The 72,089-nt window shown below is 45.0% G+C and overlaps 4 protein-coding genes and 2 long non-coding RNA genes across 7 annotated transcripts; 2 read left to right on the plus strand and 4 right to left on the minus strand.

Annotated features, from left to right (window-relative positions):
* Window positions 1-42,653: 42,653 nt before the first annotated feature.
* On the minus strand, window positions 42,654-45,001 carry LOC123081615 (pentatricopeptide repeat-containing protein At2g41720-like). Its single transcript, XM_044504162.1, has 2 exons — window positions 44,667-45,001; window positions 42,654-43,926 (listed from the first exon to the last, which is right to left on the minus strand). The coding sequence occupies exons 1-2, from the start codon at window positions 44,904-44,906 to the stop codon at window positions 42,925-42,927; spliced, it is 1,242 nt and encodes a 413-aa protein (XP_044360097.1). The 5' UTR covers window positions 44,907-45,001; the 3' UTR covers window positions 42,654-42,924.
* Window positions 45,002-45,774: 773 nt separating this feature from the next.
* Window positions 45,775-46,106, minus strand: LOC123081614 (uncharacterized). The gene has a single exon (XM_044504161.1). The coding sequence runs from the start codon at window positions 46,095-46,097 to the stop codon at window positions 45,813-45,815; it is 285 nt and encodes a 94-aa protein (XP_044360096.1). The 5' UTR covers window positions 46,098-46,106; the 3' UTR covers window positions 45,775-45,812.
* A 199-nt stretch (window positions 46,107-46,305) lies between these two features.
* LOC123084867 (uncharacterized) lies at window positions 46,306-48,962 on the plus strand. 2 transcript variants are annotated; one of them, XR_006439438.1, is made up of 6 exons: window positions 46,306-46,624; window positions 46,722-46,867; window positions 47,137-47,339; window positions 47,899-48,041; window positions 48,346-48,581; window positions 48,870-48,962. It is a non-coding gene; the product is annotated as an uncharacterized lncRNA (long non-coding RNA). The 2 variants fall into 2 exon arrangements; XR_006439437.1 differs by having other exon boundaries at window positions 46,308-46,624; window positions 47,137-47,271.
* Window positions 48,963-49,098: 136 nt separating this feature from the next.
* On the plus strand, window positions 49,099-50,547 carry LOC123084868 (uncharacterized). The gene is made up of 3 exons (XR_006439439.1): window positions 49,099-49,185; window positions 49,603-49,793; window positions 50,383-50,547. It is a non-coding gene; the product is annotated as an uncharacterized lncRNA (long non-coding RNA).
* A 5,403-nt stretch (window positions 50,548-55,950) lies between these two features.
* Window positions 55,951-56,710, minus strand: LOC123084869 (histone H3.2). The gene has a single exon (XM_044506400.1). It carries the CDS (start codon window positions 56,555-56,557, stop codon window positions 56,147-56,149), a length of 411 nt encoding a protein of 136 aa, XP_044362335.1. The 5' UTR covers window positions 56,558-56,710; the 3' UTR covers window positions 55,951-56,146.
* A 2,482-nt stretch (window positions 56,711-59,192) lies between these two features.
* LOC123084870 (histone H2B.1-like) lies at window positions 59,193-59,930 on the minus strand. Its single transcript, XM_044506401.1, has one exon. The coding sequence runs from the start codon at window positions 59,840-59,842 to the stop codon at window positions 59,378-59,380; it is 465 nt and encodes a 154-aa protein (XP_044362336.1). The 5' UTR covers window positions 59,843-59,930; the 3' UTR covers window positions 59,193-59,377.
* Window positions 59,931-72,089: the final 12,159 nt, after the last annotated feature.

Genomic DNA, 72,089 nt, shown 5'->3' on the forward strand with positions numbered 1-72,089 from the left:
CAAACAGCCCTAGAGTTCATAGTAAAATAACACCTTAAGACACAAATCAACCAAAACCCTAATGTCACCTAGATACTCTAATGTCACCACAAGTATCCGCGGGTATGATTATACGATATGCATCACACAATCACAGATTCATTTGTTCAAACCAACACAAAGAACTTCAAAGAGTGCCCCAACGTTTCTACCGGAGAGCCAAGACGAAAATGTGTTCCAACCCCTATGCATAGATTCCCAAGGTCACGGAACCCGCAAGTTGATCACCAAAACATACATCAAGTGAATCAATAGAATACCCCATTGTCACCACGAGTATCCCATGCAAGACATACATCAAAGTGTTCTCAAATCCTTAAAGACTCAATCCGATAAGATAACGTCAAAGGGAAAAATCATATGATCCAACTATAATAGAAAAGCTCGCGATACATAAAGATCGTGCCAAATCAACAACACGAGAGAGAGAGAGAGAGAGAGATCAAACACATAGCTACTGGTAGATACCCTCAGCCCCGAGGATGAACTACTCCCTCCTCATCATGGAGAGTGTCGGGATGATGAAGATGGCCACCGGTGATGGATCCCACCTCCGGCAGGGTGCCGAAACAGGGTCCCGATTGGTTTTTTGTGGCTATAGAGGCTTCCGGCGGCAGAACTCCTGATCTAGGTTATTTTCTGGAGGTTTGGGGATATATAGGAGAGGTTGGTGTCGAGAACAAGTCAAGGGGCCCACGGGAAGTCCACGAAGCACAGGGGCACACCTTAGGGGGGTGGGCGCACCCTCCACCCTCATGGGGCCCACGGTCCTCCCCTCTAGTAACTCTTCATTCCAGCATTTTTTATATTTTCCAGAAAAAATCTTCATTGATTTTGAGCGCATTCCAAGAACTTTTATTTCTGCACAAAAACAACACCACGGTAGTTTTGCTGAAAACAGCGTCAATCCGGGTTAGTTCTAACCAAATCATACCAAAATCATGTAAAAATATTATAAACATGGCATGAATACGTCAAAAATTATAGATACGTTGGAGACGTATCAGCATCCCCAAGCTTAATTCCTGCTCGTCCTCGAGTAGGTAAATGATAAAAACAGAATTTTTGATGTGGAATGCTACCTGACATATTTATCAATGTATTCTTCTTTATTGTGGCAAGAATATTCAGATCCATAAGATTCAAAGCAAAAGTTTAATATTGACATAAAAATAGTAATACTTCAAGCATACTAACAAAGCAATCATGTCTTCTCAAAATAACATGGCCAAAGAAAGCTATCCCTACAAAATTATATAGTCTGGCTATGCTCTATCTTCATCACACAAAATATTTAAATCATGCACAACCCTGATGACAAGCCAAGAAATTGTTTCATACTTTTGATGTTCTCAAACTTTTTCAATCTTCACGCAATACATGAGCGTGAGTCATGGACATAGCACTATAGGTGGAATAGAATATGGTGGTTGCGGAGAAGACAAAAAGGAGGAAGATAGTCTCACATCAACTAGGCGTATCAACAGGCTATGGAGATGCCCATCAATAGATATCAACGTGAGTGAGTAGGGATTGCCATGCAACGGATGCACTAGAGCTATAAGTGTATGAAAGCTCAAAAAGAAACTAAGTGTGTGTGCATCCAACTTGCTTGCTCATGAAGACCTAGGGCATTTTGAGGAAGCCCATCATTGGAATACACAAGCCAAGTTCTTATAATGAAAATTCCCACTAGTAAATGAAAGTGACAACATAGGAGACTCTATCATGAAGATCATGGTGCTACTTTGAAGCACAGGTGTGGTAAAAGGATAGTAGCATTGCCCCTTCTCTCTTTTTCTCTCTTTTTTTTGGGGGAGGCTTCATTTGTTTGGGCCTCTTTTTTCAATTTTTTCCGGAGCCTCATCCGGAATTTTGTGGGGGGGGGGGCATAGTCTCCATCATCCTTTCCTCACTAGGACAATGCTCTAATAATGAACATCATCACACTTTTATTTACTTACAACTCGATACTTAGAACAAAATATGACTCTATATGAATGCCTCTGGCGGTGTACCGAGATGTGCAATGAATCAAGAGTGACGTGTATGTAAGAATTATGAATGGTGGCTTTGCCACAAATATGATGTCAACTACATGATCATGCAAAGCAATATGACAATGATGGAGTGTGTCATAATAAACGGAACGGTGAAAATTTGCATGGCAATATATCTCGAAATGGCTATGGAAATGCCATAATAGGTAGGTATTGTGGCTGTTTTGAGGAAGGTAATCGTGGGTGTATGGTACCGGCGAAAGTTGCGCGGCACAAGAGAGGCTAGCAATGGTGGAAGGGTGGGAGTGCGTATAATCCGTGGACTCAACATTAGTCATAAAGAAATCACATACTTATTGCAAAAATCTATTAGTTATCGAAATGAAGTACTACGCGCATGCTCCTATGGGGATAGATTGGTAGGAAAAGACCATCGCTCGTCCCAGACCGCCAGTCATAAGGAAGACAATCAATAAATAAATCATGCTCCAACTTCATCACATAACAGTTCACCATATGTGCATGCTATAGGAATCACAAACTTTAACACAAGCATCTCTCAAATTGACAACTACTCTACTAGCATGACTCTAATATCACCATCCTCATATCTCAAAACAATCATAAGGAATCAAACTTCTCATAGTATTCAATGCACTTTATATGAAAGTTTTTATTATATCCCTCTTGGATGCCCATCGTATTAGGACTAAATTTATAACCAAAGCAAATTACCATGATGTTTAAGACTCTCAAAATAATATAAGTGAAGCATGAGAGTTCATTTATTTCTTCAAAATAAAACTACCACTGTGCTCTAAAAAGATATAAGTGAAGCACTAGAGCAAATGACAAACTACTCCAAAAGATATAAGTGAAGATCAATGAGTAGTCAAATAATTATTTAGCTATGTGAGAACTCTCTCTCATTTAAGTATTTCAGATCTTAAGTACTTTATTCAAACAGCAATCAAAACAAAATAAAATGACATTGCAAGGATAGCACATATCATGTGAATAAGCAAAAACTTAGGCTCAACCAAAACTGACCGATAGTTGTTGAAGAAGAAAGGTGGGATGCCTACCGGGGCATCCCCAAGCTTAGATGCTTGAGACTTCTTGGAATATTCACTTGGGATGCGTTTGGCATCCCCAAGCTTGACTTTTGTGTTTCCTTAATTCCTTTCATATCGCGGTTTCCCTAAATCTTAAAAGCTTCATCCACACAAAACTCAACAAGAACTCGTGAGATAAGTTAGTATAAATCCATGCAAAACCTTATCATTCTCTACTGCAGAAAATCACTAAATTTATAATTTGACATTGCATACTAAACGTCTCTGCATATTTAACACTCCTATCATCAAATAGAATCACTAAACAAGCAAACATATGCAAACAATGCAGTCATAACAGCAATTTGTCTAAACAGGATAGTCTGTAAAGAATGCAAGAGGAATCATACTTCTTTAACTACAAAAATTATGAAAAATTACCACACTATAGATAAATTTTTTTACTCATTTTGTAAAAATTTCAAGATTTTATCATGTTCTGACTATTCACAAATATTCAAAACATAACAACAAACTTTCTGTTTTTAAACAACAACATATAGACTTGCAAAATAAGCATGGTAAAGGCTATACTTGACCTTTTTATTGAACTAAAAGATGCAAAACATTACTCTAAATAACAGAAAGAAAATCCTAATAAAATAAAATGACACTCCAAGCAAAACACATATCATGTGGTGAATAAAAATATAGCTGCAAGTAAAGTTACCGATGAACAAAGACAAAAGAGGGGATGCCATCCGGGGCATCCCCAAGCTTGGGCTCTTGGTTGTCCTTGAATATTACCTTGGGGTGCCTTGGGCATCCCTAAGATTAGTCTCTTTCCACTCCTTATTTCATAGTCCATCAAAACTTTACCCAAAACTTGAAAACTTCACAACACAAAACATAACAGAAAACTCGTAAGCTCCGTTAGTATAAGAAAATAAATCACCACTTTTGGTACTGTTAAGACAGGATTCATATTTTTTTTCTCACTTGATGCCTACTATACCCTATCATTTCTACAATTTATATTAATCAATATAAGCCACAGAAACTAGAAAACAAGCAAACTATGCATCGAAAACAGAATCTGTCAAAAACAGGACAGTCTGTAGTAATCTGTAACTCTCCAATACTTATGTAACTCCAAAAATTCTGAAAAATAGGAAAACCTAACCAATTTGTTAATTAATCTTATGAAAAAAGAATCAGTATTTTATCATGCTTCTGCTAAAAAATAGAATTGTTTTCCTGAGTGCAAAAGTTTCTGTTTTTCAGCAAGATCAAATCAACTATCATCATAGATCATCCCAAAGGTCTTACTTGGCACTTTATTGAAACAAAAGCTATAAAACATGATTACTAAAGTAGCCTAATCATGTGAACACACAAAAACAATAGGTATAAATATTGGGTTGTCTCCCTACAAGCGCTTTTCTTTAATGCCTTTATAGCTAGGCATGGTGATTTCAATGATGCTCATATAAAAGATAGGAATTGAAACATAATGAGAGCATCATGAAGCATATGACTAGCACATTTAAGCCTAAACCACTTTCTATGCATAGGGATTTTTTGAGCAATCAACTTATTGGAACAAGAATCAACTTGCATAGGAAGGTAAAGCAAGCAAAACTTCAAGATTTTCAACATGTAGAGAGGAAACTTGATATTATTGAGATACGTAGAAGCATATGTTCCTCTCTCATAATAATTTTCAGTAGCATCATGAATGAATTCAACAATATAACCATCACATAAAGCATTATTTTCATGGTGCACAAGCATAGAAATTTTATTACTCACCACATAAGCAAAATTCTTCTCATTCGGAATAGTGAGAGCAAATTCAACAAAATAACTATCATGGGATTGAAAATTGAAATCAAGATGACTAGTTTCATGGTTATCATTATTCTTTATAGCATACGTGTCATCACAATAATCATCATAGATAGGAGGCATTCTTTCATCATAGTAATTTTGCTCATCAAAACTTTGGGGACAAAAAGTATCATCTTCATCAAACATAGCATCCCCAAGCTTATGGCTTTGCATATCATTAGCATCATGCATATTCAAAGAATTCATACTAATAACATTGCAATAATGCTCATCATTCAAAGATTTAGTGCCGAACAGTTTAATGCATTCTTCTTCTAGCACTTTGGCACAATTATTGGAATCCTTATTCTCACGAAAGATATTAAAAAGATGAAGCATATGAGGCAACCTGAATTCCATTTTGTTAGTTTTCTTTTATAGGCTAAACTAGTGATAAAACAAGAAACTAAAAGATTCGATTGCAAGATCTAAAGATATACCTTAAAGCACTAACCTCCCCAGCAACGGCACCAGAAAAGAGCTTAGTTGATGGGGTGTTAGTGTTGCTTACCTAGCCTCCCCGGCAACGGCGCCAGAAAAGAGCTTGATGTCTACTACACAACCTTCTTCTTGTAGACGTTGTTGGGCCTCCAAGTGCAGAGGTTTGTAGGACACTAGCAAATTTCCCTCAAGTGGATGACCTAAGGTTTATCAATCTGTGGGAGGCGTAGGATGAAGATGGTCTCTCTCAAACAACCCTGCAACCAAATAACAAAGAGTCTCTTGTGTCCCCAACACACCCAATACAATGGTAAATTGTATAGGTGCACTACTTCGGCGAAGAGATGGTGATACAAGTGCAATATGGATGGTAGATATAGGTTTTTATAATTTGAAATTATAAAAACAGCAAGGTAACTAATGATAAAAGTGAGCACAAACGGTATTGCAATGCTTCGAAATAAGGCCTAGGGTTCATACTTTCACTAGTGAAAGTTCTCTCAACAAGGATAACATAATTAGATCATATAACTATCCCTCAACATGCAACAAAGAGTAACTCCAAATTCACTAATAGCGGAGAACAAACAAAGAGATTATTGTAGGGTACGAAACCACCTCAAAGTTATTCTTTCCGATCAATCCATTGGGATATTCCTATAAGTGTCACAAACGGCCCTAGAGTTCGTAGTAAAATAACACCTTAAGGCACAAATCAACCAAAACCCTAATGTCACCTAGATACTCCAATGTCACCACAAGTATCCGCGGGTATGATTATACGATATGCATCACACAATCTCAGATTCATCTATTCAAACCAACACAAAGAACTTCAAAGAGTGCCCCAAAGTTTCTACCGGAGAGTCAAGACGAAAACGTGTTCCAACCCCTATGCATAGATTCCCAAGGTCACGGAACCCGCAAGTTGATCACCAAAACATACATCAAGTGAATCAATAGAATACCCCATTGTCACCGCGAGTATCCCACGCAAGACATACATCAAGTGTTCTCAAATCCTTAAAGACTCAATCCGATAAGATAACTTCAAAGGGAGAACTCAATCCATTATAAGAGATGGAGGGCGAGAAACATCATATGATCCAACTATAATAGCAAAGCTCGTGATACATTAAGATCGTGCCAAATCAAGAACACGAGAGAGAGAGAGAGAGATCAAACACATAACTAATGGTAAATACCCTCAGCCCCGAGGGTGAACTACTCCCTCCTCGTCATGGAGAGCGTCGGGATGATGAAGATGGCCACCAGTGATGGATCCCCCCTCCGACAGGGTGCCCGAACAGGGTCCCGATTGGTTTTTGGTGGCTACAGAGGCTTGTGGTAGCGGAACTCCCGATCTAGGTTATTTTCTGGAGGTTTGGGGATTTATAGGAGAGGTTGGCTTCAAGAACAAGTCAGCGGGCCCCACGGGAAGTCCACGAGGCACAGGGGCGCGCCCTCCACCCTCGTGGGGCCCACGGGCCTCCGCTCCGGTAACTCTTCGTTCCAGTATTTTTTATATTTTTGCAGAAAAAATCTTCGTTGATTTTGAGCGCATTCCGAGAACTTTTATTTCTGCACAAAAACAACACCATGGTAGTTCTGCTGAAAACAGCGTCACTACGGGTTAGTTCTAACCAAATCATACCAAAATCATGTAAAAATATTATAAACATGGCATGAATACATCAAAAATTATAGATACGTTGGAGACGTATCATTGTTGCATCACAAGATCTACAGATTTGTCAGTCTTTCTTCGGCATGGCAGGTTCTTTCTCACAATGACATCAACGCGCTTCAGTGCTCTCCGGTGTTCGCTAGGCTTTCAGAATGCAATTTCCTAGATGTCAACTTTGAGATCAATGGCCACCAATACAACAAGAGATACTATCTAGCTAATGGTATCTATCCTCGGCGGTCTATGATTGTGAAGACAATCTCCGAGCCCTAAGGGGAGAAGAGGGCTAGGTTTCCAAAGAATAAGAGGGTGCTAGGAAGGACGTGGAGCGTGTTTTTGGTGTGCTCAAATCTAGATGGGCTATTATTCGACACCCTGCTAGAACATGGAGCACTCAGACTATGTGGGAGGTGATGACTGATTCCCATGCACAACATGATCGTAGATGACGAGCGTGATGAGAGACTCCAGGACCAAGGATGGGATTTTCAGGGTGAAAATGTTGAGCCTGAGACTGGAACGACAACATATGCACAGTTCATTCAATTTCATCAAGAAATGTGTAATTAGAAAACTCACATTCAACTTCAAAATAATTTGGTTGAGCATATGTAGACTCCATACGGAACCAATAGTTGTATGTACTCTTTTTCTTCCAATGTCTTTGGTACAATTTTAAATTCATTTGGTTGTAAACTATGTGATATTTCTTTATTAGTTGTATAAACTATGTCACTTTTATTTGTTTAATAATTTATAATGTTCCATTCACATGTTATATTTGGTCGTGGAAAATTTGACTAAAAACGGACGGGCGGACCAAATGGGTCGACCAATTGGGCGCACTGCCTAGAAATGCACAGACAAGGGGTGGATGCCACCCCTACTAGTGACCCAAGTGGACAAAAGGTGGACGAAATCCATGTCAATTTTAGTCCGCACGTTGAAGTTGGCCTAAAACTTTTTCTGCAGTTGTTGTAGAATTCAAGTGGGGAATGGGAAGAATGAAGGAAATATGCCCTAGAGGCAATAATAAAGTTGTTATTTATATTTCCTTATATCATGATAAATGTTTATTATTCATGCTAGAATTGTATTAACCGGAAACTTAGTACATGTGTGAATACATAGACAAACAGAGTGTCCCTAGTATGCCTCTACTAGACTAGTTCATTGATCAAAGATGGTTAAGTTTCCTAGCCATAGACATATGTTGTCATTTGATAAACGGGATCACATCAGTTAGCTTAGCACTATGATCGTTTAGTTTATTGTTATTGCTTTCTTCATGACTTATACATGTTCCTATGACTATGAGATTATGCAAATCCCTGATACTGGGGGAACACTTAGTGTGCTATCAAACATCATAACGCAACTGGGTGATTATAAAGATGCTCTACAGGTGTCTCCGATGGTGTTTGTTGAGTTGGCATAGATCGAGATTAGGATTTGTCACTCCGATTGTCGGAGAGGTATCTCTGGGCCCTGTCGGTAATGCACATCACTATAAGCCTTGCAAGCAATGTGACTAATGAGTTAGTTACAGGATGATGCATCACGGAACGGGTAAAGGGACTTGTCGGTAACGAGATTGAATTAGGTATGATGATACCGATGATCGAATCTCAGGCAAGTAACATACCTATGACAAAGGGAACAAACGTATGTTGTTATGCGGTTTGACCGATAAAGATCTTCGTAGAATATGTAGGAACCAATATGATCATCCATGTTCCGCTATTGGTTATTGACCAGATATGTGTCTCGGTCATGTCTACATAGTTCTCGAACCCGTAGGGCCCGCACGCTCAATGTTCGATGACGATATGTATTATGAGTTATGTGATTTGATGTACCGAAGGTTGTCCAAAGTCCCGGATGTGATCACGGACATGACGAGGAGTCTCGAAATGGTCGAGACATAAAGAATGATATATTGGACCATGTTATTCGGACACCAAAAGTGTTCTGGGTAGTATTGGATAAAACCGGAGTGTCGGAGGGTTACCGGAACCCCCCCCCCCCAGAAGTTAATGGGCCACCATGGGCCTTAGAGGAGAGAGGGTCGGCCACGAGGTGGCGCCCCCCACCCCCTGTCTGAATTGGAAAAGGGGTGGGGGCGGCGCCCCCCTCCTTCCTTCCCTCCTTGTTGGATTAGGAAAGGGGGGAACCTACTCCTAGTAGGAATAGGATTCCCCCCCCCCCTTGGGCGCGCCCCTTGAGGCCGGCCGCCCCCCTCCTCCCCTTCTTTATATACGGGGGAGGGGCCACCCCATAGACATGTTGGAAATATGCCCTAGAGGCAATAATAAATTGATTATTATTATATTTCCTTGTTCATGATAATCGTTTATTATCCATGCTATAATTGTATTGATAGGAAACTCAGATACATGTGTGGATACATAGACAACACCATGTCCCTAGTAAGCCTCTAGTTGACTAGCTCGTTGATCAATAGATGGTTACGGTTTCCTGACCATGGACATTGGATGTCATTGATAACGGGATCACATCATTAGGAGAATGATGTGATGGACAAGACCCAATCCTAAGCCTAGCACAAGATCATGTAGTTCGTATGCTAAAGCTTTTCTAATGTCAAGTATCATTTCCTTAGACCATGAGATTGTGCAACTCCCGGATACCGTAGGAGTGCTTTGGGTGTGCCAAACGTCACAACGTAACTGGGTGGCTATAAAGGTACACTACAGGTATCTCCGAAAGTGTCTGTTGGGTTGGCACGAATCGAGACTGGGATTTGTCACTCCGTGTAAACGGAGAGGTATCTCTGGGCCCACTCGGTAGGACATCATCATAATGTGCACAATGTGATCAAGGAGTTGATCACGGGATGATGTGTTACGGAACGAGTAAAGAGACTTGCCGGTAACGAGATTGAACAAGGTATCGGGATACCGACGATCGAATCTCGGGCAAGTATCGTACCGCTAGACAAAGGGAATTGTATACGGGATTGATTAAGTCCTTGACATCGTGGTTCATCCGATGAGATCATCGTGGAACATGTGGGAGCCAACATGGGTATCCAGATCCCGCTGTTGGTTATTGACCGGAGAGTCATCTCGGTCATGTCTGCATGTCTCCCGAACCCGTAGGGTCTACACACTTAAGGTTCGGTGACGCTAGGGTTATAGAGATATTAGTATGCGGTAACCCGAAAGTTGTTCGGAGTCCCGGATGAGATCCCGGACGTCACGAGGAGTTCCGGAATGGTCCGGAGGTAAAGAATTATATATAGGAAGTGCTATTTCGGCCATCGGGACAAGTTTCGGGGTCACCGGTATTGTACCGGGACCACCGGAAGGGTCCCGGGGGTCCACCGGGTGGGGCACCTGCCCCGGGGGCCACATGGGCTGTAGGGGGTGCGCCTTGGCCTACATGTGCCAAGGGCACCAGCCCCTAGAGGCCCATGCGCCAAAGGGACAAGAGGAGGGGAGAGTCCTAAAGGGGGAAGGCACCTCCGAGGTGCCTTGGGGAGGATGGACTCCTCCCCCCCTTGGCCGCACCCTTCCTTGGAGGAAGGGGCAAGGCTGCGCCCTCCCCCTCTCCCTTGGCCCTATATATAGTGGGGGGAAGGGAGGGTAACCATACTAAGCCCTGGCGCCTCCCTCACCCTCCCATGACACATCTCCCTCCTCCCGCAGCGCTTGGCGAAGCCCTGTTGGAATCCCGCTACTTCCACCACCACGCCGTCGTGCTGCTGGATCTCCATCAACCTCTCCTTCCCCCTTGCTGGATCAAGAAGGAGGAGACGTCGCTGCTCCGTACGTGTGTTGAACGCGGAGGTGCCGTCCGTTCGGCGCTAGGATCATCGGTGATTTGGATCACGACGAGTACGACTCCATCAACCCCGTTCTCTTGAACGCTTCCGCGCGCGATCTACAAGGGTATGTAGATCCACTCCTCCCTCGTTGCTAGATGACTCCATAGATAGATCTTGGTGACACGTAGGAAAATTTTGAATTTATGCTACGTTCCCCAACAGTGGCATCATGAGCTAGGTCTATGCGTAGTTTCTATGCACGAGTAGAACACAAAGTAGTTGTGGGCGTTGATTTTGTTCAATATGCTTACCGTTACTAGTCCAATCTTGATTCGGTGGCATTGTGGGATGAAGCGGCCCGGACCGACCTTACACGTACTCTTACGTGAGACTGGTTCCACCGACTGACATGCACTAGTTGCATAAGGTGGCTAGCGGGTGTCTGTCTCTCCCACTTTAGTCGGATCGGATTCGATGAAAAGGGTCCTTATGAAGGGTAAATAGCAATTGGCATATCACGTTGTGGTTTTTGCGTAGGTAAGAAACGTTCTTGCTAGAAACCCATAGCAGCCACGTAAAACATGCAAACAACAATTAGAGGACGTCTAACTTGTTTTTGTAGGGTATGCTATGTGATGTGATATGGCCAAAAGGATGTGATGAATGATATATGTGATGTATGAGATTGATCATGTTCTTGTAATAGGAATCACGACTTGCATGTCGATGAGTATGACAACCGGCAGGAGCCATAGGAGTTGTCTTAATTTATTCATGACCTGCGTGTCAACATAAATGTCATGTAATTACTTTACTTTATTGCTAACCGTTAGCCATAGTAGTAGAAGTAATAGTTGGCGAGACAACTTCATGAAGATAGGATGATGGAGATCATGATGATGGAGATCATGGTGTCATGCCGGTGACGATGATGATCATGGAGCCCCGAAGATGGAGATCAAAAGGAGCAATATGATATTGGCCATATCATGTCACTATTTGATTGCATGTGATGTTTATCATGTTTTTGCATCTTGTTTACTTAGAACGACGGTAGTAAATAAGATGATCCCTCACTAAAATTTCAAGAAGGTGTTCCCCCTAACTGTGCACCGTTGCGAAGTTCGTCGTTTCGAAGCACCATGTGATGATCGGGTGTGATAGATTCTTACGTTCACATACAACGGGTGTAAGACAGATTTACACACGTGAAACACTTAGGTTGACTTGACGAGCCTAGCATGTGTACAGACATGGCCTCGGAACACAAGAGACCGAAAGGTCGAGCATGAGTCGTATGGTAGATACGATCAACATGAAGATGTTCACTGATGTTGACTAGTTCGTCTCACGTGATGATCGAACACGGCCTAGTTGACTCGGATCATGTAATCACTTAGATGACTAGAGGGATGTCTATCTGAGTGGGAGTTCATAAGATGAACTTAATTATCCTGAACGTAGTCAAAAGATCTTCGCAAATTATGTCGTAGCTCGCGCTTCAGTTCTACTATTTAGATATGTTCCTAGAGAAAATTTAGTTGAAAGTTGATAGTAGTAATTATGCGAACTAGGTCCGTAAACTGAGGTTTGTCCTCATTGCTTCATAGAAGGCTTATGTCCTTAATGCACCACTCAGTGTGCTGAACCTCGAACATCGTCTGTGGATGTTGCGAACATCTAACATACACATTTTGATAACTACGTGATAGTTCAGTTAAACGGCTTAGAGTTGAGGCACCGAAGACGTTTTGAAACGTCGCTAAACATATGAGATGTTTCGAGGGCTGAAATTGGGATTTTAGGCTCGTGCCCACGTCAAGAGGTATAAGACCTCCGACGATTTTTTTAGCCTGCAAACTAAGGGAGAAAAGCTCAATTGTTGAGCTTGTGCTCAGATTGTCTGAGTACAACAATCATTTGAATCAAGTGGGAGTTGATCTTCCAAATGAGATAGTGATGTTTCTCCGAAGTCATTACCACCAAGCTGCTAGAGCTTCGTGATGAACTATAATATATCAGAGACATATATGATGATCCTTGAGATATTCGCGATGTTTGACACCACAAAAGTAGAAATCAAGAAGGAGCATCAATTGTTGATGGTTGGTGAAACCACTAGTTTCAAGAAGGGCAAGGGCAAGAAGGGATACTTCATGAAACGGCAATTCAGCTGCTGCTCTAGTGAAGAAACCCAAGGTTGAACCCAAACCCGAGACTAAGTGCTTCTGTAATAAAGGGAACAGCCACTGGAGCAGAATTACCCTAGATACTTGGTAGATGAGAAGGCTGGCAAGGTCGATAGAAGTATATTGGATATACATTGTGTTAATGTGTACTTTACTAGTACTCCTAGTAGCACCAGGGTATTAGATACCGGTTCGGTTGCTAAGTGTTAGTAACTCGAAATAAAAGCTACGGAATAAACGGAGACTAGCTAAAGGTGAGCTGACGATATGTGTTGGAAGTGTTTCCAATGTTGATATGATCAAGCATCGCACGCTCCCTCTACCATCGAGATTGGTGTTTGCGTTGAGCATACACATGATTGGATTATGTCTATCGCAATACGGTTATTCATTTAAGGAGAATAACGGTTACTCTGTTTATTTGAATAATACCTTCAATGGTATTGCACCTAAAATGAATGGTTCATTGAATCTCGATCATAGTGATACACATGTTCATGCCAAAAGATATAAGATAGTAATGATAGTACCACCTACTTGTGGCACTGCCACTTAAGTCATATCGGTATAAAACGCATGAAGAGGCTCCATGTTGATGGATCTTTGGACTCACTCATTTTTGAAAGGTTTGAGACATGCGGACCATGTCTATTGATGTATATGCATGAAGAAACTCCATGCAATGGACCGTTTGGACTCACTTGATTTTGAATCACTTGAGACATGCAAATCATACCACATGGGCAAGATGACTGAAAGCCTCGTTTTCAGTAAAATGGAACTAGAAGCACTTGTTGGAAGTAATACATTTTGATGTGTGCAGTCCAATGAGTGCTGAGGCGTGTAGTGGATATCGTTATGTTCTTACTTCACAGATGATTTGAGTAGATGTTGAGTATATTTACTTGATGAATCACGAGTCTGAATTATTGAAAGGTTCAAGTAATTTCAGGGTGAAGTTGAAAGATCGTCGTGACAAGAGGATAAAATATCTATGATATGATCATAGAGATGAATATCTGAATTACGAGTTTGGCACAGAATTAAGACATTGTGGAAATTGTTTCACAACTAATACAGCCTGGAACACCATAGTGTGATGGTGTGTCCGAACATCATAACTGCACCCTATTGGATATGATGCATACCATGATGTCTCTTATCGAATTACCACGATAGTTTATGGGTTAGGCATTAGAGACAACCACATTCACTTTAAATAGGGCACCACGTAATTCCGATGAGATGACACCGTATGAACTATGGTTTAGAGAAACCTAAGCTGTCATTTCTTAAAAGTTTGGGGCTGCGACGCTTATGTGAAAAAGTTTCAGGCTGATAAGCTCGAACCCAAAGCGGATAAATGCATCTTCATAGGACACCCAAAACAGTTGGGTATACCTCCTGTCTCAGATTCGAAAGCAATAAGGGATTGTTTCTAGAATCGGGTCCTTTCTCGAGGAAAAGTTTCTCTCGAAAGAATTGAGTGGGAGGATGGTGGAGACTTGATGAGGTTATTAAACCGTCTCTTCAACTAGTGTGTGGCAGGGCACAGGAAGTTGTTCCTGTGGCACCTACACCAATTGAAGTGGAAGCTTATGATAGTGATCATGAAACTTCGGATCAAGTCACTACCAAACCTCGTGGGATGACAAGGATGCGTACTACTTCAGAGTGGTACGTAATCCTGTCTTGGAAGTCATGTTGCTAGACAACAATGAACCTACGAGCCATGGAGAAGCGATGGTGGGCCCGGATTCCGATAAATGGCTCGAGGCCATAAAATCCGAGAGAGGATCCATGTATGAAAACAAAGTGTAGACTTTGGCGGAACAGCTCGATGGTCGTGAGACTGTTGAGTACAGATGGATTTAAAAGGAATACGGACAATGATGGTAAATGTCACCATTAAGAAAGCTCGACTTGTCGTTAAGAAGTTTCCCGACAAGTTCAAGGAGTTGACTACGGTGAGACTTTCTCACTCGTAGCGATGCTAAGAGTCTGTTGGAATTATATTAGCGATTACTGCGTTATTTATGAAATCTTGCAGATAGGATGTCAAAACATTGTTTCCTCGACGATTTTCTTGAGGAAAGGTTGTATGTGATACAACCGGAAGGTTTTGTCAATCCTGAAAGATGCTAATAAGTATGCAAAGCTCCAGCTATCCTTCTGAGGACTGGAGTAAGCATCTCGGAGTTGGAATGTATGCTTTGATGAGATGATCAAAGATTTTGGGTGTATACAAAGTTTATGAGAAACTTGTATTTCCAAAGAAGTGAGTGGGAGCACTATAGAATTTCTGATGAGTATATGTTGTTGACATATTGTTGATCAGAAATGACGTAGAATTTCTGGAAAGCATATAGGGTTATTTGGAAAGTGTTTTCAATGGAAAGCCTGGATTAAGCTACTTGAACATTGAGCATCAAGATCTATAAGGATAGATCAAAACGCTTAATGGTACTTTCAAATGAGCACATACCTTGACATGATCTTGAAGGTGTTCAAGATGGATCAGTCAAAGAAGGAGTTCTTGCCTGAGTTGTAAGGTATGAAGTTAAGACTTAAAGCTCGACCATGGCAGAATAGAGAGAAAGGACGAAGGTCGTCCCCTATGCTTAAGACGTAGGCTCTATAGTATGCTATGCTGTGTACCGCACCTGAAGTGTGCCTTGCCATGAGTCAGTCAAGGGGTACAAGAGTGATCCAAGAATGGATCACAGGACAGCGGTCAAAGTTATCCTTAGTAACTAGTGGACTAAGGAATTTTCTCGATTATGGAGGTGGTAAAAGAGTTCGTCGTAAAGGGTTACGCCGATGCAAACTTTGACACTAATCCAGATTATTCTGAGTAGTAAACTGGATTCGTATAGTAGAACAGTTATTTGGAATAGCTCCAAATAGAACGTGGTAGCTGCATCTAGGAAATGACATAGAGATTTGTAAAGCATACACGGATCTGAAAGGTTCAGACCCGTTGACTATAACCTCTCTCACAAGCATAACATGATCAAACCCAGAACTCATCGAGTGTTAATCACATGGTAAATGTGAACTAGATTATTGACTCTAGTAAACTCTTTGGGTGTTAGTCACATGGGGATGTGACCTTGAGTGTTAATCACATGGCGATGTGAACTAGATTATTGACTCTAGTGCAAGTGGGAGACTGTTGGAAATATGCCCTAGAGGCAATAATAAATTGATTATTATTATATTTCCTTGTTCATGATAATCGTTTATTATCCATGCTATAATTGTATTGATAGGAAACTTAGATACATGTGTGGATACATAGACAACACCATGTCCCTAGTAAGCCTCTAGTTGACTAGCTCGTTGATTAATAGATGGTTACGGTTTCCTGACCATGGACATTGGATGTCATTGATAATGGGATCACATCATTAGGAGAATGATGTGATGGACAAGACCCAATCCTAAGCCTAGCACAAGATCATGTAGTTCGTATGCTAAAGCTTTTCTAATGTCAAGTATCATTTCCTTAGACCATGAGATTGTGCAACTCCCGGATACCGTAGGAGTGCTTTGGGTGTGCCAAACGTCACAACGTAACTGGGTGGCTATAAAGGTACACTACAGGTATCCCCGAAAGTGTCTGTTGGGTTGGCACGAATCGAGACTGGGATTTGTCACTCCGTGTAAACGGAGAGGTATCTCTGGGCCCACTCGGTAGGACATCATCATAATGTGCACAATGTGATCAAGGAGTTGATCACGGGATGATGTGTTACGGAACGAGTAAAGAGACTTGCCGGTAACGAGATTGAACAAGGTATCGGGATACCGACGATCGAATCTCGGGCAAGTATCGTACCGCTAGACAAAGGGAATTGTATACGGGATTGATTAAGTCCTTGACATCGTGGTTCATCCGATGAGATCATCGTGGAACATGTGGGAGCCAACATGGGTATCCAGATCCCGCTGTTGGTTATTGACCGGAGAGTCATCTCGGTCATGTCTGCATGTCTCCCGAACCCGTAGGGTCTACACACTTAAGGTTCGGTGACGCTAGGGTTATAGAGATATTAGTATGCGGTAACCCGAAAGTTGTTCGGAGTCCCGGATGAGATCCCGGACGTCACGAGGAGTTCCGGAATGGTCCGGAGGTAAAGAATTATATATAGGAAGTGCTATTTCGGCCATCGGGACAAGTTTCGGGGTCACCGGTATTGTACCGGGACCACCGGAAGGGTCCCGGGGGTCCACCGGGTGGGGCCACCTGCCCCGGGGGCCACATGGGCTGTAGGGGGTGCGCCTTGGCCTACATGGGCCAAGGGCACCAGCCCCTAGAGGCCCATGCGCCAAAGGGACAAGAGGAGGGGAGAGTCCTAAAGGGGGAAGGCACCTCCGAGGTGCCTTGGGGAGGATGGACTCCTCCCCCCCTTGGCCGCACCCTTCCTTGGAGGAAGGGGCAAGGCTGCGCCCTCCCCCTCTCCCTTGGCCCTATATATAGTGGGGGGAAGGGAGGGCAACCATACCTAAGCCCTGGCGCCTCCCTCGCCCTCCCATGACACATCTCCCTCCTCCCGCAGCGCTTGGCGAAGCCCTGTTGGAATCCCGCTACTTCCACCACCACGCCGTCGTGCTGCTGGATCTCCATCAACCTCTCCTTCCCCCTTGTTGGATCAAGAAGGAGGAGACGTCGCTGCTCCGTACGTGTGTTGAACGCGGAGGTGCCGTCCGTTCGGCGCTAGGATCATCGGTGATTTGGATCACGACGAGTACGACTCCATCAACCCCGTTCTCTTGAACGCTTCCGTGCGTGATCTACAAGGGTATGTAGATCCACTCCTCCCTCGTTGCTAGATGACTCCATAGATAGATCTTGGTGACACGTAGGAAAATTTTGAATTTATGCTACGTTCCCCAACAAGACACACAAGTTGATTTCTTAGTCGTGTGACGTGCCCCCTCTCCACAGATTTCCACCTCAGTCATATTGTCATAGTGCTTAGGCGAAGCCCTACATCGGTAACTTCATCATCACCGTCAATATGCTGTCGTGCTGACGGAACTCACAGTCGGGCTCAGCTGGATCAAGAGTACGAGGGACGTCATCGAGCTGAACGTGTGCAGATCGTGAAGGTGTCGTGCGTTCGGTACTTGATCGGTTGGGTCATGAAGACATTCGACTACATCAACCGTGTTACTTAATGCTTCCGCTTTCAGTCTACGAGGGTACGTGGACATACTCTCCCCTCTCGTTGCTATGCATCTCCTAGATAGATCTTGCATGATCGTAGGAATTTTTTTGAATACTGCGTTCCCCAACAAAGAATAGAGAACACACTACTCCTAATGTCGCGGTGCATGAGATGGGAAGAGCTCCAGTAGGTGAACGTTGGAACAATGGAATAACCTGAACATTGTGTGTGTTGATTTTGCATGTGGTGAAGAGGAGGATAAACTGATCTGGACGCTCTCTCCTTTAGGGGAGTTCAACGTCAGTTCTTCTATTTTGCGATGTAGAATGTGAAGAGAGTGCCCAAGATCACTCCCATACCCAACTTGAATCCGGCCCAAACGTCCGGACTAACCGGCAGTCCCCATATTTTGTCTATAGCTGGGGCGGATATATGGAGGCATTGGACGCGCTCTGCATCGCCGCCACGTCAGACCGGTCCAGTCTAGCCCACGCTGCGCCACCACCGTCCTCACGAAAAACTCATTCGCTCGGACAAACCCTAGTCACTTTCAGTCCTCTCGCCATCTTTGCTCCCCTCTCGTCTCCTCCACTTCCTCTCTCCCAATCCATCTGCCCCTCCATCATGGCCAAGTCCGGCCATGACTCCGGTAGCGAGGAGGACGCCAGCTCCGGCAGCGATGCATCGCACGAGGAGCTCGTGGTTCCGCGTCGCCATCCAGCACTCGTGGTTGGACACCGGTGGGAGCTCGAGCTCCGTGGCGTCCGCTACCAGCTCCTCCGGGCCCCTCAACCACAATGTGGCCCGCGCTCGCTCGTCCCGCTCTGTGCTGCTCCAGATCCGGAGCAGGGCAAACGTCTCCCCTTCCCCTCCGGCGCTAGCACCGCTCGGGCAGCGTTCGGTGCTCGTGCCCGTGGCTCCCCTGCGGGTGCGCCGGAGACGGAGGCCAAGGCTGCCCGATGCGATCTGCGGCGGAACCCGCCTCTTCTCACCAGCACTCCCACTTTGTCCCCCTCGACTCGGAGGAGGCGCTCCTCTGCGAGGTCATGCGCCGATCGCTGACCACAGCGGAGTTGGACACCAGGTCCCTACAGCGCAAAAACACGACGACACTCCTGCTTGGGCTCAAAGCATCTGAGCGCCTCGCGAGGGAGAAGAAGCTCTCCACCGCCAAGGTGGCTCGTCACGCGAGTGAGCAGGCCCGCGCCATTAGCCGCTTGTCCGGCTACTTCTCCTTGGCATCGAAGAGCAGCACCACCAACACAACAAAGACGACGACGATCCTCCTGCCACGAGTGCATACACGGAGTAGATGGACTACTGCGGAGGTGCCACAAGGGCAAGGGCCCGGTCAAGAAGTGGTGATCACGCCCTCTCCACATCGTTTATGTTTATTTTGTTTGTAATTTAATCCGGTGAACAATGTGTTTTGGGTCCGATTATGTCTGTCCGATGAACTGTGTAGTTTTATCTCGATGGATGTTGATCTACGTTGTTTTGTTTACGTTATTGCATGCATTGTATGGATTTCGTGCGGGCATATGGGAACTACGGTTGTGGACAACGAGAAATGGGATTGTCCGGTCACTGCCAGCGGGCGTGTCATCCGGACGCGTCCGCGGACGTATAGGGACTCATATTAGGCAACTATGGTTGTAGATGCTCTTATAGATTCATGCGGTGTGTTAAGATCTCCCTTAGAATCAAAACTTCCCCCTGGTGTGTTAAGACCCACCTGTCTTGTTTATGGATGCGGTGAAAGCATCAATCATCTTTGCCCTTTGGCCAGGTATGTTAGGAATGCAAGGCAGTGATCAGCACTTAAAAACCTGCAGCTGGTGCTCTTTGGGCAATATGGAGAGTCAGGAACTTAGCTTGCTTCCAGCCCCAATGGCCTAGCAACCTGGGTGCTGTTGTTTTTCGGATTTGCCGCCGTATTGAACATTGGAGTGTTTTGTAGGGGAGGGAGCATGCAAGACTCCGCTACACGAAAATGGTGGAACACATCACTGCTGAAATCTTCAATGTTGGGAGATTCCAAGATTGTGCTAAAACCTGTAGCTTTCTCTTCCTGTTGTTGTCGTCCGTGGTTTTTTAGTCCTGTAATGTTACATGGAATGTTTCCTTTTCTCCTCACCCTCCTCCCACCTGGTTGTCTATCCTTTTTCTTCTTATGGTGGTCTTTTGCTGCGTGAGGTAGTTGAATTGATGTGATTGGATGTAAAAACCTGGTTTCTCTTATGGAAATCGGGGGCAATCCTTTTACTAAAAAAACACGTCATGATCATGATCATGACATATCCAAGAGAACTACTTGATCACCATGTTCCCAAGTCAGTAGATGACATTGACTGCAAATGCCTGAACATCACACCTGCATCTTTACATTGTAGCATGGTTTGATAAAAGGAAAGGAACACGGTTTACATTGTAGCAATGCAAATCAACCTACAACTTCATAAAGGCATTGATATTCTTTTGGGACCACACAAATCTGAAAGGAAAATTTGGTTCTGGACAGTGGACACTGCACTTGGTTGGAATTGTTGCCGCATCTGACTAACTGGGCCAACCTGCCTGTTGTCTGTCCCACTTCTCTTCTCTCTTCTAGTTGTTCCCTCATCTCTTTTTGAGGGGATGTAAGACATTTCACACCCCTTTTTCCCTCCTAAAAATGACGATTTTGATAATTCAGTCAACGTGTTGTGCAATGCGCATCTTATCCATCAGCAAACGGTAGATCGTTGTTATTAAGGTGTCCCATCTTGGACGCTTGGGTGACAAGTGTAGGATCGAAAGTATGTCTAGAGGGGGGGTGATTAGACTACTTGACCAAATAAAAACTTAACCTTTTCCCAATTTTAGTTCTTGGAAGATTTTAGCTATTGTAGGACAAGTCAAGCAATCATCACACAATTCAAGCAAGCATGCAAAGAGTATATTGGCAGCGGAAAGTAAAGCATGCAACTTGCAAGAATGTAAAGGGAAGGGTTTGGAGAATTCAAACGCAATTGGAGACACGGATGTTTTTCCCGTGGTTCAGATAGGTGGTGCTATCCTACATCCACGTTGATGGAGACTTCAACCCACGAAGGGTAACGGTTGCGCGAGTCCACGGAGGGCTCCACCCATGAAGGGTAATGGTTGCGCGAGTCCACGGAGGGCTCCACCCATGAAGGGTCCACGAAGAAGCAACCACCCATGAAGGGTCCACGAAGAAGCAACCTTGTCTATCCCACCATGGCCATCGCCCACGAAGGACTTGCCTCACTAGCGGTAGATCTTCACGAAGTAGGTGATCTCCTTGCCCTTACAAACTCCTTGGTTCAACTCCACAATCTTGTCGGAGGCTCCCAAGTGACACCTAGCCAATCTAGGAGACACCACTCTCCAAGAAGTAACAAATGGTGTGTTGATGATGAACTCCTTGCTCTTGTGCTTCAAATGATAGTCTCCCCAACACTCAACTCTCTCATAGGATTTGGATTTTGTGGAAAGAAGATTTGAGTGGAAAGCAACTTGGGGAAGGCTAGAGATCAAGATTCATATGGTAGGAATGGAATATCTTGGTCTCAACACATGAGTAGGTGGTTCTCTCTCAGAACTTATGAGTTGGAATTGTGTATGTGTTCTGATGGCTCTCTCCATGAATGAAGAGGAGGTGGAGGGGCATATATAGCCTCCACACAAAATCCAACCGTTACACACAGTTTTCCAATCTCAGTGGGACCGAATCAACAAACTCGGTCGGACCGAAAAGGTAAACCTAGTGACCGTTAGAGATTTTCGGTGGGACTGACATGCAACTTGGTAGGACCGATATGGTTAGGGTTTGGGCATAACGTAATCTCGGTGAGACCGATTACACAAACTCGGTGAGACCGATTTTGGTAATTAGCTAACCAGAGAGTTGGTCAGGCAAACTCGGTGGGACCGATTTGCTCTTTCGGTGAGACTGAAAAGTTACAAAAAGGAAACACTGAATTTACATTGCAATCTCGGTGGGACCGATTCGCTCTTCCGGTGAGACCGAAAAGTTACGAAAGGGAAATAGAGAGTTTGCAATCCCATCTCGGTGAGACCGAGATCCCTACCGGTAGAACCGAATTGCTAGGGTTTGGCAGTGGCTTATGACAAGTGAAACTCGGTGGCGCCGGATAGAAAGAATCGGTAGGACCGAGTTTGGCTTAGGGTTTAGGTCATATGTGGATATGGGAAAGTAGTTCAGGGTTTTGGAGCATATCACTAAGCACATGAAGCAAGAGGCTCATTAAGCAACACCTCATCCCTCCTTGATAGTATTGGCTTTTCCTAAAGACTCAATGTGATCTTGGATCACTAAAATATAAAATGAAGAGTCTTGAGCTTTTGAGCTTGAGCCAATCCTTTGTCCTTAGCATTTTGAGGGTTCCACTTTCACCATCCATGCCATGCCAATCATTGAGCTTTCCTAAAATAATCATCTTGGAATAGAATTAGCTCAATGAGCTATATGTTGTTATGAATTACCAAAACTACCTAGGGATAGTTGCACTTTCAATCTCCCCCTTTTTGGTAATTGATGACAACATATAGATCAAAGCTTCAACAAATGATAATAAGCATGAAATATATCGTCGCTTTGAGAAGTATGTGATAAGTAAGAGCTCCCCCTAAATTTGTGCATATTTAAAATTTGCTTTGGACTGCAAATGCACAAGGAGTTAGAGTCATGGGTTACTCTTCCATGTCACATACATCTTGGTGGAGTGCTTAAAATGATAAGAATGAAATACATGCACTCATCACCAAGAAAAGTGAATGATCACATAAGATAGATAAGATAATAGCATTCACCAAGCATTAAGTGTAGCTTACGATCAAACACATGATCATCAATGTCTCACGAGCAATGACATAGTATCTCACACAAAAGCAAACAAAGTTCGAAAAAAACACCAAATAAAACAAGAGAGAATAAAAGCAACACTCTCTCTCGAAGCCTATGATCTATACATTTTCTCCCCCTTTGGCAACAAGTTACCAAAAAGTTCCTAGAAAATGCATAGTGCTAAGTCGACACTCAGGCTTGATCTTCAGGTGGTGGTGGAGTGCGGAGCACTGAGGCTGAAGTGGACGCTGGAGCTGGTGGAACTGAGGCTGTAGTTGGTGCAGACGTGGTGGCTCTGGGGTCAGCAACTGGCACTGCATGTGATCTCTGAGCTCTTGGCACTCTGGCAAAGGCATCAGTTGTAGTCTTGCCTCTCCTCTCCTGCATGTCATCCTAGAGCTGCTCCACTGCAGTCTGAATCTCTGTCACTTTGACATCCAAGTCATAGAACTTTTGTTCCATGATCCTCTCTAAGCTTGCCTGGTTCTGAGTTAGGGTGGATAGTCCTTGCTCAATCCGCAGGGTGGATGCAATCAAGTAACCAAGCTGCTCTTGTTTGGTTTTCAGGAAATATTCACATGCCTCCTCTTGAGTAGGCATCTTGGCAGCTTTCTCCTTCCTTGCCTTCTCCTTCTTTGCTTGTGCTTGTGCAGATGATGGTTAATTCTCATTCATGACAACTTGATTGTCCTCAAAGTCTGGATGGATGGGCAGGTGTTCCTTGTCCAATAAGTATATGCCCGTGCCCATCTTAGAGTTGATGAGCTCCTGAATCTGTGGGGCATATCCACAGCTCCTCTTCTGGTCTGCTGCTGTCCTCTTGATTGTTTCAATCATAAGGCTCATGACTTTGAATTTCTGTGGCACGTCAAAGATATGAAGCAAGTTGATCGCGTGGCCCCTGATCATCTTGTGATCTCCAGACTTGGGCAATAGGGTGTGCCTAAGAATCCAGTTGATGGTTGGCAGCCCTGACAGAAGATAGTGTATTGAGCCAAACTTGAACGTATCAAGTGCTTCATTTGGAATCTCCTTGTACATGTTTGACATTGAGTTGTGGTCCATCTTCTTCTTGGCATAAATGTCCAAGTCATCGTCATGCTCTTCTGGGGCATTAATCAGCTGAGCCCATTTAGCAACTGTAGACTGGTACCTCGTACCATCTGTCATCCATACAATCCTGCCATCTGGATAGAAATGGGCTGTGGAGTAGAACTGCATGATGAGTTCCTCGTTCCACTTTGTGAGCTTCTGCCCAACAAAGTCCTCTACTCCACATGCCTTGAAGCTGTCCTGCACTCCAGGGTAGTACTCTTTGTTGTCCTTGATGTATTGCCAATCAACCCATCTCATATCACAGACAATTGGCTTCTTGTCTAGCAGCACTGTCTCATAAAAGTCTTGCTGCTCTTGGTGTGAAACCTGTAGTCAACTACAGTCCTTCTCCTTGAAGCATACGGGTCTGCTTCTCTCCACTTCCGGAGCCCTGAATCTCTCCTGAGTTTCATATCCTCAGCCACAGGATGAGCATCATTGTGGTCTGGGATCTTGGGCTTGAGCTTTCTCACAACATGCTCTTCATCATCTTCTTCAGCAGCTTCAGGCACTGGGCCTTGTTCTTTTCAGTTGCAGGTATGCTCCTCGTATTTCTCTTTGGAGTTGTCTTGACCTTTGATGCAGCCTTGGGTGCTTCCTTGGGCTTAGATGCAGTAGCCCCTGATTTGATAGCATCACCCATTAGCTTGGGTGCCTTAGGTGCTGGTGCAGCAACCTCTTCTTCTTCCTCTTCTTCCATGATGGAAGCCTTTCCAAGCACTCTGGCTACGGTCTTCTTGACCCTTTCCTTCCTTTTCTTTCCTTCAGCAGCAACTGGCTCTATGGTTGCAGGCTTTTCAGGAATCTGAGTTGAGCCTCTGGCCTTTGGCATAGGATGCCTACCTGCTGGCCTTTTGATTTTTAAGCCTGTCTTTGTGCCTTGAGCTGAGCCATGTTCCTTCTTGAGCACAACTCTCTTTGATGTGGCTTCCTCTTCCTCTGCCACATAATCTTCATCCTCAGAATCTGAAGTTCTCTTCTTCCTCTGTCTGGTGGCAGCTTTTGGCAAATTGCTTGGGGTACTTTTGCTGCCATCATCTGAAGAGCTGGAGGGACTAGTGCCCTCACTCATGAGCACCTGCTCTTCTGATCTGTTCTGGCTGTCACTTTGGTCTAACATGATGAACAAGCTGACTGCTGACCCTGTGAATAGTTTATAGATGAGGTAGAGTGGATGAGCATCACAAAATGCAGAGATTTTTGCAAAAGAATAATTCAAAAACTTAGTTTTAGTTTCCCACTGAAAGCATCTCGGATCTACCGATTTCTAAACTCGGTGATACCAAAGCAATTTTGGCACCTAAACTAGTGAACTCGGTCAGACCGAGTCACAATTTGGTGGCACCGAGACTGCTAGGGTTTCACAGAGTTCCAAAATCGGTCACACCGATAAGTAATTCTCGGTCACACCGAGTCTCACTTGTGCAATGGCATAAGCCAAATCGGTGGGACCGAGTTTTTCAACTCGGTGGGTCCGAGATGGTTTCGGCGGAAACCTAACCCTAAAATTTTCGAATTAAACCTAATCTACGAGTTCATTGACTGGATAGAAGTTTAACAAATGTGGCAAGAATCATGATGATCACAATGTGCTAAGAATCGGATTGGGGAATAGCACAAAGATCGAGTCCATACCCTAGTTCGGCGGAGACTCACTACGGCGGCAATGGCGGGGTTGAATTTCCGTTGATGGTGATGGAGACCAGCGACTGGAGGCGGCTGGCGGCGAGGAGACGATCCGGAGACCAAGTTGGCAGATCAGGCTATCGCGCGGGCGAAGGGGTTCGGAGAAATTTCCAAATTTTTGCCCGTGACTATATATAGCCCGACCCTGTCGGTGTGACTGAGTGGAACAACTCGGTGGCACCGAGATGCAAAACTGTATACAGTTGTTGCAACTCGGTGTGACCGAATGGTTCAAATCGGTTGCACCGAGATCGAAAACCTAGATCAACTAGGACCGAAGGTAGGGTATCGGTCAGACCGAGAATCATAAAGAGGTTTTGGAAGTTTAAGTCTATGACGAATCGGGGACTCCGAGCGCTCCTCACACAGAGTGGTTCGAATCTGACTTGATCAAATTTTGTGATGTAGCATGAATAGAGTTTGAGACGAGAAAAACATAGATAGCTAGAGGAGGTTCTTAGGTATTCTTGTCCATCCACTTGGCAAAAGGAAATAAAACCAAACAATCAAAACAACAAGTGGATGTCCTCGAATGAGTAAAATATGCAACTAGCATGCTCACACAATAAGATGGCAAATGAAATATGTGACAAGGCATGCACAACCAATTCTAGCATCTATCAAGCAATTTGCGATGACAAGGTCATCTATATATGAGTATATTGACTTAGGAGTCAAGTGAGAACACTTGATCATAGGTCATACTCATCGTTTAAGCTCAAGTGGGCTTACCACTTTTACATAAAGCATTGTTGTGTTCACATCTTTAGAGTTGCTTTAGCTCAAGTCTTAGAGTAAAGCTCCCCCTAGATGTGATATCCCCCCTTAGAGGGATGAACTAACCTCGGGTTTTGTCGATGATGACTTCATGTAGATGTTGAAGATGTGGATGCTCAATGTTGATGTAGATCACTTGGAGCTATCCATTTGAGTGAATTGCACTTTCAATACCTACATGGGTTAGTCCCACAAGGAACAAACAAGGATATCCATAGACATAGAGTGATGCACACACAAGATGATGTCCATGAAAACTTTTAGGTTGCCTTGTCCCTTGTCTTACCAACAAGAGGGTTTGTGACTCCTTGAACTAGTGCAAGATGTGGAAGTTGATTGCACTTGTTCTTGCCAAAATGATAAGAGTGAAGTATGTTGGCGGAGTCACCCTCAAGAACTCTCTAGTTCTTCTTCTTTTGGATCCACACCATCTTGATGGGAATCCTTGGAGTTGTAGTCGTACTTGATGAAGTGGAACTTGAAGTAGTCTTGGGAATCCACTTGACTAAGGTCTTAGGAGCTTCTTCAAATGCATCAATTTCCTCTTGAACCTTGTCCTTGCCTTTTTGCTTGTAGTCTTGTGGTGGAAGATCATCTTGAGCTTGTGTCCCCTTGAAAGAAGTATCATACTTCTCTTGTTGAGGAACAAACTTTGTCTTGGGGTATTGATATTCTTCCCACTCAACTCCATTGGCATTGAACTTTCGTTCAAAACCAACACCTTGATTCTTCCAGTGCATTCCTTGCTTGCGCACAATTTCCTCGAATTGCTTACTCCCGGCAAGGCTTTTGTACACTCCTTTCTCTATAATTCCCTTCAATAAGCTATTTTCTTGCTCAAGTGTAACTTGGCTAAGAGAATCATTAGTGGAATCAAGAGAACTACTAGAAGCAACAATATTGGATTTAGCATGATCATTGTTACTGCTAGAGGAAGAATCTTTCTTGTTCTTGTTACTAGACTTGACTTGAGGCATGTAAGTGGATAAGAGTAAACGCTTGGCAATGTAAGAAGAACTTTTCTTGCGGAGATCATCATTGATTGCTTTTAAGAACTCATCCTCTTGCTCAAGATTGAGCTTTTCAAAGCGTAATTTCTCATGAGCTCTTAAAAGTTCTCAATGATCTTCGAAGATAGTTTCATGAGCTAACTTAAGAGTGTTTAGTTCTTTAGTTAGAGCCTCAATCTTCTCCTTATCATTGGCATTCGTTTTATCTTGATTAGCATGATTAATTGACGTTCCATCATAGTATTCATCACTAGAGTTGTCAACAAGCAAATCATCACCTAACAAGTCATCTTCATCACTATTGAAATCAACATACTCGGGGTGTGTTACCTTAGGACCTTTGGCCATGAAGCATCTTCCAATTCCTTCATTTGGTGAGTCAAATATGTCGTAGGAGTTGGTTGACACAAGTGCTAGACCGGCAACACCTTCATCTTGAGTATCTTCGGAGTCGGAGTGATAACTTCTCTCGGAGTGGCTGTCGGAGTCGGAGCCGGATGCCCATTCACCAACATGAGCTTGATGTCTTCGTTTTGTGTAGCTCCTTGATGATTTTTCCTTCCTTTCCGAATCCTTACTTCTCCGTGAGTATCTTCGTTCATAACGATCATCTCTACTCCTTCTCTCTCTTGGTGGTGATTCTTTGCTTCTTCTTTTTGGAGAATCTTCTCTTCTCCTGTAGGGAGCCGTACACTCATTGGAATAGTGTCCGGGTCTTCCACAACTGTAGCAGTTTCGCTCTTGACTAGAAGATCTTTTGTCATTGTAGGACCTTGACTTGAAGCTTCTATCTTTGCTTCTACTCTTGTAGAACTTGTTGAAGTTCTTCACCATTAAGCTCAATTCTTCATTGAAGTTTTGTTTCTCACTTGATGATGTAGGGGCTTCACATGAGGCTTTGTAGGCACCACTTGATTTGTTGTGAAGTTCCTCTTTATCCTTACGTGACATCTCATGAGCAACAATTCTTCCAATCACCTCCGTTGGCTTGAGATCTTTGTAATTGGGCATCATTTGGATCAATGTGCATACGGTATCATATTTTCCATCCAAGGCTCTTAGAATCTTCTTGATGATGAATCTATCGGTCATCTCTTCACTTCCTAAGCCGGCAATCTCATTTGTGATGAGAGCAAGCCTAGAGTACATTTCAGCGACACCTTCACCATCCTTCATTTTGAACTTGTCAAGTTGACTTTGAAGCACATCCAACTTGGATTCCTTGACGGAGTCGGTACCTTCGTGCATATCAATCAAAGTGTCCCAAATTTCCTTTGCATTCTCAAGACGGCTGATTTTGTTGAATTCTTCGGGGCACAATCCGTTGAAGAGAATATCACAAGCTTGAGCATTGTATTGCAACATCTTCAACTCATCCGCGGTAGCTTCACGGTTTGGTTCTTTCCCATCAAAGAAGTCACCTTGCAAACCAACACACACAATAGCCCAAACAGCGGGGTTATGTCCAAGAATATGCATTTTCATTTTATGCTTCCAACTAGCAAAATTAGTACCATCAAAGTAAGGACCTCTACGGTGATAATTTCCCTCGCTAGACGCCATACTCTCCTAGGTTGTGAAACCAAGGCTATGACCACCAAAAGCTATGGAGATCAAAGCAAATGGAGACCAAAGCTCTGATACCACTTGTAGGATCGAAAGTATGTCTAGAGGGGGGGTGATTAGACTACTTGACCAAATAAAAACTTAACCTTTTCCCAATTTTAGTTCTTGGAAGATTTTAGCTATTGTAGGACAAGTCAAGCAATCATCACACAATTCAAGCAAGCATGCAAAGAGTATATTGGCAGCGGAAAGTAAAGCATGCAACTTGCAAGAATGTAAAGGGAAGGGTTTGGAGAATTCAAACGCAATTGGAGACACGGATGTTTTTCCCGTGGTTCAGATAGGTGGTGCTATCCTACATCCACGTTGATGGAGACTTCAACCCACGAAGGGTAACGGTTGCGCGAGTCCACGGAGGGCTCCACCCATGAAGGGTAATGGTTGCGCGAGTCCACGGAGGGCTCCACCCATGAAGGGTCCACGAAGAAGCAACCACCCATGAAGGGTCCACGAAGAAGCAACCTTGTCTATCCCACCATGGCCATCGCCCACGAAGGACTTGCCTCACTAGCGGTAGATCTTCACGAAGTAGGTGATCTCCTTGCCCTTACAAACTCCTTGGTTCAACTCCACAATCTTGTCGGAGGCTCCCAAGTGACACCTAGCCAATCTAGGAGACACCACTCTCCAAGAAGTAACAAATGGTGTGTTGATGATGAACTCCTTGCTCTTGTGCTTCAAATGATAGTCTCCCCAACACTCAACTCTCTCATAGGATTTGGATTTTGTGGAAAGAAGATTTGAGTGGAAAGCAACTTGGGGAAGGCTAGAGATCAAGATTCATATGGTAGGAATGGAATATCTTGGTCTCAACACATGAGTAGGTGGTTCTCTCTCAGAACATATGAGTTGGAATTGTGTATCTGTTCTGATGGCTCTCTCCACGAATGAAGAGGAGGTGGAGGGGTATATATAGCCTCCACACAAAATCCTGTAGGGGAACGTAGCAGAAATTCAAAAATTTCCTACGTGTCACCAAGATCTATCTATGGAGAAACTAGCAACGAGGGAAGGAGAGTGCATCTACATACCCTTGTAGATCGCTAAGCGGAAGCGTTCAAGAGAACGGGGTTGAAGGAGTCGTACTCGTCGTGATTCAAATCACCGAAGATCCTAGTGCCGAACGGACGACACCTCCGCGTTCAACACACGTACAGCCCGGTGACGTCTCCCACGCCTTGATCCAGCAAGGAGAGAGGGAGAGGTTGAGGAAGACTCCATCCAACAGCAGCACAATGGCGTGGTGGTGATGGAGGAGCGTGACAATCCAGCAGGGCTTCGCCAAGCACCACGGGAGAGGAGGAGGAAGAAGAAGAGACGCAGGGCTGCACCAACGAGAGATCGAATTGCGTGTTATGGGCAGCCCTATGCCTCACTATTTGTAGGGGAGAGGGAGGAGGGTGCGCCCCCCTCTAGGGTTCCCACCCCTAGGGGGGGCGGCAGCCCTAGATGGCAAAGGGGGTGGCGGCCAAGAGGGGAGAGGAGAGGGAGGCGCACCAATATGGGCCCTAAGGCCCATATCCCCTTAGGGTTTGCCCCCTTTCCACCTCTTAGGCGCCATGGGCCCTTGTGGGAGGCGCACCAGCCCACTAAGGGGCTGGTCCCTCACCACTCTTGGCCCATGCAAGCCTCCGGGGTTGGTGGCCCCACTTGGTGGACCCCCGGGACCCTCCCGGTGGTCCCGGTACGTTACCGATAAACCCCGAAACTCTTCCGGTGACCAAAACAGGACTTCCCATATATAAATCTTTACCTCCGGACCATTCCGGAACTCCTCTGACGTTCGGGATCTCATCCGGGACTCCGAACAACATTCTGTAACCACATACAAACTTCCTTTATAACCCTAGCGTCATCGAACCTTAAGTGTGTAGACCCTACGGGTTCGGGAGACATGCAGACATGACCGAGACGTTCTCCGGTCAATAACCAAAAGCGGGATCTGGATACCCATGTTGGCTCCCACATGTTCCACGATGATCTCATCGGATGAACCACGATGTCAAGGACTTGATCAATCCTGTATGCAATTCCCTTTGTCTAGCGGTATTGTACTTGCCCGAGATTCGATCGTCGGTATCCCGATACCTTGTTCAATCTCGTTACCGGCAAGTCTCTTTACTCGTTCCGTAACACATCATCCTGTGATCAACTCCTTGATCACATTGTGCACATTATGATGATGTCCTACCGAGTGGGCCCAGAGATACCTCTCCGTTTACACGGAGTGACAAATCCCAGTCTTGATTCGTGCCAACCCAACAGACACTTTCGGAGATACCTGTAATGCACCTTTATAGCCACCCAGTTACGTTGTGACGTTTGATACACCCAAAGCATTCCTACGGTATCCGGGAGTTGCACAATCTCATGGTCTAAGGAAAAGATACTTGACATTAGAAAAGCTTTAGCATACGAACTACACGATCTTTGTGCTAGGCTTAGGATTGGGTCTTGTCCATCACATCATTCTCCTAATGATGTGATCCCGTTATCAATTACATCCAATGTCCATGGTTAGGAAACCGTAACCATCTATTGATCAACGAGCTAGTCAACTAGAGGCTTACTAGGGACATGGTGTTGTCTATGTATCCACACATGTATCTGAGTTTCCTATCAATACAATTATAGCATGGATAATAAACGATTATCATGAACAAGGAAATATAATAATAACTTATTTATTATTGCCTCTAGGGCATATTTCCAACAGTCTCCCACTTGCACTAGAGTCAATAATCCAGTTCACATCGATATGTGATTAACACTCAAGGTCACATCCCCATGTGACTAACACCCAAGAGTTCTGGGTTTGATCATGTTATGCTTGTGAGAGAGGTTATAGTCAACGGGTCTGAACCTTTCAGATCCGTGTGTGCTTTACAAATCTCTATGTCATCTCCTAGATGCAGTTACCACGCTCTATTTGGAGCTATTCCAAATAACTGTTCTACTTGGAGCTATTCTAAATTGTTGCTCCATTATACGTATCCGGTATCTCTACTCAGAGCTATCCGGATAGGTGTCAAGCTTGCATCGATGTAACCCTTTACGACGAACTCTTTTACCACCTCCATAATCGAGAAAATTCCTTAGTCCACTAGTTACTAAGGATAACTTTGACCGCTGTCCTGTGATCCATTCTTGGATCACTCTTGTACCCCTTGACTGACTCATGGCAAGGCACACTTCAGGTGCGGTACTCAGCATGGCATACTGTAGAGCCTATGTCTTAAGCATAGGGGACGACCTTCGTCCTTTCTCTCTATTCTGCCGTGGTCGAGCTTTAAGTCTTAACCTCATACCTTACAACTCAGGCAAGAACTCCTTCTTTGACTGATCCATCTTGAACACCTTCAAGATCATGTCAAGGTATGTGCTCATTTGAAAGTATTATTAAGCATTTTGATCTATCCTTATAGATCTTGATGCTCAATGTTCAAGTAGCTTAATCCAGGTTTTCTATTGAAAAACACCTTTCAAATAACCCTATATGCTTTCTAGAAAATCTACGTCATCTCTGATCTATGATATGTCGACAACATATATTCATCAGAAATTTTATAGTGCTCCCACTCACTTCTTTGGAAATACAAGTTTCCCATGAACTTTGTATAAACCCAAAATCTTTGATCATCTCATCAAAGCGCACATTCCAACTCCGAGATGCTTACTCCAGTCCATGGAAGGATCACTGGAGCTAGCATACCTTTTAGCATCCTTAGGATCGACAAAACCTTTCTGATTGTATCACATACAACCTTTCCTTACGAAAACTGGTAAGGAAACTCGTTTTGTCATCCATCTGCCAGATTTCATAAATGCAGCTAATGCTAACATGAATCCGACGGACTTAAGCATCGCTACGGATGAGAAAATCTCATCGTAGTCAACTCCTTGAACTTGTGAAAAACTCTTTGCCACAAGTCGAGCTTCATAGACAGTGACATTACCATCCACGTCCGTCTTCTTCTTAAAAGATCCATTTATCTTAATGGCTTGCCGATCATTGAGCAAGTCCGCCAAAGTCCATGCTTTGTTCTGATACAAGGATCCTATCTCGGATTTCATGGTTTCTTAACCATTTGTCAGAATTTGGGCCCACCATCGCTTCTCCATAGCTCGTAGGTTCATTGTTGTCTAGCAACATGACCTTCAAGAGAGGATTACTGTACCACTCTGAAGTAGTATGTATCCTTGTCACCCTACGAGGTACGGCAGTGACTTGATCCAAAACTTCATGATCACTATCATAAGCTTCTACTTCAATTGGTGTAGGTACCACAGGAACAACTTCCTGTGCCCTGCTACACACTAGTTGAAGTGATGGTTCAATAACCTCATCAAGTCTCCACCATCCTCCCACTCAATTTTTCGAGACAAACCTTTCTTCGAGAAAGGACCGGATTCAAGAAACAATCCCTATTGCTTTCGGATCTGAATTAGGAGGTATACCCAACTGTTTTGGGTGTCCTATGAAGATGCATTTTATCCGCTTTGGGTTCGAGCTTATCAACCTGAAACTTTTTCACATAAGCGTCGCAGCCCCAAACCTTTAAGAAATGACAGCATAGATTTCTCTAAACCGGTGTCATCTCAACGGAATTACGTGGTACCCTATTAAAGTGAGTGCGATTGTCTCTAATGCCTAACCCATGAACGATAGTGGTAATTCGATAAGAGACATCATGGTACCCACCATATCCAATAGGGTGCAACTATGATGTTCAGACACACCATCACACTATGGTGTTCCAGGCGGTATTAATTGTAAAACAATTTCCACAATGTCTTAATTGCGTGCCAAAACTCGTAACTCAGATATTCATCTCTATGATCATATCATAGACATTTTATCCTCTTGTCACAATGATCTTCTACTTCACTCTGAAATTACTTGAACCATTCAATAATTCAGACTTGTGTTTCATCAAGAAAATATTCTCAACATCTACTCGAATCATCTGTGAAGTAAGAACATAACGATATTCACTGCATGCCTCGGCACTCATTGGACTGCACACATCAAAATGTGTTACTTCCAACGAGTTGCTATCTTGTTCCGTCTTACTAAAACGAGGCTTTCAGTCATCTTGCCCATGTGGTATGATTTGCATGTCTCAAGTGATTCAAAATCAAGTGAGTTCAAACGGTCCATTTGCATGGAGTTTCTTCATGCATATATACCAATAGACATGGTTCGCATGTCTCAAACTTTTCAAAAATGAGTGAGTCCAAAGATCCATCAACATGGAGCTTCTTCATGCATTTTATACCGATATGACTTACGTGGCAGTGCCACAAGTAGGTGGTACTATCATTACTATCTTTTGGCATGAACATGTGTATCACTACGATCGAGATTTCAATGAACCATTCATTTTAGGTGCAAGACCATTGAAGGTATTATTCAAATAAATAGAGTAACCATTATTCTCTTTAAATGAATAACCGTATTGCGATAGTCATAATCCAATCATGTCTATGCTCAACGCAAACACCAAATAACAATTATTCAGGTTTTAACACCAATCTCGATGGTAGAGGGAGTGTGCGATGCTTGATCATATCAATATTGGAAACATTTCCAACACATATCGTCAGCTCACCTTTAGCTAGTCTCCGTTTATTCCGTAGCTTTTATTTCGAGTTACTGAACCGGTATCTAATACCCTGGTGCTACTAGGAGTACTAGTAAAGTACACATCAACACAATGTATATCCAATATACTTCTATCGACCTTGCCAGCCTTCTCATCTACCAAGTATCTAGGGTAATTCTGCTCCAGTGGTTGTTCCCTTTATTACAGAAGCACTTAGTCTCGGGTTTGGGTTCAACCTTGGGTTTCTTCACTAGAGCAGCAGCTGATTTGCCGTTTCATGAAGTATCCCTTTGTTCCCTTGCCCTTCTTGAAACTAGTGGTTTCACCAACCATCAACAATTGATGCTCCTTCTTGATTTCTACTTTCGCAGTGTCAAACATCACGAATATTTCAAGGATCATCATATCTATCCCTGATATGTTATAGTTCATCACGAAGCTCTAGCAGCTTGGTGGCAATGACTTTGGGGAAACATCACTATCTCATCTGGAAGATCAACTCCCACTCGATTCAAGTGATTGTTGCACTCAGACAATCTGAGCACAAGCTCAACGATTGAGCTTTTCTCCCTTAGTTTGCAGGCTAAGAAAATCGTCGGAGGTCTCATACCTCTTGACGTGGGCACGAGCCTGAAATCCCAATTTCAGCCCTTGAAACATCTCATATGTTCCGCGATGTTTCGAAAACGTCTTTAGTGCCTCAACTCTAAACCGTTTAACTGAACTATCACGTAGTTATCAAAACGTGTATGTCCGATGTTCGCAACATCCATAAACGACGTTTGGGGTTCGGCACACTGAGCAGTGCATTAAGGACATAAGCTTTCTACTGTCCGCATAATTGCTACTTTCAACTTTCAACTATATTTTCTCTAGGAACATATCTAAACAGTGGAACTAAAGCGCGAGCTCACGACATAATTTGCAAAAGGTCTTTTTGACTATGTTCAGGATAATTAAGTTCATCTTATGAACTCCCACTCAGATAGACATCCCTCTGGTCATCTAAGTGATTACATGATCCGAGTCAACTAGGCCGTGTCCGATCATCACGTGAGACGGACTAGTCATCATCGGTGAACATCTTCATGTTGGTCGTATCTGCTATACGACTCATGCTCGACCTTTCGGTCTCCGTGTTCCGAGGCCATGTCTGTACATGCTAGGCTCGTCAAGTTAACCCTAAGTGTTTTCGCTGTGTAAAACTGTCTTACACCCGTTGTATGTGAACGTAAGAATCCATCACACCCGATCATCACGTGGTGCTTAGAAGCGACGAACTGTAGCAACGGTGCACAGTTAGGGGAGAACACTTCTTGAAATTTTGTAAGGGATCATCTTATTTACTACCGTCGTCCTAAGTAAACAAGATGCATAATCATAATAAACATCACATGCAATTATATAGTTGTGACATGATATGGCCAATATCATATAGCTCCATTGATCTCCATCTTCGGGGCTCCATGATCATCTTGTCACCGGCTTGACACCATGATCTCCATCATCATGATCTCCATTATTGTGTCTTCATGAAGTTGTCACGCCAACGACTACTTCTACTTCTATGGCTAACGCGTTTAGCAATAAAGTAAAGTAAGTTACATGGCGTTGTTCAATGACACGCAGGTCATACAATAAATAAAGACAACTCCTATGGCTCCTGCCGGTTGTCATTCTCATCGACATGCAAGTCGTGAATCCTATTACAAGAACATGATCAATCTCATACATCACATATCATTCATCACATTCTTCTTGGCCATATCACATCACATAGCATACCCTGCAAAAACAAGTTAGACGTCCTCTAATTGTTGTTTGCATGTTTTACGTGGCTGCTATGGGTTTCTAGCAAGAACGTTTCTTACCTACGCAAAACCACAACGTGATATGCCAATTGCTATTTACCCTTCATAAGGACCCTTTTCAACGAATCCGTTCCGACTAAAGTGGGAGAGACTGGCACCCGCTAGCCACCTTATGCACCAAGTGCATGTCAATCGGTGGAACCTGTCTCACGTAAGAGTACATGTAAGGTCGGTCCGGGCCGCTTCATCCCACAATACCGTCGAAACAAGATTGGACTAGTAACGGTAAGCATATTGAACAAAATCAACGCCCACAACTACTTTGTGTTCTACTCGTGCAAATAATCTACGCAATAGACCTAGCTCATGATGCCACTGTAGGGGAACGTAGCAGAAATTCAAAAAATTTCCTACGTGTCACCAAGATCTATCTATGGAGAAACTAGCAACGAGGGAAGGAGAGTGCATCTACATACCCTTGTAGATCGCTAAGCGGAAGCGTTCAAGAGAACGGGGTTGAAGGAGTCGTACTCGTCGTGATTCAAATCACCGAAGATCCTAGTGCCGAACAGACGGCACCTCCGCGTTCAACACACGTACAGCCCGGTGACGTCTCCCACGCCTTGATCCAGCAAGGAGAGAGGGAGAGGTTGAGGAAGACTCCATCCAACAGCAGCACAACGGCGTGGTGGTGATGGAGGAGCGTGACAATCCAGCAGGGCTTCGCTAAGCACCACGGGAGAGGAGGAGGAGGAAGAAGAGACGCAGGGCTGCAGCAACGAGAGATCGAATCGCGTGTTATGGGCAGCCCAATGCCTCACTATTTATAGGGGAGAGGGAGGAGGGTGCGCCCCCCTCTAGGGTTCCCACCCCTAGGGGGGGGCAGCCCTAGATGGAAAAGGGGGTGGCGGCCAAGAGGGGAGAGGAGAGGGAGGCGCACCAATATGGGCCCTAAGGCCCATATCCCCTTAGGGTTTGCCCCCTTTCCACCTCTTAGGCGCCATGCGCCCTTGTGGGAGGTGCACCAGCCCACTAAGGGGCTGGTCCCTCACCACTCTTGGCCCATGCAAGCCTCCGGGGTTGGTGGCCCCACTTGGTGGACCCCCAGGACCCTCCCGGTGGTCCCGGTACGTTACCGATAAACCCCGAAACTCTTCCGGTGACCAAAACAGGACTTCCCATATATAAATCTTTACCTCCAGACCATTTCGGAACTCCTCGTGACATCCGGGATCTCATCCGGGACTCCGAACAACATTCGGTAACCACATACAAACTTCCTTTATAACCCTAGCGTCATCGAACCTTAAGTGTGTAGACCCTACGGGTTCGGGAGACATGCAGACATGACCGAGACGTTCTCCGGTCAATAACCAACAGCGGGATCTGGATACCCATGTTGGCTCCCACATGTTCCATGATGATCTCATTGGATGAACCACGATGTCAAGGACTTGATCAATCCCGTATGCAATTCCCTTTGTCTAGAGGTATTGTACTTGCCTGAGATTCGATCGTCGGTATCCCGATACCTTGTTCAATCTCGTTACCGGCAAGTCTCTTTACTCGTTCCGTAACACATCATCCCGTGATCAACTCCTTGATCACATTGTGCACATTATGATGATGTCCTACCGAGTGGGCCCAGAGATACCTCTCCGTTTACACGGAGTGACAAATCCCAGTCTCGATTCGTGCCAACCCAACAGACACTTTTGGAGATACCTGTAATGCACCTTTATAGCCACCCAGTTACGTTGTGACGTTTGATACACCCAAAGCATTCCTACGGTATCCGGGAGTTGCACAATCTCATGGTCTAAGGAAAAGATACTTGACATTAGAAAAGCTTTAGCATACGAACTACACGATCTTTGTGCTAGGCTTAGGATTGGGTCTTGTCCATCACATCATTCTCCTAATGATGTGATCCCGTTATCAATGACATCCAATGTCCATGGTCAGGAAACCGTAACCATCTATTGATCAACGAGCTAGTCAACTAGAGGCTTACTAGGGACATGGTGTTGTCTATGTATCCACACATGTATCTGAGTTTCCTATCAATACAATTATAGCATGGATAATAAACGATTATCATGAACAAGGAAATATAATAATGACTTATTTATTATTGCCTCTAGGGCATATTTCCAACAAATCCAACCGTTACACACAGTTTTCCAATCTCGGTGGGACCGAATCAACAAACTCGGTCGGACCAAAAAGGTAAACCTAGTGACTGTTAGAGATTTTCGGTGGGACTGACATGCAACTCGGTAGGACCGATATGGTTAGGGTTTGGGCATAACGTAATCTCGGTGAGACCGATTACACAAACTCGGTGAGACCGATTTTGGTAATTAGCTAACCAGAGAGTTGGTCAGGCAAACTCGGTGGGACCGATTTGCTGTTTCGGTGAGACCGAAAAGTTACAAAAAGGAAACACTGAATTTACATTGGAATCTCGGTGGGACCGATTCGCTCTTTTGGTGAGACCAAAAAGTTACGAAAGGGAAACAGAGAGTTTGTAATCCCATCTCGGTGAGACCGAGATCCCTATCGGTAGAACCGAATTGCTAGGGTTTGGCAGTGGCTTATGACAAGTGAAACTCGGTGGCGCCGGATAGAAAGAATCGGTAGGACCGAGTTTGGCTTAGGGTTTAGGTCATATGTGGATATGGGAAAGTAGTTCAGGGTTTTGGAGCATATCACTAAGCACATGAAGCAAGAGGCTCATTAAGCAACACCTCATCCCTCCTTGATAGTATTGGCTTTTCCTAAAGACTCAATGTGATCTTGGATCACTAAAATATAAAATGAAGAGTCGTGAGCTTTTGAGCTTGAGCCAATCCTTTGTCCTTAGCATTTTGAGGGTTCCACTTTCACCATCCATGCCATGCCAATCATTGAGCTTTCCTGAAATAATCATCTTGGAATAGCATTAGCTCAATGAGCTATATGTTGTTATGAATTACCAAAACCACCTAGGGATAGTTGCACTTTCAACAAGCCGCCCTGGCAGCGCCTTACAATTTTGCCCACCTCGCTTAGTCGACGCTTAGGCGTCAAGGAGGTGGGTGCTCACCTTAGGACGCATTACCGCCATGAGCACAATGTGATAGATTATGTGATGATTTAACAGATCCAGTGTCGAGGACCCAATTATGCCAAACCTAAAGTATACTTGAGAACCCATACTTCTATGGTTCTATCTAGGAATCATTTGTTTCCTCGAGTGTTATTCGGTTTCTACACGCCATTTACCTCTGTAACTAACCGAGTTGAAGTCAGTTATTGGCTTGTGTTCTATAACTACCAGAGCTATTAAATATCTGAATGTCTATCTCACCTAGAGCTTGATGTCTTAGATTATGAGAGGTCAAGAATGTTAGAATTATTTGCCTGAATCTTTAAATTCGAACAGATGCAAAAATATTACTCGGCCAATATCAAATTATTTATCTTCTCATCCAAACGGGGTCCATTTTTGTTTCCTTTGATATTAACCATCTACATACAAAATAATGGCACAAGCAACCATTATTGCGCTCAAGTCTGGAGTTGCATATATACTAATTCTATGTTATTTTTTCTCACAAATTTGCAATGCATTTTTATCCTTTTTGTTCTTCACCAAATTCTGCACCATACTGGTAGTTAATGCATGCTGGATTGCGATTAGTCCTATCCTGCTGCAAAATACGTTCCATGGAAAGGATTAAGATTTAAGGATATAACTAATGTTATATGGATAGATTCTCTCCATTCATCCATTACAAGTATACAAGGCCACCTTGTAATTTGGGTCTAATTTTGTCCATAGATTTTAGCAATAAAATATATGTTTATGCCACAAAAAATATACCATTGGAAACTTCTTTCAAATACGACTCTAATGGTATACTTATTGTGGCATATAACATATATTTTCTTGATCAAATCGATGGTCAAAGTTAGACCCTATGAGATGGTTTGTGTCATCTGTGGTTCCATTGGAAGTGACTGCTTAATACTGAAAATACCCACGAATTAGACCCTAGAAAAGTTAAAACAAGTTAGCGGAACTAAAGACCAGATATTATCTAGTATCCCTTCCTTCAGCATGATACCGAGTATTTAACAAAAAACTACCACAATTCGTGGAACCATGACTACAAACTACCACTTTACAAATTTGTGCGGAAAACTACCATTTTCTCGTTAATCCTTGACTAGAAACTACCATATCTGAAAAGTGTCCGATTTGACTCTTTTAAACGCGTTTCTGACTAGTTGGGCCCACACATAAGCGGGCTAAAAAGCAATCGGGTCCCTATTTTTTTCAAAAAAACAATCCAGTCCTGTAGCAGCGGCAGCGGCAGGAGGAGGAGGATGGTGGTGAAGAGCGGAGGCGGCGGCGGCGCGGAGGAGGGGGGCGCGGACACGGCGGTGCGACGGTGGGTGGAGGCCGGCGGCGCGGAGGAGGGGGCCGCGGACACGGCGGTGCGGTGGTGGGTGGAGGCCGGCGGCGGGAGGCTGGTGCTGGACGGCGGGCTGGCCACGGAGCTCGAGGCCCACGGCGCCGACCTCAACGACCCGCTCTGGAGCGCCCAGTGCATCCTCTCCTCCCCGCACCTCATTCGCAAGGCAAGCCGCCGCCGCCCAAACACCCCATGTGTGATGTTCGCCGGCCCTCAGTTGTGGCTGTGGCCAGCCATGGCCGCACAGGTTGCCTGCTTCTGCTCCCGCTCCTCACCATCACTACCGCGTCATCGGCGGCGCTCCCGCTGCTCGTGCTTCTCTCTCTCAAGTCCTCCCTGAACGACCCGACCGGCGCGCTCAGTCCATGGATGTATGCCGCAGTGGCCTCCGCAAGCGCCACCCGGTCGCTCTCCCCTCCGTGGTGCGCATGGCCCAGCGTCGTGTGCGACGCGGCCACTGGCGACATCGTCGGGGTCGATCTGTCTTGCCACGGGCAGCCATGGCTGGCCACAGCTACGGACGGGGGCCGGACTGGATTGCTTTTTAAAAAAAAAACTAGGGACCCGATTGCTTTTTTAGTCCGCTTATGTGTGGGCCCAACTAGTCAGAAACGCGTTTAAAAGGCCAAATCGGACACTTTTCAGAAATGGTTGTTTTTAGTCAAGGATTAATGAAAAAATGGTAGTTTTTCGCACGAATTTATAAAGTGGTAATTTATAGGCACGGTTCCATGAATTGTGGTAGTTTTTTGTTAAATACTCCATGATACCACACAAACAAAGCAACAACGTGGCTTATATACTAGGTCCTGGCTATATAGCAACCTCTTTCGTACGTCTTAATCCACCAATTACCAGCCAACCCATCTAAAGATAACCAGCCGGCCAGCTGGAAACGATACATATTTGTTTGACTTTGGCAACTAAGAGAGGCTAGCAAGGAAACTATAGAAATACGGCTTCTTGATGACAAAGGTGTCCCACAAGGAAAAAGAAGAATCTAGCTCACCTCAGATTATCTTCCTAGCTAGTTGATTATGTTACTATGTCTGCTATGTAAGTACATCAGGTGGTTTGACAGTAGCAAAGTGTAGTTTATCTTACTGGTTTTAGTAAAAGGGTCTCATTTGGTCAAATGGACCGGTGAAGTACTCCTAAGTATGTTATTACATGAAAAAGAAAAGAATGGAAGTGTATTTATGCAAAATACTTCAGACAAGGGCTATCAAAATCATACTATATGATGCAGAGGCCGGGGTTATCCCCTTTTCGGGGGAAATAAATAAATCATACTATCTATCAGAATATATTTTACAATCAGGAGGGCTGGCTTTAAGAACTTCGAGCCTAACAAGGTGAAATGTGATAACAACTTACAGCAAAAAACATGATAATGTGCCTGTAAGATACAACAACTACGTACCTAAATGGCATGTTAGGAAGCAAAAACCCTCTCACTGGTCTGCAGAGTGAGGGTTAAAACCCATCCCCACTACACAAACCGCTACATACTCTATACACTACAGCTTTGTGACATCTTGGTTAAATAGATAAATAATCAACATGATACTGTGCCTGTCGAGAGATCGTTCCTAAACCCAATTAGAGCTAGGAAAAGTGGCACCAAGACCTGATGTTGATAGTTCGATGCACTTTATTTATAACTTCTGGAAATACCAAACAAAGGAAGCCAGTGTACATACTTTTTTGGAACATCATGCAAATCCAGCTTCCCTCATATCTTTTATGGTTGCCTCAAGTGTTTGATGCAAGTCAAACCTCCGAAATCCAGCAACTAATATATCATAGCTAGAGCGGGTGAGCATGTACAAACTTCGGATGCGGTTTAAAAAGATCTCCAACCTATCAAAGGCCCTGTGACGAAAATATGAACAAATAATAGCCTCAACATCCTCTGGGCACAGAAACATCATGCCATCATCCAACATCCGGCCTATTGCATGTTCCATATCTGACAAGAGATCTGCACTAGCATAGAACCTGATAATTCCACAATGCAGTTGAGTTACAGAACTAAAGTGTGCTTCCTTTTGTATTAGGGCGAGCAGCTGCTCCATTACATCAATTTCACCTCCATCCAGGCATAGTCTTGTTAGTCTGTCAACCAGAGCTTTATTCAACTCCCAGTTGCCATCACTGACAAGTTTTATGAAACTTCTGACCCTATTAACCTCTTCTGTTCTATAAAGCACCTCAAGCTTGGCCTCCAAAATAGTACAGGTTGGCTTCGTTTCAAATGAAACCATTTCTCCGAAGACCAACTCAGCATCATCTAGCTTGTTCAACAGAATAAATCCCACTATCAAAGATTCGAAAGCTTGAGTACCCGGAATAAACCCTGCATTCTTTGCAGCCAAGTACCAGTTCATCATAGCATCGCCACTTCGGAGTCGCGAAAATGCATATATGAATGCATCATATGTAGCACGGTCAAGTTTGGAGTCCTCTATTCCTTCCATGGTCTCGTATAAGGTCACTGCAGCAAGGAGATCTCCGACAGACAAGAAAGTGTTAATAAGAGCATTAAAAATGCTAGTGTTCAGTTGAATTCCCTGTGCCTCTGCGCACTCAAAGACTCTCATTGCAAGAGCTGCATTCCTTGTCTCTCCACAGAAACGGATTATTATCGAGTAGGGTTCACAATTATAACTATTAACCCCTTCCTTTAGTAGCTTCTCTAGCTTCCATTCCAAGACCTGATCCAATGTTAGTCTCATATTAGTTCACCTGATAAAGATCTGTCATTACAAATACAAAGAAGAAATCTCATGAATCTGGAAAAACTACCACACAAAACTCACTGATCATATTGGCTATAGACTAAGCTATATCTGCTATACCTCAGGCCACCACATGCATCGCAGATCTGATTCTAACACGTGGGAGAAGTGGGCATGGGAGTTTCTCTACCGCTTCTAGTAAATAAAACTATGAACAAAGTTGTCAGCCCTGCATCTCTGAATTCCCCTCTTCGCCTGAACTCTCTGTTCTAAGAAACAAGAGCATACCACTTCGACAGGTTAACCAGACGAGTTAAAATCCACGGTGCTGGAGTCACCCTCTTAGTGAGTCATTGTGTTGGCTGTTAATTGCCTGCATTTAGTTACTTTTATCTTTCAGTTAGGATTGTTACCTCAATAAACTTGTCAGCTATAAAACACAGGGGGTGGGAAAGAGTTGAAATATCCCTTGGTGCCTTGGTTTGCTATTTCTCCAGTGTAAGGAGTAAACCTAGTTGATCTGTTTCTGAATCTGGGGAATTTCTCCTAACTTATCAATACGAAACCGAAAATCCTGCCTGAAATTCCATTTCCTTGTTTGATTTCTGTTGTTGTTCTTGTGAGAGCTTTCGGGATCTCGAATGCTAGTACTAAATAGAACTATGAAGAAATCACAAATGGATTGGAACTGAAAATACAGGGTATGATGAGCTGACGAGGTGCGCCTTGGCTGGGTAGGACGCGCGGAGGAGGGCCGCGGCAAGGGGCTCCCAGAAGGCGTCATCGCGGTGCGGGACCGAGGAGGTCGCCTCCTCCATGGTGGCCTTCACGCGGCACTCCGGCTCCGCCACCAGGCGTGAGAGCAGGGACGCGTACAGCTCTTCGCCTGACACGGTGGCGGCGGCTGCGGTTCGCATCCCGCGCCACAGGCGGCAGCGAGCCGCGGCGACAGCCATTATGGTGAACTCGCGGCAGCTTCTGCTTGAGATTAGACGAAAAAGGATTTGCCGGTATTGAACATATAGAGGATAAGCAAGTGCGGCCGACTCTCATTGCAAGAGCTGCATTCCTTGTCTCTCCACAGAAACGGATTATTGTCGAGTAGGGTTCACAATTATAACTATTAACCCCTTCCTTTAGTAGCTTCTCTAGCTTCCATTCCAAGACCTGATCCAATGTTAGTCTCATATTAGTTCACCTGATAAAGATCTGTCATTACAAATACAAAGAAGAAATCTCATGAATCTGGAAAAACTACCACACAAAACTCACTGATCATATTGGCTATAGACTAAGCTATATCTGCTATACCTCAGGCCACCACATGCATCGCAGATCTGATTCTAACACGTGGGAGAAGTGGGCAGGGGAGTTTCTCTACCGCTTCTAGTAAATAAAATTATGAACAAAGCTGTCAGCCCTGCATCTCTGAATTCCCCTCTTCGCCTGAACTCTCTGTTCTAAGAAACAAGAGCATACCACTTCGACAGGTTAACCAGACGAGTTAAAATCCACGGTGCTGGAGTCACCCTCTTAGCGAGTCGTTGTGTTGGCTGTTAATTGCCTGCATTTAGTTACTTTTATCTTTCAGTTAGGATTGTTACCTCAATAAACCTGTCAGCTATAAAACACAGGGGGTGGGAAAGAGTTGAAATATCCCTTGGTGCCTTGGTTTGCTATTTCTCCAGTGTAAGGAGTAAACCTAGTTGATCTGTTTCTGAATCTGGGGAATTTCTCCTAACTTATCAATACGAAACCGAAAATCCTGCCTGAAATTCCATTTCCTTGTTTGATTTCTGCTGTTGTTCTTGTGAGAGCTTTCGGGATCTCGAATGCTAGTACTAAATAGAACTATGAAGAAATCACAAATGGATTGGAACTGAAAAAACAGGGTATGATGAGATCACGAGGTGCGCCTTGGCTGGGTAGGACGCACGGAGGAGGGCCGCGGCAAGGGGCTCCCAGAAGGCGTCGTCGCGGTGCGGGACCGAGGAGGTCGCCTCCTCCATGGTGGCCTTCACGCGGCACTCCGGCTCCGCCACCAGGTGTGAGAGCAGGGACGCGTACAGCTCTTCGCCTGACACGGTGGCGGCGGCTGCGGTTCGCATCCCGCGCCACAGGCGGCAGCGAGCCGCGGCGACAGCCATTATGGTGAACTCGCGGCAGCTTCTGCTTGAGATTAGACGAAAAAGGATTTGCCGGTATTGAATATATAGAGGATAAGCAAGTGCGGCCAACTAGCGGCACCAGTCACGTCTTCTTTTATTCGCGCTATAAATAGTGCGTGATTTCCTGTCCTCTCCCTTTCCCCTCGCTCACTTCCTCCTCCCTCACCCCGCAGAACCCTAGCCGCCTCCCCCCCCCCCCCCCCCCCCCCCCTCCCCGAGCCGCCGCCGGTGCTCCTCCTGTCGCCCAGAGCAGGGCGGCCGGCGCGCCCCCCTCTTCTCCCCACCCAACGCTGGTGCCGGTTGGTTGCTCCTTCATCGTCGAGGGACGTTCGGGGAAGGACCAGAGGTGGGGCGCCGGCGGCAGGGAGCTAGGTGAGGCGGAGGGTCCCGTCTCCGGCGACGAAGCCATGGATGTTCAACCAGAACATCATGTTCGCGTTGACCTCTGTGGGCTGCTGCTTCTCCAACATCGTCTGCAAGAAGTGGTACATCGACATGAACAATAGGTTAGAAAATCCTTCTCCGTTCTCATCAGATCTCGTCGTAGTGGGTGGGTTGGGTGTGGTGCTGATCCGTGCTCTTGTGTTCTATGGGGGAGTGCAGGGCTGGAGAGTTCAAGGAGCCGGACTGGTTCTTGAACAGAAAGAAGGGCGGCATGTTCCTGACCAGGAAGGACTACAACTTTATTTGGTTCCCAAATTTTTCATAAGAATCTGCAACCGTATGAGTAGCAAGTAAATTTGGCATAGGTAAACTGAAATACTTCATGTTCTGTAAACATGTGTGCTACTATAGTGAACCATATGGGATGTTTGAAGCAGGATTTAGTTAATTAGTTTGTGCAAAGACGCAGTATGTGGTGCAGTAAATACATCTGCTCTACTAGAATTTATTCACCTCATATTTTGAAGTCGGTTTCATATAAATGCTTTGAGATTTACAGTTCTGGTTGTCGAATGGACAAGCCATCATACTGAATTCCACTCTAAGCATCTCCAATTGGATTTTGCTTTTGCAGCTATTCAATTCAGCGCATCTTGCAGTACAGTACTGCGGTGCACGGAGAAGCGGCGCAACCTGTGGCGCGAGCTGCTGTACATGAGCGGCGGAGGGATGGACCTTTTTGTTGTTCCCCGCTCACGAGCTGTTCTCGGTACGCGCTGTTCTTGGTGCGGTTTAGCTCATGGGGAAAATAAGGAGATGTTTCTTCAAGTAATTTGGGTAGGCGTTTGCGGAGCTTTGGATGTACTTTGGATTTAGATTGATGTTTCCTCATCCAAGTTCATGTGTTCTGTTCTTGTTTGCAGTTTTCTTTTTTATGAGAGTGACGGGGATAGATTCAGAACAAAAGATTTACTCCCTTTTGTTTTTTGATTTCTTTTTCTTGGAAATCTAAGTGAACGAAGCCATCCATTTCTTGAAAGCAACTAACTATTACTGAGTGGTTAATTAGTATTTTAAGATTCAATTTAATTTGAGCCACGGGAGTTGGTGTGTGTGGATTTCCTTTTTTTATTAGTAGTTCTCAGGTTGTCTCAAGCTATTACTTTCTAAAAAAATTACCAGGGTTAGGAGATGATTTCCTGTTTTGATTAGGAATGTTCTAGGGTTTGGAAATAGGATAGTTGGTTCCCAAATACAGTGATATTACTTATAGATGCTGGTTCTTTCCAGTAATGCCGCAATTTGGGTGTAGTATGGTATTTGAAATGATGCGATGAGCTATTGTTTGCCACATTTTTTCTATTCTCTGACTTCATACACATCCTCTCTTACACAGGATTTGGTCTTTAAGCTACGATTCCACACCAAGATTATGTTCTCTGGAGCTAACCGTGCTGCTGTGCTGGACAGGCAGATGAGGGCCGGCCTGCTGCCGATACAAGCCGTCGAGGTGGACGGCCAGCACTAAATCATTTGCAGGTGCACGATGATGGCCGCATCTGTTTTGTTAGCATGTTCCTATTAGTTTTTAATCAGCAGGCTACGAATGGTTTCCCCATCCAACTACGCTATCATTATAGTAGTGGTGAAACTATTACTTGATAATGCGCAGAGTAAAAAAACAATGATAGACATTTTGTTGTTCCCCATCTCAAATGCCGATTTTGTTTAATGATGCTGAGATGATTCAACTTTGGAGATTTTGACACAGTTTCTATACTCAATGAATTTTCTGAATGGATAGTACATATTTTGTTGACCGGTGATATTTCTTGTTGTGCAGGTATCTAGAGTTACATTCCGGTGGCTGAGATGCATATAGTTGTTGGCTGTAGTTCCTTCCATTTGTCCGCTCGACGTGGAGATTGACCCTCTATGTAGCATGCAACACTCAGCTGGGAAATGCACTTATAGGAACTAATCACTTACTTTGCTGAACTCAGTCTGTTGTCCAGTTTCCGCAGACATTTGTCAGCTGGCAAGAAGGTTGAAGGCACATCGACTTGCTTCGATTAATTGGTACTTAATCTGTCAGTTAATCTTGCTTGCATTTTAGTGTCTGCATACGTTTGATTATCTTCCTTGTATCAAGCATGAAGATTTCGATGCTGGATTTCTGCCTATGTTCCTTTATGTCCCATTTTGTGGGTGCTTTTTTTTGTTGAATTTGTACCTCGGTATTTAGACTCCTAGTTATGTGTTCTGACTATTGAATATTGATAACCATAAGTAGTCTGACTGGAGTTGGGAAGAAACTCCTGTAAATATTTAGAAGGAGTTAGGTTTTCTAAATATTTCTAATTTCAGGTGGTGCGGGCTGGACGACACCGAAGTAGTCATCTTCGCCGGCCCCCTCACTGCGTACGCATACTCCTTCAATTTTTCCCTCCTACTGGTACATATTCTTCCCAAGTTCCCCGTCCATTGCTAATTCTGAAATTTTGTTTCCTTAATTCGAATCTGAATTTCTTTTTCCTTGATTGGATATCTAACATTGCATTCTAATTATTTCATGTTGCTGCTTGCATCACTTTTGCAGGTGTTGTGATCTGGAGAAGCTCAAGTAGTCATCTTCGTCCATCACGTCACTGCATACGCATACGCCTCTGATTTTTGGCTCCTGGTACATACTCTTCCCAAGTTCCCCTTGGTGGCTAATTCTGTATTTTTTTTTGCTTAATTCAAATCTGAATTAATAATTCAGATTTTTTGTTTCCTTGATTGAAATCTGAATTAAATTTTGCTTCATTGCTATGTAACACTGCCTTCTAATCCGAAAAATCTGACAGATATCACAACACTCATATGCTTATGAAGCACATGTTTCATAATAACTAGATGAACTACATACATGCTCTCCTTTTTATTAATTAGTTGGTTTAGCCCCTAAACTATCTTATATTATCTAAAAGAAGGCAGGCATAATTAGTTTTCCTGCAATTTTTGTTAGTTATCTGTATTGTTTTCGTTGATTTTTTATCTATTCTTCTATATCCACTCATACAGTAGCAGTACGTATGTACAATATTTTGGAATGCAGCTCAAAGGAATAGGAACGTTTCCCGCAAAAAAAAAGGAATAGGAATGTGCTCCTCCCAAAAGACAATAAAAATCCAGCACCAACAATGAATAGCCGGAGTAAACAAAACAAGCAGACCAAATCGTGTCGGCCCTCGAGGAAGGGTTGCAGTGTCGAGGAGCAGCAGGCATGTAAATCTGACTGCAATTCATGTATGTCTCTTCCTATTTATCTGTTGTTCAACTGTGTTATTTGTGTACTAGACAGATTTGAGTAATTGTTAGCTAATGTAGGTGCAGCTTCATGAACGTCTGCCAAGGTTCTCAGTGAGGGCTTCCTCTAAGATGCTTTCAGATTTTTGATTATCTAGCATATATATGCAGTGAAGATGTCTCTCCTTTTTGGTACCGCTCTGAATAGGATACATGGTGTTCATGTTCTGTTAGATAATTTTATTCTTGTGTAGTTTGATTTAAAAGATGATAGGTCAGAATGACAGAATGTGATTAGTTTTGCTTTTGCTGCTGCTACACATGATTTTACTTTTGTTTTTGATTGTTTCTTTTTCAGTTTCTTAAGGCTAGAACACTACAGTGATTGATTATGCACCTGAAGGCTTAATGAAGCTGCTTGGACTGAATTTCTCTTTAAAATACATGGTGCTTGTTTGGGATGTTTGGGCAAAAATAGTTGGGAATTGGTTTTTTATTATATGCAAAGCTTCAAGCCTTGGGGTCTTGCTGACATTAGTTGTTTCAAGTTCAGACCTTATTCATCGCTGACTATACTCTCTTAAGTCAGGTCACGGTGGATGGTTGAGAGGAGGGAGGCAGAGCAGAGACAAACGGCGCATTCCGCCATGCATGTGTGTGGATTTGTATCATCCTACTACTGTGTTGCTTTGTTTTACAGTAATAAATAAAGAGATGAATCAGATTTTCTTTGGTTCGTTAGCAAAATTTTACACATCAAGTATTTGATCTCAGATCCTCTATTTCGGTTTGGTATATGAGTCTTTTGCCCATAGACTAACATGTCCCTTAACCTTTCTGCTTGGTGATACTTTTCTGTATCAGCAAGTAGTTACGGATTGAACAACCAGTTACTGATTACGCCTTATCTCAGTGCATACTAACTTCCTATGAGTACCTGGTTTGCTGCAGCCCTTTGTGCCATTTGCGCAACGGGTCATCTAGTATATTATAACAACCACACCAAGCATCCAACCACGAGTCCACGACAAGGCTTGGCTCAAATGTTTAAACGGAAAACCAAAGAAAGTGCAACAGGGACCAAATAAGTCAAGCTGGGCATAGCATAACTTTTTTTTTGAGCATCAGTACAGACACAAGCGCTCATATACACGCGCATACACTCATCCCTATGAACGCACACAGCACCAGAATTAGAATTTGAACCTTGGTGGGTTGGGAATACCACTGTCCACCTAACCAACTCAATCACAGATTGATTCGCGGCACAGCATAACTGTTAGTGATATATTTGGTAGTTAGAGATTGTCTGGGATTAGATAGAAATTGTTTTCATCTAACGCTTTACGCCAATCATTCATTCATGTCCCTTCTAATATGATATCAGTCTAACCAATCTAAACCCTAGCGTCGCGTTCGCAACGTGACACCGTCCACGACGCTCCCGCTGCGACTGCGGGGATGTCAGCCCGCGGCTGCTATTCTCTCCAGCCTAACCATCCGCGACGCTCCTGTTGTTTGCAACGCTACCGCTACAACTGCAAGGGTGTTAGAGATATATTTGGTAGTTAAAATTGTCCGGGATTAGATAGAAATTGTTTCATCTTCTTGCCCTATTGTACTCAATATATACTCGCCCCTAAGGCTAAATAATACATCCAACGTATTACGTCAATCGTCCCTCCCTATCCTTTCTAACAATAACAAATCCCTGTAAGTAACCGATAATTGCTAGCTAATCCGGCTCAGGTGAAGGTGGTGAAAGTAATCCTTGAACTGTTCCACTTGTTGTGCTTGGCCTTCCCACTTGGTGAAGAGATTGCTGATCTTCTGTTGTATCAAATCGAGCGCGTCAAAACGGTCCGACAGGAACTTGATCTCGGCGAGCAGCTTCTCTTCTATGCTTCCAATCCCAGCAACGATGTATTGTGACTAGGCACTGGGCTTGAACCTGTGGCGATCAGACGAACTCAGGATTCCCTCATTTCCTCGCTTCCCTCGCTCGACATGTACTTCTTCAGTTTCGTCAGTTAGAGCATCTCCAATTACGCCCCCAACAGATCCTCTTTAGACATTTTTATCGCGCCGGCGTCGAAAAAACGGCTCAGTCACGCCTCTAGAAGGCTGTTTTTCGTCGGATCGGGTCGAAACTGGTGCCGACGGACCCAGGCCGAACCCGGCGCCCCCTGGCACAAGCGAAAAGGACGCGTGGGTCCGCCCTGTCAGCGAGGCGGGCGCCTCTTCCCGCCGTTTCTTCCCGCTTTTTTCCACTTCCCTCCCATACTCTTCCTTCCTCCCGCCAATCTCCCTCCCGCTCGCCTCCCAGCCGGCTACCATGCCACCGAAGAAGTATGTCGCCCCCCGCGCGACGGCAACCGCGACCGCCTCCGTCGCCCAGCCGAAGCAGAGGAAACCGAAGGCGCCGCCGATCAAGCCACCCGGCATGTCAAACGCCGAGTGGAGGACGGAAGTTCAGCGGCGGGAGGTTGTCACAGCCGACCGACGAAACAAGGCCATCGCCAAGAAGGCTCGCGACAACGCGGCGCGCGCGGCTGCGGCTGCCTCATTGGTGGACCAAGCCGAGGCCGAGGCGACTCGCGCGGGGATGATGAATCCACCCGGAAGCCACGCCCAATACGCGCCCTGGGGCCAGCAAGGCGTCGGCTCTCCACAGCCATGGCCCCATGGATACCCGGCCCAGCGCACGCCCTCTCCCATCTTCGCCGGCGTGCAGTGCCCTCCATACAACTACTCGCCGCCCGCCTACGCTTCCTCCCCGACGCCCCCGCTACGCCGTGGCCCGCTGCCCTTCTCGCACCTCGGCGACACCGACGAGACCGAGGCCGACATGGACGACATCATCGCGGCCGCCGCGTCTCCCTGGTTCGCCACACAGGACGAGGTGGTGGATCACAGCGGCGGCATGGACGGCGAGCTCAGCTACGTCTACGGCGAGGACGAGCAAAAGAAGCAGGAGGAGGAGGACGATGAGGAGGAGGAGGAGGAGGAGGAGCCGACGCCTGTTTCGGCGAAGGGGCGCAAGAAGAAGAAGCGGGCGGCCAGGTCAGGCGAGCCGCGCATCAAGTGGGCGTCCAAGGAGGAGGAATGCCTCGCCGAAGCATGGAAAGTCGTCTGCCTCGACCCGACGACCGACACGAACCAGAGCATCGACACGTACTGGGACCGCATCAAGGTCGAGTTCGATGAGCGCAAGCTCGTCGACCCCTACTTTAAAGGGTCTACATGCAGCGCGGCTCCAAGGCGATGGCGAACCATTGGGGGCGTATCCAGGGGGCGTGCAACAAATGGCATGGGGTCGGCGAGGAGGTCGCGGCTCGCCCGTAGAGCGGTGCCAGCGTTGAGGATCAGGTATGCCACGCCGGTCTCCCGCCTCTCTTCGCCGTGTACGCACGCCAACTGTTTGTTCCTCCACGCAGTTGCTGCGCATGTTCGCCCTGTACCGGCAGAGCAACAGCGACGCCGAATTCAAGTACCTCCAAATTTACAAGCGCATTGACAAGTGCGAGAAGTGGGCGGAAATCCGGTGCACCCTCGACAAGGCCAGGGAGACCTACAAGCCGGACGCGCCGACTCCTGGCGCATCGGAAGGGTGGCCGGACGGCAACAAAGTTGCCAAGAAGGGGAAATACGCCGACGCGGCCATCGCTCGAGTGCAGGAGTCCATCGAGCACTGCCTCGCCGACGCTCAGGCCCGGGCCGTCCTTCGTGAAGAGAAGACCGAGGCACGGTGGTCGGCGTTGATGTCGAGCAGCGCCGTCAAGCTTGACCTGCTCCAGACGAACGTCGCCGCGAAGAAGAGAAACACCGACCTGGCTTTTCTGCTGGGCGGGGCGTACATGCTCCAGAGCACCGACGAGGCGGTCAAGGCGTGGTACTTGGCGGAGTGCGGCCTCATCCTGAACCAGCTTCCCTCGACAAGGTCGCCGACGCCGACGCACACGCCGACGCCGACGCCAAGCCCGCGTGATGACGCCTTCACGACGCCCAGCACCACCGAAGCCGCGCCGACACCACCCAGCGCAGAAGCAGCCCCGACACCGCCAAGCCCGCGCACGCCAACTCCGCTGACGCCTAGGGCAGAGCCCGCCGAGTGATGTGTTGCGCACGCGAACTTCTGCCGCTCTATTTTTTTGTACGCCGAATTGTGGCTTGCGATCGCCCGACTTGTGGCGTCTTTTGTGAGCGGGAACGACTAAGTTCGAATTTTCCGCGTCCTGGGGGTGTGACTGGGAGCTAGGTCGCCTCCAGGGGCCGAACTAGCGCCGGTTCGCCTTCAGACCGCTCTCTTTTAGCATCTTGAGGGGCCGAACGGCTGGAGATGCTCTTAACGACTGAACTTCTTAGCCTGCATCTCTACTGCTCTCTGCCATGCTCTTCTCCATCCCCTCTACATCTTGTGCCCTTGTCACGCTACGAGAGCTAGCTAGGAGTGTGACAATTGAACTGAGCTGGAGCATTTGAACATCATGCTCGTCAGATACAATGGCACCATCTCCAGCAAACAAAGTGCTGAAAATTGACATAACCAAGACATCATTAAAGCTGAAACCGGAGCAGTTTTGAAGAATTTTTCAGCAAGAAATCTAACCAGTGGGATAAGCCACACCGTTTGCTGAAATCGTACAAACACGCAGTGGTTTAAGATCAGTTTGATCACCTCCCATGTTCCCACTGATGATGGTAATAAAGTTAACATTAGTACTGCATCACGGCACCGGCGAGAAAACTAGTTATAAGCCAGCGAGAAACAACAAAAAGGATGCGCGAATTAGGCCCTCTCACCACAGATCATCTCTACACCTTCAGATCACAAACTAGGAAGCAACAAGCAACTAAGCCCTCTCACAACACATGGCACAAAGTTGTGCGTCCCTGAAGAGAACAACGAGGTAGCCCTCGGCGCCCTCCTGGAGTGTACACGGCAGAGCTCCGGATAATGCGGTTTTCACAATGAATTTGCATTAAAGAGATGAGAGAACAAAAACAGAAAACCTTGGAGCAATGAGAAGCAGAACGGCGGCAGTTGAGCTGATCTTTGCTACTCCCTCCGTTCCTAAATATTTGTCTTTCTAGAGATTTCAACAAGTGACTACATACAGAGCACAATGAGTGAATCTATACTCTAAAATATGTCTATATACATTCGTATGTGGTAACCATTTGAGATCTCTAAAAAGACAAATATTTAGAAACGGAGGGAGTAGTAACCATCGCTCGTCAGCCATACTTTTTTTTTTTTGAGATAGCTTACCAGGTGTGGGCTTGACGCCTGGTTCGTCAGCCATACATGATGCAACAGCTGCTATGTACTGTTAAATAGGAAAATGCTTGCTAAAAAATAGGAAAATGGCATCATCACTTTAGTATAGGTTTGGTTCTGAAATGACACAAATATATAGGTTTGGAAAGACTTGTATAGAGGGCTGATTTGAATGGCTATTAGTTTAGTCAACGCATAATACTGTCGTAAGACTAGCTTCAGAAGTGGTTAAAAATATGTCAATCACACTGCTTTATAGTCAAGAAAATGAAGCCGTAATCTTACTTTTGCTAGTTCAGGAGAGGGAAATAGGGACTTCCAAAGATTAGATGACATAAGCATACAAATTGGCAGGCCTTGCTTTGCCAAGTTGCCATGTCACTCATAGGTTAAAGATGATCTCAGTAGAAATGCAACAAGCAAGTAATATCAATAAGAAGCTGCCCAGTACAGCTACTGACCAAGGCACTAAGCCATCAATGCATTGAATGATTGTGGTAGATACAGCAAATGCAATGGTTCAAACTAACAGTACTCAACTTCAACAAAAAAAACTAACAGTGCACTAACCTGGGACAGATTTCAGACAATTCAGATGTTTCAGTAACAAGATCAAATCATTTAGATCGGTGCACTAGCGTTCAAAGTATACAAGATTCATTCCAAAGCGTACTAAACATGAGAGGGAACAAACTGAAAACTGGAGGAACAAAGCGCCACTTCATTGGGGCTTCAGGCTTAAAATCCAGGAAATTCCAATCAACGCCATGGATAAAGCTAAGAAACCCCATTCGTTGATATTTCAGGTTTGAATCACGAAGCATGAAATTAAGATCTGAGGCCCGGAAACAGCAAAGCGCATCACGAAGCACAAAGTTAAGATCTGCGAGCCAACTTTCACATTGCTGATGGCAACAAGAGGGTAACATCAGACAGTACACACTAGAACATAACACAGCCATACTGGCACGAACGAGGGATCTTCCTACCACGATGCAAGATCAGACACATGCTAACGAGACGAAGCTAACATCTCTACACCAGTCTCCAGATCAGACAACCACGAGGCAACCTAGGCCCTCTCGCCACGGATGCGGCGGGCGAGCTGGATGTCCTTGGGCATGATGGTGACGCGCTTGGCGTGGATGGCGCAGAGGTTGGTGTCCTCGAACAGCCCCACGAGGTAGGCCTCGGCGGCCTCCTGGAGCGCGGACACGGCGGAGCTCTGGAAGCGGAGGTCGGTCTTGAAGTCCTGCGCGATCTCCCGCACCAGGCGCTGGAAGGGCAGCTTGCGGATGAGCAGCTCGGTGCTCTTCTGGTACTTGCGGATCTCCCGGAGCGCGACGGTGCCGGGGCGGAAGCGGTGCGGCTTCTTCACGCCGCCGGTGGCCGGGGCCGACTTGCGCGCCGCCTTGGTCGCCAGCTGCTTCCGCGGCGCCTTGCCGCCGGTGGACTTCCTCGCCGTCTGCTTCGTGCGGGCCATCGGGGCTGGCGGGTGGGCGCGGCGGACTCTCGGGGGTTGAGGAGGGGAACTGCTTGGGGGCTGGGATGAGGATGAGGAAGACGGGGAGGGGATCCGGTGGTTTTAAGGAGCGGGAGGCGGCCGGTGGGCGCGAGTCTGGGGAAAATTTCGCGTTTCTGGGCGCGGTGTGCTTTGGGAGGGGGGAGGAGTTCCGAGCGTTGGATCTGCGGGAAATGGGTGGTGAGGATTTAGTTTCAGATGAGTCACGCGGATCGTGGGGGAGCGATCCGTGGCGCGCTGGTTTCTCGATTCTGATTGGCTCGGGCGTGGTGGAACTGTGGGCTGCGTAGACCCCTCTTTGGTTCTCTTTTTTTTAGGTGTTCTTCGGTTCTCTGATGAGTGGTGTGATGGAGCACGGGCGGAAGCTGGGATATGTGACGCACCATTTCTCTCTTTTCCAGTTTTACGCCAGAATTCAGACTGTGTTCTTGTGGTTTGCGATAGGAGCAAAATTTATCCATAGTATACTTGAACTTGAGTCGGCGTTTGACTTTGGTCATTGGATTTCACTATACTTTAAATACGGTCACTACACATGCTCTCGGTATTGTACATAGTCACTGTATAAGTTTCTGATACATTTCTATATGTTTTTCTTGCTTACGTGACCTTAATTTCCCAGTCAAGCCGATGACTGCTTTTGCAAAAAAAAAAAACGATGACTGCGTAGATAAGACCAGTGGACGGTGACCGAGGGGTCAACGGTATCGTCATCTAAATTACTAGGCCAAGTAGCAAACGATGACCTCACACCGCCATCATCGTCCATGTCGTCGTAGTCGGCTTTGTCTGAGCCGTCATCGTCGCCGCCACACCGCTTGAGGATGGTGTCATGGCGTCCCTCATCGGTCGCGGTGTCGCGCTCGCGGTGCAGACGCGTTTCTTCCTCCACCTTGCATCACCTCTCACCAACTTATTGACGGACCGTGCGCTCAAACTCGACCATCCCAGCTTGGATGAGCTCGGCAACCCCACAATGGTCTTGGACGGATCAAGAGCCCAAGCCTCCGCAAGCACGGGGTCCACAAGCAAGCAGGTCGGCAGTAATTGGGTTTTCACGAACGCTATCGAACGATGCGCCCGGCTGCTCCCAGCGCGCCTCCACCTCGAACAGACATTTATTGTGTTGCATGAACTGCAAACTTAGAGGTAGTGGACATGGCTCTGCGAGAGCGGAGCCACCTCATACTTAACGGGCGGCGGGCGCGGTTGACCATGAGGCCGGATGCAACAAGCGTGAGCGCGTAAGGTGGTTGGCAGCACTTTGTCGGGAGGAAGAGGGAGAGGTGGCTGGGAGCGTGGGATTCCTCTTCATTGCGGATTTTAGTGAGGCTGACATGTGGGTCCCACCGGTTATAAAAACAGTCAAACTTAATTATTCGATACAGTTTCCCCAGTCGTGTCCACTACCTCATCAGTGTTTTTTGAAACGGGAAACCAAGTTTGTGGTAGTCTTCGTCGAATTTTAAAAATAGATAGTTTTTAGAACCCTTGTCCTAATACTGATAGATTTATCTTTTATGCTATATACTCTTCCCTCCCTGACTCCACCATGCCACCTCAATATTCATATGTAAAAAAGATCACTTGCATATTCCTTAATTCAGTGTTATAGACTCCACTTGAACTTCATATTTGTTGCAAAAGCAGTAATGCAATTTCTACGAAACTTAATAGAGTACAATATATTTTTTTCTCTAGGAGTGTCTATGATGATCTATGTTCACCGAACAATTGTTAGCCAATGGACAGATGCATAACCAAATTGAACTATCTAAAATGAACTGTGCATATCTTGCTACCCATACTTAATTGTCTATCATGGATATGAAATTTTAGCACGATTATCATTAAAAAATTGCGCAATTTCTTTTAATGTGGCTATAACAATTGCCGCGGTTAAACAGACGTGCCAGTACTTCTGAAGTGATGATGGAGGTGCACAGATTAGTTCGTTACTGCTATCCCAGATGCAGAACTGTACATAATACTGCCGTCTCAGGTCACAAACTTCTGAATTATTCAGTTCTGTGCGGATATTTCACATTCCATTTGAAGTCCAAACCCTACAAGCAGAACAGTCGCTAGATAAAAAATTAGAACTAGTCCATGATACCGGCACGCCAGGTCAACAACTACAGGTAGCAGACCATTGCTTGAATGGATTCACTAACAGTCCATAAAATTCAGAATTGTAACTTATGTTCGGTAAAAGGGTACTAGAGATAACCAAATTTGCTTATAGGAACCAACTTCTGGATGATACTGATGCTGCAAATTACAGCAACTGTCAAACTTGACATTTTAATAGTGTCAACAAGGTGCTGCAAACATGCTGGCTAGATGATGATACTAATTGAAAATCAATGCTAACTTCTAGCGTTACAAACCAAAAGCACGAGCAAGGCAAAATCATGGCGTTGGTGTTGTTCATCATTACCTTGACATGAACACAGCGGTACTCATAAACTCATAACCTGAATTGTTGCAACCAATCCAATAAGTTTCAGAGAACTGAAACCTACCATTAACAATACAGATGTTCAGTCCAGTGGCACAGTTCGGTTCAGAAGAGCAGAAAAGCAAACAACAGTCAGATCATAAGCAACGCTGCTAAATCTCAGCTTGCAAAAGCGGCACCATAAGGTTCATAATTCTGTTCTTACAGCGAACGAAGCATCGGTAAGCATTCAGCAACTCCCATCCAGCACTAGCACTACTTCTACTTGGCGATAACCAGAGTGAACAACCACATCTGGTACTAGATACAGGCAACGGAATCTAAGAGGAGGTGAACTTGGTGACGGCCTTGGTGCCCTCGGAGACGGCGTGCTTGGCGAGCTCCCCGGGGAGGACGAGGCGGACAGAGGTCTGGATCTCCCGGGAGGTGATGGTGGGCTTCTTGTTGTAGCGGGCGAGCTTGGCGGCCTCGCCGGCGAGCTTCTCGAAGATGTCGTTGATGAAGGAGTTCATGATGGACATGGCCTTGGAGGAGATGCCGATGTCGGGGTGCACCTGCTTCAGCACCTTGAAGATGTAGATCTTGTAGGTCTCCACGCTCTTCTTGCCCTTCTTCCGGCCCCTCTTCTCGCCGCCGCCCTCCTTGGAGGCGGTCTTCTTGCCCGCCGGCAGCCGCTTCTCGGCCTTGGGCTTCTTCCCGGCAGGGGTCTTCTCGGCCTTCTCCGCCGCGGGCTCCTCCTCCGCGGGCTTCTTCGCCGCCGGCTTCTTCTCCGCCTTGGGGGCCATCGCTGCTCCGGGAAGATGGGTGGGGATTGGGGGCTACGGTGGAGAGTTGTGTGCAGGGGAAGGTGGGTGGCGGATATGGAATTGGGGAAAGACGGAGCACGGTGCTGGGTTTATAGTGGGAGAGAGGTCACCGCTGATTGGTGGATTCGTGGGTGCCGCGGATCCGTGACATGGCATCGTATGAACCGTTCGTTCGATATTGCTTGCAACGATCCAGATTTGCTGCGGTGCGTCTATGGCTGTGGTGGCAAAAACCGTGTACGGCATTTCTTTTGTTTTGTTTTGAAAAAGACAAGCAAAGGATATCGGAACGGCAGAATAGGATTTCGGAGAATGGATGGGTCGGATGATATATTTTTCCATATACGCATACTCATGTTGTTTAGATGTATTTTTTATTTGAATTTTATGCATTTGAGTACTTTTTTAAATATAACTTTTAAAGTATTTTATCTAAAATGACAAAAGGAGTTTGTGGCACAAAATTGAAAAAACTGTGGGGACACCATGAACTTGAGCTTCCCCCATAAAAAGTAAATACGAAGAATCTACATAGCTGTCCATTTAATTATTGAAAATTGTTACTATTAAAACTGAAAGGAAATGGAGTGCCATGAACAAGAAGGCGAGAGAGGTGGATATTAAAAGCTCCCGCTCCTTATAAACTTTATACTTAGAAGATGGTTAATAGTATAGTCAGCTGCGGAAAATTGCTTATGGAGCTCGGCTTTCATGGAGTCCGGTTTCTAAAAATTCAAAATTGAACAAAACTCATATATTTCCAATTTCAAAAAATACTGAAAAATACGGACATACATGAAGGCATAACACATGTGTGTGTAAATTTCAGGACGAAATACGTTGAAATGACGGTTGTGCAAAAAAAATGGCTTTTCAACACATGATACTATTCATCTCAAAAGATCGTGAATTTGTTCTTTTTGCACAGATCGCATCTCAAGGTATTTCATTATGAAGTTTTACACACATACACATCACATCCTTGTGTGCTTGTATAGAAAATTTTAGATTTTTCTGAAGCTAAAATGTATGAAATTTGTTTTTTTTAATTCGGCCTCCATGAAGGCCGAGCTCCAAACTGTCATTCTCAATTAGTTGTTGGCTATATGATATTGCCACATCATCTATAACAAACCTTATAGCCGGCAAAATATAATAGTCAGATGTAAGGGCATCTTCAGCACCGACCCTCAGACCGCTTGTATACATTCGGACCGCGCGGTTCAGACCATGGAAGCCATCCAACGCGGGCCTGTATCGCTCCGCTGAGCGGTCTGACGTGTTTTCTCCCGCATATTGGAAACAAAGGGGGGTTGCGGGAGTCCGAAGAACAACCACGTAGGACCCCCCCCCACACACACACACCTCCCCCTTGCTTTGCATCCGCCCCTCCACCTTCGCCGATGTACGTCTCCGGCTGCCAAAGAGGCATTGCCGGACTTCCACAACCGACACTGATGTGCCTGCTCGCATTTACGACAACGTTTCCACCCCGTTGTCGTTTGCACCCTGGTACACTTTGCCCCCCTATCGACGACCTCCATGACGGACACCATGCTCGGCCCGGCAGGTGTTTGGTTAAATGCCATTGAGCTTATTTTCGAACATTATGTCGTTTTTAGAGTATGAAGGATGGCGAGCTACTCGACCATGGAGGATGAGTTGTTGTGCGATGCGTGGTTGGCCGTATCCATGGCTTTTGTAGGTAGGAGCAAATGGGGGACCTTCTGGCAGCAAGTGCATGAATCATTTCACGCACGAAAACATATTGCGCCCTACGACATGTATGCCATTTAATAACATAATGTGAGGTCATTATCGTATCGCCGGTATACTATCCAGACCAGCGTCTCCAAGTTCTGTAACGTGGTTCGTCCGCTGGAGATAAGGTGGTCACTGCACGCGGCTGTGGACGAGGTCACAAGTTTTGCTTCCTCTTGCTCAACTTGTTGATGGATTCGTCCACTCAATGTTGGTCTACACATTATCACTACTAGGGAAAAGCTTATAGGCAGACGCTTACTAGTAGCGAGGGTTTATACCCCTCGCTACTGCTACTTACTAGTAGCGCGGGTTTTTGCCCATCCCAACTACTAAGTTGATAGTAGTAGCGCGGGTTTTTATGAAGGAAATATGCCCTAGAGGCAATAATAAATGTGCTATTTTATATTTCCTTATTCATGATAAATGTTTATTATTCATGCTAGAATTGTATTGACCGAAAACCTTAATACATGTGTGAATACATAGACAAAACACCGAGTCCCTAGTGAGCCTCTACTTGACTAGCTCGTTGATTAGAGATGGTTAAGGTTTTCTAACCATGGACATGAATTGTCATTTGATAACGGGATCACATCATTAGGAGAATGATGTGATGGACATGACCCATCCGTTAGCTTAGCATTTTGATTGTTCAGTTTTATTGCTTTCTTCATGTCGAATACATATTTCTTCGACTATGAGATTATGCAACTCTCGGATCCGGAGGAATACCTTGTGTGCTATCAAACTTCACAACATAACTCAGTGATTATAAAGATGCTCTACAGGTATCTCCGAAGGTGTTTGTTGGGTTGGCATAGATCGAGATTAGGACTTGTCACTCCGAGTATCGGAGAGGTATCTCTGGGCCCTCTCGGTAATGCACATCATAATAAGCCTTGCAATCAATGTGACTAATGAGTTAGTTGCAGGATAATGTATTACGGAATGAGTAAAGAGACTTGCCGGTAACGAAATTGAACTAGGTATGAAGATACCGACGATTGAATCTCGGGCAAGTAACATACCGATGACAAAGGGAATAACGTATGTTGTCATTACGGTACGACCAATAAAGATCTTCGTAGAATATGCGGGAACCAATATGAGGATCCAGGTTCCGCTGTTGTTTATTGACGGGAGAGGTGTCTCGGTCATGTCTACATAGTTCTCGAACCCGTAGGGTCCGCACGCTTAACGTTCGATGACGATTTTGTATTATATGAGTTATGTGATTTGGTGACCGGATGTTGTTAGGAGTCCCAGATGAGATCACGGACATGACGAGGAGCCTCAAAATGGTCGAGAGGTAAAGATTCATATATTGGACGATGATATTCGGACACCAAAAGTGTTCCGAGGGTACCGGGTACATATCAGGTCACCGGAAGGGGTTCCGGGCATCCCCCCGGCAACTACACGGGCCTAATGGGCCAAGAAGGGGACAGACCAACCCCTAGGGGGATGGTGCGCCCCATGTAGGCCAAAATAAGGGGGAAGGAAAGAGAGGAAGAGATAAAGGAAGGGGAGCAATTCGGCCTCCCCCTTCCTTCTCTCCTCCCTCCTCCTTCCTTCCCCCTCCGGATGAATATGGAAGGGGGAAGGCCGAATTGGGAGGCGCCCAAGTAGGATTCCTCCTACTTGGGGCGCCCCCTTGGCCGCCTCTCCTCCCCTCCAAACTGTGGAGGGGGGCGCCGCACACAGCTAACAATCGTTGTTGTGTGTTCTAGCGGTGCCCCCTCCACAGTTTACTCCTCCGGTCATATTGTCGTAGTGCTTAGGCGAAGCCCTGCGCGGATCACAGATAATCCACAAGTATAGAGGATTGCAAAAGTTTTCGAGGGTAGAGTATTCAACCCAAATTTATTGATTCGACACAAGGGGAGCCAAAGAATATTCTCAAGTATTAACAATTGAGTTGTCAATTCAATCGCACCTGAAAAGACTTAATATCGACAGCAAAGTATTTAGTAGCAAAGTAATATGGAAGTAACGGTAACGGTGGCAAAAGTAATAGTATTAGTTTTGTAGTGATTGTAACAGTGGCAACGGAAAAGTAACTAAGCAAAGATCAATATGTGACAAGCTCATAGGCAATGGATCAGTGATGGATAATTATGTCGGATGCGATTCCTCATGCAACAGTTATAACATAGGGTGACATAGAACTAGCTCCAGTTCGTCAATGTAATGTAGGCATGTATTCCGAATATAGTCATACGTTCTTATGGAAAAGAACTTGCATGACATCTTTTGTCTTACCCTCCCGTGGCAGCGGGTCCTATTGGAAACTAAGGGATATTAAGGCCTCCTTTTAATAGAGTACCGGACCAAAGCATTAACACTTAGTTAATACATGAACTCCTCAAACTATAGTCATCACCTGGAGTGGTCCCGATTATTGTCACTTCGGGGCTACCGAATCATAACACATAGTAGGTGACTATTGACTTGCAAAATAGGATCAAGAACTCACATATATTCATGGAAACATAATAGGTTCAGATCTGAAATCATGACACTCGGGCCGTAGTGACAAGCATTAAGCATAGCAAAGGCATAGCAACATCAATCTCAGAACATAATGGATACTAGGGATCAAACCCTAACAAAACTAACTTGATTACATGATAAATCTCATCCAACCCATCACCGTCCAGCAAGCCTACGATGGAATTACTCACGCACGGCGGTGAGCATCATGAAATTGGTGATGGAGGAAGGTTGATGATGACGATGGCGATGGATTCCCCTCTTCGGAGCCCCGAACGGACTCCAGATCAGCCCTCCCAAGAGAGATTAGGGCATGACGGTGGCTCCGTATCGTAAAACGCGATGAATCCTTCTCTTTGTTTTTTTCTCCCCGAACGTGAATATATAGAGTTGGAGTTGAGGTCGATGGAGCATCAGGGGGCCCATGAGGCAGCCCCCCCCCCCTCGTGGACAGGGTGTGGGCCCCCTGACGTTGATTCTTTCGCCAGTATTTTTTATATATTCCAAAATACTCTCTGTTGATTTTCAGGTCATTTCGAGAACTTTTATTCCTGCACAAAATAACACCATGGCAATTTTGCTGAAAATAGCGCCAGTCTGGGTTAGTTCCATTCAAATCATGCAAGTTAGAGTCCAAAACAAGGTCAAAAGTGTTTGAAAAAGTAGATACGATGGAGACGTATCAACTCCCCAAAGCTTAAACCCTTGCTTGTCCTCAAGCAATTCAGTTGACAAACTGAAAGTGATAAAGAAAAACTTTCACATACTCTATTTCATCTTGCTGTTGTAAATATGTAAAGCCAGCATTCAAGTTTTCAACAAAGATTATGAACTAACCATATTCACAATAATATTTAGGTCTCATGTTTACTCATATCAATGGCATAATCAACTAGCGAGCAATATTAATAAATCTCGGATGACAACACTTTCTCAAAACAATCATAATATGATATAACAAGATGGTATCTCGCTAGCCCTTTCTCAGACCGCAAAACATAAATGCAGAGCACCTCTGAAGATCAAGGACCGACTAAACATTGTAATTCATGGTAAAAGAGATCCAGACACAGTCATACGCAATGTAAACTAATAGTAATACATGCAAATGACAGCGGTGCTCTCCAACTGGTGCTTTTTAATAAGAGTATGACGACTCAACATAAAAGTAAATAGATAGGCCCTTCGCAGAGGGAAACAGGGATTTGTAAAGGTGCCAGAGCTCGATTTTTGAAACATAGATGAATAATATTTTGAGTGGTATAGTTTCATTGTCAACATAACAACCGAGAGATCTCGATATCTTCCATGCTACACACATTATAGGCAGTTCCCAAACAAAATGGTAAAGTTTATACTCCATCTACCACCAACAAACATCAATCCATGGATTGTCCGAAACAACGGGTGCCTCCAACTAACAAAAATCCTGGGGGAGTTTTGTTTGCAATTATTTAAATTTAAGCATGGGACTGGGCATCCCGATTACCAGCCATTTTCTCGTGAGTGAGGAACAGAGTCCACTCCTCTTGAGAATAACCCGCCTAGCATGGAAGATATAGACAACCCTAGTTGATACATGAGCTATTCGAGCATACAAAGCAGAATTTCATTTGAAGGTTTAGAGTTTGGCACATACAAATTTACTTGGAACGGCAGGTAGATACCGCATATAGGAAGGTATGGTGAACTCATATGGAATAACTTTTGGGGTTTATGGAAGTGGATGCACAAGCAGTATACCCGCTTAGTACAAGTGAAGGCTAGAAAGAGATTGGGAAGCGACTAGCTACAGAGCGACAATAGTCATGAACATGCATTAAAATTAATCAACACTGAGTGCAAGCACGAGTAGGATATAATTCACCATGAACATAAATATCGTGGAGGCTATGTTGATTTTGTTTCAACTACATGCGTGAACATGTGCCAAGTCAAGCCACTCGAATCGCTCAAAGGAGGATACCACCCTATCATACCACATCACAACCATTTTAATAGCATGTTGGCACACAAGGTAAACAATTATAAACTCATATCTAATTAAGCATGTCATGAGCAACTATAATCTCTAATTGTCATTGCAAACATGTTTCATTCATAATAGGCTGAATCAGGAACGACGAACTAATCATATTTACAAAAACAAGATAGGTCGAGTTCATACCAACTTCTCTCATCTCAATCAGTTCATCATATATCGTCATTATTGCCTTTCACTTGCACGACCGAACGGTGTGGATAATAATAATAATGCACATGCATTGGACTAAGATGGAATCTGCAAGCATTCAACACAAGGGAGAAGACAAGGTAATACGGGCTCTTTGTTGCATATGAGAGCCACTCAATATTTTCATCATGGTCTTCTCCTCTCGACCCCCAAAGAAAAGAAAAGAAACAAAACTATTTACACGAGAAAGCTCCCAACAAGCAAAAGAAGAACGAGAAATATTTTTGGGTTTTCTTTTAATTACTACTACTACAGACATGGAAAGTAAACTAGCTAAAAGCTACAACTATTTTTTTGGTTTTTCTTAAGGTTTTTCAAACACACAAGAAGAATGCTGGAAAATAAAATAAACTATCATGGATAGTACAATGAAAAAGTATGAGCACTAACAACTGGCATGAGTGTGTGAACATGAATGTAATGTCGGTGAGAAATACGTACTCCCCCAAGCTTAGGCTTTTGGCCTAAGTTGGTCTATGCCCATGCATAGCCTGGTGGATATCCAAAGTTGTAGCTGGGGTCGTACTGAGATGCAGCGGGTGTTGCTTGATGAGCTGCATCTTGGAGGCGAGCTGCCTCCATCCTCCTCTCATACTCGTTCGCCTCCTCCCTGGTTATAACATATCTCCCTTTTGTCTGAAAGTCAAAGAAAGCAGGAGCAGGGAGAGCAACATGGACAGTGCGACGTCTATCAAAGATTAGTCGGTATTGGAGGAACTGTTCGTTCCTCTCAACAAACTGATGACGAACCATAGCATTATAATCTAGATAAGCAGGAGGCAATTCCATATCATTCTCATGTATGGGTATCTCAAGATAATTAGCTACACGGGTTGCATAAATTCCACCAAACAAGTCTCCACTTAAACTATTAAGATGCAACCTTCGTGCAAAAATAGCCCCCAAGTTATATTGTCTATCACCTAATACCGCACTCTTGAGGACACTAAGATTTGGAACGCACATGTGGCAAGCCTCATCTTTACCGTTAATGCATCTACCCACGAAGAGAGCAAAAAAATGTATGGCAGGAAAATGAATGCTCCCTATGGTAGCTTGTGTGATTTCTCTAGATTCCCCCATAGTGATACTAGCAAGAAAGTCTTTGGCCCTGTTTGGTTCGGCTGTGGATTTCTAAAAGCAGCTGTAAAAAATCTGTTGTGGAAAAACAGCTGTGGAAAATCTGATGTGAAAAAGATGTAGGTCATTTGACAAACTAGGTGATACAACATTTTCAGATTTTGGCCCGCAACGGAATCAGATTTTGGAAAGCACGTCCTGGGTTGCTTCCGCTTTTGGTTCAGATTTTGACAGCGGATTTCTGGAATCGGATTTTGTTGGGTTCGTCCTTTGGTTCAGATTCTGCTACGCGGCAGCGGAATCTGTCGATAAAAGCTGAACCAAACAGGGCCTTTATATTCAGATTTGCGAGGTTCACTAACATTGCCCCAGTGCGGGAGTTTACAAGCAGTATTAAAATCTTCTAGGTCCATGGTATATGATTTACCATAAAGATCAAATAAAACAGTGTGAGAATTGCACGAGGATGTAAATTTAAACCTTCTCACAAATGAATCAGTTAGGTAACAGTATTGCGGGCACTTATCTGACACGAAGCCCTCAAGGTTAGCATTACACACATACGCGTCAAGTTCATCCTTAATACCCGCTCCGACCATAAAATCTTCTAACGTCAAGTTCATAGTCTGACTCACGTATCCCGAGCCTAGGTGCCTGCTTCCTTGAGGAACCACCTTGGTAAATTTTCCTAAACATATTTCTTCCTCTGAAAAATTTCTGAAATTTTTAGTGAGTCAAAATAAAAGTGAACCCAACTCAACAAGATTGATAGCAACTACTCCTACAAGTGCCTAGAGGCCATATCATGCATTAAAACTACTTTTGACCACATAAATTTGACTTGCAAGCTCAAGAACAGGGTCACCTAAGCAGCAAAAATTTGCAATAAATAAAACACTAGAACAAAAACTAATTGGACCATTGGAGGAGTCACATACCGAAGAACAATCCCCCAAAGCAGTTTTGTGAATGGAGTTTTGAGCAAGGAGATCGAAAATGGCAGCAAGATGAGCTAGAACACGGGTTTGAGCTATGGGAGAATTTTTTCTGGAGGAAGACGAAGTGTGTGGGTGCAAGAATAAGTGGAGGGGACCCACGTGGGGTCCATGAGGCAGGGGGCGCGCCCCAGGGGGGTGGGCGCCCCCTCCACCCTCGTGGGCACATGGTGGGTCCCCCTGGTGTGTTCTTAGTGCCAAATATTCTTAAATATTTTAGAAAAAAATCATATAAAATTTTCAGGGCATTTGGAGAACTTATATTTTTGGGGTATTTTTTAATGCAAGGATAATTCAGAAAACAGACAAAAAATACTATTTTTGCTTTATTTAATCTAAATAACAGAAAGTAAAAAGGGGGTACAGAGAGTTGTGCTTTCTAACTTCATCCATCTCATGCTCATCAAAAGGAATCCACTAACAAGGTTGATCAAGTCTTGTTAACAAACTCTTTCCGAATCGCATGAAACTGGAGAATTTTCGAATAACACTAGGTTACCTCAACGGGGATGTGCACATCCCCAACAATAAGAATATCATATTTCTTCTTGACAGCAGGAAGAGGGAATTCAAAACCTCCAATAGTAATTGTTGAAGTTTTTCCAGTATAATTTATACTGTGGACTTGAGGTTGTTTCCTCGGAAAGTGTACCGTATGCTCATTACCATTAACATGAAAAGTGACATTGTCTTTGTTGCAATTAATAACAGCCCCTGTAATATTCAAAAAGGGTCTACCAAGAATAATAGACATACTATCGTCCTCGGGAATATCAAGAATAACAAAGTCCATTAAAATAGTAACGTTTGCTACCACAACAGGCACATCCTCACAAATACCGACAGGTATAGCAGTTGATCTATCAGCCATTTGCAAAGATATTTCAGTAGGTGTCAACTTATTCAAATCAAGTCTACAATATAAACAGAGAGGAATAACACTAACACCGGCTCCAAGATCACATAAAACAGTTTTAACATAGTTTCTTTTAATGGAGCACGGTATAGTTGGTACTCATGGATCTCCAAGTTTCTTTGGTATTCCACCCTTAAAAGTATAATTAGCAAGCATGGTGGAAATTTCAGCTTCCGGTATCTTTCTTTTATTTGTAACAATATCTTTCATGTACTTAGCATAAGGATTTATTTTAAGCATATCAGTCAAACGCCTTCTCTTGGCGGGCGGCTTCACGCTCCCGGTCGGGTTTGCCGCGCGCTTCACGGCCTGGGCCCGTGGCACAACATTGTCCTACCCATGCGGCTGACTGGCTGCCGGTGCTCCCCGAGACGACCCAGCTCCTGCCGCACTGCCTCCTCCGCCCGGTGCTGCTACATCAACAATTCGCATCAGCACTCCTAGTGCCGCCTCATGACCGACAGTTCAAGAAACAAGGACGAAACTTACCCGCATAGCATCCCGCGCCGATGTCGCCAGCCGCCTCCACCCCTCCGCTGTGGGCTGCGGGTTCCTCTGAGACGGCCCGCACCACTTGCTTCGGCGCCCGGTCGTAAGGATGCCGGATGGCATTCAGAAGCACTTCCCGCGTCGCGTCAGGGCAAACAAGAAGATGAGCAGTGGAAAAATACGAAGACCAAGGACTCACCATGGGTGCCGGGTTCGCCTGGCTGTACGGAGGTTTGCCGAACACCTAGTCGTCCCATAGCCCGGCCTTGGAGATATCGTTGACCCAACGCGTGACCTGGTCCGCCGCCAACCGCAAATTCAACATGCGGTCAGGGTCTTGAAGCCCGGCCATATGACCAATGAGGTGGCTACGCTGCTGCAGCGGCAGCACGCGGCGCTTGATGAAGGCGATGATGAGATCGGTGCCGATGAGCCCCTCCCGCTCCCTCATCTCCGACACCCGCGCGCACAGGTTTAGCACCTCCTGTGATGGGTGCTTGGGGTAGTAACCCCACTTTTGCTTCGCTCGCGGCGGCGCGTCGACAAAGGGCGGCAGATTGATATGGTCCACACCGAGGTTGCGAACGTAGAAGAAAGAATTCTGCCACTTCTTGGCAGAATCCTCCAGCGGCATCTTGGGGCAGTCGGTGCCCGACTGCTACGTCTTGAGATTGCGTTGGTTTTCCCCGAAGAGGAAGGGATGATGCAGCAGAGTAGCGTAAGTATTTCCCTCAGTTTTTGAGAACCAAGATATCAATCCAGTAGGAGGCCACGCTCAAGTCCCTCGTACCTGCACAAAGCGATAGCTACTCGCAACCAACGCAATTAGGGGTTGTCAATCCCTTCACGGTCACTTACGAGAGTGAGATCTGATAGATATAATATTTCTGGTATTTTTGGTATAAAGATGCAAAGTAAAAAGTAAAAGCAAAGTAAAAAAGCAAAGCAAGATTAAATGATGGAGATTGATATGATGAGAATAGACCCGGGGGCCACAGGTTTCACTAGTGGCTTCTCTCAAGAGCATAAGTATTCTACAGTGGGTGAACAAATTACTGTTGAGCAATTGATAGAATTGAGCATAGTTATGAGAATATCTAGGCATGATCATGTATATAGGCATCACGTCCGTGACAAGTAGATCAAAACGATTCTGCATCTACTACTATTACTCCACTCATCGACTGCTATCCAGCATGCATCTAGAGTATTAAGTGAAAAACAGAGTAACGCCTTAAGCAAGATGACATGATGTAGAGAGATAAATTCATGCAATATGAAATAAAACCCATCTTGTTATCCTCGATGGCAACGATACAATACGTGCCTTGCTGCCCCTTCTGTCACTGGGTAAGGACACCGCAAGATCGAACCCAAAGCTAAGCACTTCTCCCATGGCAAGAACTACCAATCTAGTTGGCCAAACCAAACGGATAATTCGAAGAGACTTGCAAAGATAACCAATCATACATAAAAGAATTCAGAGAAGATTCAAATATTATTCATAGATAGACTTGATCATAAACCCACAATTCATCGGTCTCAACAAACACACCACAAAAAGAAGATTACATCGAATAGATATCCACAAGAGAGGGGGAGAACTTTGTATTGAGATTCAAAGAGAGAGAAGAAGCCATCTAGCTACTAACTATGGACCCGAAGGTCTGAGGTAAACTACTCACACTTCATCGGAGAGGCTATGATGATGTAGAAGCCCTCTGTGATGACGGCCCTCTTCCGGCGGAGCTCCGGAACAGGCCCCAAGATGGGATCTCGTGGATACAGAAAGTTGCGGTGGTGGAATTAGGTTTTTGGCTCATGTTCTGATTGTTTGGGGGTACGTGTGTATATATAGGAGGAATAAGTACGCCAGAGGAGCAACGAGGGGCCCATGAGGCAGGGGGCGCGCCCTGGGGGGGGGGGCGCCCCCACCCTCATGACTGCCTCTTTTGTTCCTTGGAGCAGGGTCCAAGTCTCCTGGATCACGTTCGGTGAGTGAGGGAGTCCTGGATTAAGGGGTGTCCGGATAGCCGGACTATACCTTCGGCCGGACTCCTGGACTATGAAGATACAAGATTGAAGACTTCGTCCCGTGTCCGGAAGGGACTTTCCTTGGCATGTAAGGCAAGCTTGGCAATACGGATATGTAGATCTCCTACCATTGTAACCGACTCTGTGTAACCCTAGCCCTCTCCGGTGTCTATATAAACCGGAGGGTTTTAGTCCGTAGGACGAACATACAATCATACCATA

This window comes from Triticum aestivum, chromosome 4A (assembly GCF_018294505.1).
Source record: "Triticum aestivum cultivar Chinese Spring chromosome 4A, IWGSC CS RefSeq v2.1, whole genome shotgun sequence".
NCBI classification, from domain to species: domain Eukaryota; kingdom Viridiplantae; phylum Streptophyta; class Magnoliopsida; order Poales; family Poaceae; genus Triticum; species Triticum aestivum.

What these genes read in the sequence shown, in the direction of transcription:
- LOC123084869 (XM_044506400.1), bottom strand. Translation starts at nt 56,557, where the DNA reads ATGGCCCGCACGAAGCAGACGGCGAGGAAGTCCACCGGCGGCAAGGCG.
- LOC123084870 (XM_044506401.1), bottom strand. Translation starts at nt 59,842, where the DNA reads ATGGCCCCCAAGGCGGAGAAGAAGCCGGCGGCGAAGAAGCCCGCGGAG.
- LOC123081615 (XM_044504162.1), bottom strand. Translation starts at nt 44,906, where the DNA reads ATGGCTGTCGCCGCGGCTCGCTGCCGCCTGTGGCGCGGGATGCGAACC. An exon ending in ACCCAGCCAAGGCGCACCTC is followed by an intron (nt 43,927 to 44,666) that starts GTCAGCTCATCA and finishes ACATTGGATCAG; the next exon opens with GTCTTGGAATGGAAGCTAGA.
- LOC123081614 (XM_044504161.1), bottom strand. Translation starts at nt 46,097, where the DNA reads ATGGCTGTCGCCGCGGCTCGCTGCCGCCTGTGGCGCGGGATGCGAACC.